This window comes from Taudactylus pleione, unplaced genomic scaffold, assembly GCF_031769625.1.
Source record: "Taudactylus pleione unplaced genomic scaffold, aTauple2 ptg000041l, whole genome shotgun sequence".
NCBI lineage: Eukaryota > Metazoa > Chordata > Amphibia > Anura > Myobatrachidae > Taudactylus > Taudactylus pleione.
The window spans coordinates 8,280,395-8,352,483 of record NW_028284443.1 but is presented as its reverse complement, the minus strand read 5'-3'; the positions used below and the strand labels follow the sequence as shown (position 1 = coordinate 8,352,483).

At 45.9% G+C, this 72,089-nt stretch overlaps 2 protein-coding genes across 4 annotated transcripts in view; one reads left to right on the top strand and one right to left on the bottom strand.

The window, feature by feature from the left end:
* TUBGCP6 (tubulin gamma complex component 6) overlaps positions 1 to 24,190 on the top strand; it is a 140,897-nt gene extending 116,707 nt beyond the window's left edge. For all 3 annotated transcript variants that reach the window (XM_088457624.1, XM_088457622.1, XM_088457623.1), the window contains 9 exons: positions 98 to 171; positions 13,542 to 13,737; positions 13,949 to 14,117; positions 14,476 to 14,617; positions 15,194 to 15,388; positions 16,593 to 16,725; positions 17,914 to 18,127; positions 23,392 to 23,591; positions 24,025 to 24,190. In XM_088457624.1, coding sequence (XP_088313750.1) covers positions 98 to 171; positions 13,542 to 13,737; positions 13,949 to 14,117; positions 14,476 to 14,617; positions 15,194 to 15,388; positions 16,593 to 16,725; positions 17,914 to 18,127; positions 23,392 to 23,591; positions 24,025 to 24,116 — 1,415 coding nt within the window. In that variant the 3' untranslated portion in view covers positions 24,117 to 24,190. The remainder of the gene's footprint in view (positions 1 to 97; positions 172 to 13,541; positions 13,738 to 13,948; positions 14,118 to 14,475; positions 14,618 to 15,193; positions 15,389 to 16,592; positions 16,726 to 17,913; positions 18,128 to 23,391; positions 23,592 to 24,024) is intronic.
* Positions 24,191 to 29,102: 4,912 nt separating this feature from the next.
* Positions 29,103 to 65,510, bottom strand: SELENOO (selenoprotein O). The gene is made up of 9 exons (XM_088457621.1): positions 64,722 to 65,510; positions 58,042 to 58,245; positions 57,726 to 57,906; positions 56,349 to 56,479; positions 53,483 to 53,763; positions 33,599 to 33,743; positions 32,716 to 32,901; positions 31,905 to 32,061; positions 29,103 to 30,176 (listed from the first exon to the last, which is right to left on the bottom strand). Exons 1-9 carry the CDS (start codon positions 65,453 to 65,455, stop codon positions 29,982 to 29,984), a joined length of 2,214 nt encoding a protein of 737 aa, XP_088313747.1. The 5' UTR covers positions 65,456 to 65,510; the 3' UTR covers positions 29,103 to 29,981.
* Between the last annotated feature and the right edge of the window lie 6,579 nt (positions 65,511 to 72,089).

Here is a 72,089-nt window from a genome sequence, read left to right as displayed (position 1 = left end):
GCAGCTAGTTTACAAATGTTACTTCTATATAGTAGTGTAGGAACAAGAGTATCCACTTATTTTTATTTACACTAACAGGATTTCATTTTCCTATTAGATGTTCTGTTTTCTGGTCCAGTAGTTGAAAATATACCAGAAGATCGCAGGCCAGGATCCCTTACAGATGTACAGGTAAGTAGCTTCAGATAGCTCTAGGAATGACAAAATGTGATTCTTTATGCTGTACTTTAAATTGAAACACCGTTTGTATGCTTACACTTGCTTGAACTGATAAGTTGAAAGTTTCTAAGTTTTGCGTATTACACATTTCAATTATATAGGGAAATAATGATTTGATGTTGTACCAATGTGTATAGTTGATCTATATGTAATGTTTTATTTGTCTCCATATTCAGTGGAGGACACTGGAATAGTACAATGGAGTATAGAGTGTGGAGCAGGGATCCTGCACTGTAAGAAGCTTCTTCCCCTTTTATACCTCGATGACGCCAGGAGACCTCAGTTTAGTTTGATTGCCTGCAGCATCTGGGCATCTTTTTATGGGCTGATGTTACTCTTAGCTGTTTTTTAATTTGATTCATTATTATTTTACATGTTAACCTCAGTGGCAAGGAAAAATAGGAAAGGAAATAAGTGGTGAGGTGTGTTGGTGCGCTGGGTTTTTCTGGCTGCTCTTCCCTGTCTCTGGCCTGTGTCTTTAGCAGTTCCACATCCTTCTGGGTTATGCAGACTGCATCTGTACTATAATTCTCGTCTTTTATTTTCTATTTCTACTTCTTGGTCCATAGAGTATCCACAGGATACCCTGGGGTATAGGCGATGGCGGCAGACATCGGGCACCTCAGAGTTAAAGTTTTCAGCCTCCAAGGATGCACTGGGGTTCCTCCCCTATACCCCGAGCCAAGGCAAATCAGTTTCGTAGGTGCCCGGCTCGGAGTCGGATCACCATATTCAAAGGGGGGCTGTTACAGCCCCATAAGTATATTTTCAAGCAGCTTTGCTGGACATCATGAGCTGTACAGCATAGACAGTCAACCAGACATCTATGCTGTCGCTCCTTCACCCCGCCAGACCAGAACGCCGGTACTGATCCAGGGAAGCTGGTGGGTGTCTGAGGTCGCATTTAAGGGGTCAGGTAAGCGGCGGGGTCCCGTGGAGGGTACCCGTCGATTCACAGTCGTTTGGTCCTCAGGCAGGAGGCTTCCTGGGGACAGGCTGCGTGTTGTGCCAGGTACTGATCCTGACAGCGGGCTGCAGCAGTGTGGATATGCTCCAGCTTCCCATGGGTTAACAGCATGTCAGGGGAGCGCGCCTTCCCTGTCTCACAGCCAGCGCCTCCCACGCTGCACATTGCCTTTCCACAGCGGTCTTGTGAGCTGTGTCAGCTCTCCTTCCCTGGGCCCGCCTCCTCTCAGCTCCTCGGCGGCCATTTTCTAGGAAGTGTGCAAACGCTGTTGGAGTTTGATACAGGTGGCATTGCGGTCCGGGTCCCCCTGCATACCTCTCCTCCGATAAGGTCAGAGTGTGCAGCGCTGTTTCCTACCAGGCTCTGGTCTGTGTAGTTGATCATAGTGCTTGTAGTGCAGATTATTTAATTATTTCTGCATTGTATGTGACAATCTGCTAGCGCTGTCTGACTGTACTTTCACTTCTGTCAGCCATTTTACTATCCCTGTTCTTCCTCTGCTAAAGCCCTTGCGGTGCAGTGTTGCAGGGTGTTCATTGCCTCACAGTAAACAAAGTGTCTGTGTGGGGAGTCACATACGCTCCGTTTACACTCATCATGTCTGGGAGTGAACGTGAATATCCTCTTCAGCTAAAATGTACCACATGTAATGTACGGTTAGCGGAGGGAGATGTGAACACTCAGGGTTTATGCAGGGCATGTTATCTCATATCACGCCCGATTACTGTCGCTGTGCCTGTGCAGGAACCGCCCTGGGCTTGTTTTGCTAAGGCACTTACAACCGTTGTGGGCCAATTGGCGATGCCCCCTGCGTTTCCCCAGATGGGGTTATCGCAGCAGACGGTAGTCTCATCACCGATGCACGGGTCCCCCAGTCAGTTGATGATACCTTAGGGTCTCTCGGTTTCGCCCCCTCAGATCTCGTAGGAGCCTGTGTGGGTGAATTCATTGTCCACTATGGTACAGTACCTGATGGACGTTTTACAGGGGGAGTCACCATTGCGGCCTTCTAAGCACCTTTATTGACTCAGACGGCTCAGTATGATGATGATGACATGACGTCTGATGACGGTGAAATTTATTGACCTTTTTACAAAGAGCCCCTTCGTGCAAAGGAGGCGGAGTCTAAATCTAAAGTCTATATACCCGGCCGTATACGGGCAGTCCGTGCTGCCTTGTTGATTGAGGATGAGGATACGCCTTCTTTAATGATGTTGGAGGAAATACAGTGGCATCTCCCTTATCTGGTCAGTTAGTGGATCATTGAGAGGAGGCGTGGAAAAATCCGGGTAAGCAGTTCCAGCCTCAAAAACGCTTGGCCTTTCCATACCCATTTGCGGATAATTATTTTTCAAAATGGGAAACACCTACCCAGGTGGATTCTCATGTCGCACGCCTAGTGAGGAGTGCTACATTGCCCATGCCCTCCACATGTCCTCCTTAAAGGATGTTACGGATCGCAAGGTGGAAATATGCCTGAAATTCATTTATTCCCTTGCTGGAGGGGCTTCCAGACCGGCTATGGCCTTGTGCTGGGTGGCCAGAGCCATGGAGCGGTGGGCGGATACCTTGTAAGCGGCTCTGGACACTGACTCTTCCCCTGAACAGGTGGAGTTAGTGGGCAATCTCAGAGACTCAGCCACGTACATCAATGAGGCAGCCTTAGATATAAGTCTCCTCACTTCCAGAATCTCCTCGGCAGCAGTAGCGGTTCTCCGCTTCCTGTGGTTGCACTCTTGGAAAGCGGACGCAGATTCCAAGAAGGGATTGGAATGCTTGACCTTTAATGGACAGGTCCTGTTTAATCCTGACCTGGCCAAAATTGTGGCCATACTGGCAGCAGCTAAATCTGCGTGTTTGCCATCGGCTACAGTCCCATCAGGGTCTGGTAATTCGTCCTTTCGGCCTTATAGGGCCCAGGGTAAGTCCAAGATCCAGTGCTTTCCCAGACAGTCGGGTAACAGGAAATCTGCTAAGCCAGGCTTGGAGTACAAGACGTCCTACTCCCAAGTCGGATGATAAGCCTTCAGTGCTTGCCTTTACTAAATTTTACAGGTTTCAAATTTTTTCGTCCAGTTTACCCTTCTTTTTGGAGCAGCTTTGGGATATCCATTGATACTACGTCATTGTCAACCTATGGATGTTGGAGAAAATTGAATTTTTGTACTTACGTTGATTCTAATTGTCATGGGTGGACAGTAGACACTCTCCCTTTTCGTATTGTCTTTGTGCTGTTCTTGTTCAGGTTTTCTTTTCTTGTAATCCTTGTTAGAATTTTTCCCGCTGGAGAATTGTTTAATTTTGCCCCGCTGTCTCCCTCTTTCTGTACTGCTGGTCTCTCATTTTGGGTTTTGTTAGACAAAACTGGACGTGCCTTCCCTTGGGGGACCCCAGAGTGGGAGGCCGCCTGCTTCAGTTCACCCAGTGCTGGTACCTGACTACCAAGGATACTTGGGTACATGAAGTGGTCTCTCAGGGGGTATGCCCTCTCCTTCCGGCGAAGGCCTCCCAGACGGTTTTTCACCACAGGCCTTCCGTCAGGTCAGGACAAGGCCCTGGAACTCCAAAAGGTGTTGCACTCTATGCTCCAGGCTGGAGATATAGTGCCTGTTCCGTTATCCCAGAGGGGCATGGGTTTCTATTCCAATCTCTTTCTGGTGCAGAAACCCAATGGGTCTTACCAACCCATCCTCAAATCCCTCAACAAGTCCTTGAGGGTTCCTCTCTTCAGGATGGAGACCCTGCGTTCCATTAATCTGGCAATGGAGCCTGGGGATTTCATGGTGTCGTTGTCCCTATTCTCTTAGCACACCAGCAATTCCTCAGGTTTGCAGTGCTCGACTGACATTTCTAGTTCCAGGAACTGCCCTTTGGTCTGGCCACAGCACCTCGAGTCTTTACCAAAGTCATGGCAGCCCACCTGCGGATGCAGGGGGTCCGCTTGTTGCCTTATCTGGACAACTTTCTGTTGTTAGCAGGGTCTCCAGCGATCCTCTAGCGCCATCTGCAACTGACAATATCTGTATTGCAGAATCACGGCTGGTTGAAAAACTGAAAGAAATCCCCTCCGGTTCCCTCGCAGAGGATGCTCCATCTCGGGGCCCTGTTGGACTCTCAACAACAGAGGATCTTTATGACGGAGGAAAAGATCTCTGCATTACATGCAAGGGTACGCAGTTGCCTTCAGAGCCGCCGAGTGTCTGTTCACTAGGCAATGAGGTTACTGGGCTCCATGGTGTCAATGTTCGACATGGTGGAATATGCCCTGTTTCACTCCAGACATCTGCAGAAATTGATCCTCTCCAGATGGAATGGGTTGCCCCATCGGATAAAGACACAGACCATGGTGCTTTCTCTGGAGGTACGTCTGTCTCTGGCCTGGTGGCTGCAGACGACTCACCTGAACAAGGGACTCCCCTTTTGGGTGGCAAACTGGGTCCTTCTGACAACGGACGCCAGTCTCCGAGGCTGGGGAGCAGTGACGGGTCCACACTTGTTCCAGGGCAGGTGGACTCCAGGGCGGTATTCAAAGCTCTCCAGCAAGCAAAACATGTTCTCCACGGAAAACCCGTGAAGGTATAACCAGACAACGCCACCACGGTGGCTTACATAAAACGCCAAGGAGGAACCCGAAGTCAGGCGTCGCTGACAGAGGTGTCCCGCATCTTGACTTGGGCGGAGGGCAATCTCCCTGCCATCTCGGCGGTGTTTATACCGGGAGTCCTCAACTGAGAAGCATACTTTCTCAGCTGTCAAGACGTGCATCCAGGAGAATGGTCTCTTCACCAGGAGGTGTTTCAACTCATGGTGAACAAGTGGGGTCTTCCAGAGATAGACCTCATGGCCTCCCGACACAACCACAAGCTGCCTGTGTACGAGTCAAGAACAAGAGACACGGCCATTCTGGTGGACGCTCTGTCGGTCCGGTGGACCTTCCGGTTTGCGTACCTCTTCCCTCCGTTCTCCCTTCTTCCTCGAGTGGTTCGAAAATTCAAGCAAGAAGGCAGCAAGCTCCTGCTGATAGCTCCAGCGTGGCCCAGACGTCACTGGTACTCAGATCTTCGGAGTCTCTCCGTAGACACTCCGATGCTGTTTCCTCAACGTCCAGACCTATTGTCTCAGGGTCTTTGCAGTTATCTGAACCTGGGTCGTCTGTCTTTGACGGCGTGGCTGTTGAGACAGCCCTCTTAAGGTCCAGGGGTTTTTCCAGCTCTGTAGTTAATGCCATGCTCAGAGCTCGGAAGCCTGCGTCTGCAAGAATTTACCACCGAGTATGGCATACTTTCTTTGAATGGAGTCGCCATAGAGGCTATGATCCTCAGGTGTTCAGGATATCTAGGGTGTTGGCTTTCCTACAGGCGGGCTTAGATCATGGTCTTTGCCTTGCTTCTCTGAAGGTGCAAGTTTCTGCCCTGTCAGTGTGGTTTCAGCGTAGGATTGCTACTCTTCCTGATGTCCGCACCTTTCTGCAAGGTGTACTTCGTATTTAGCCTCCCTTTGTTCCACCAGTGGCTCCTTGGGATTTGGCTGTCCTGAGGGCTCTCCAAGGACCGCCAATTGAACCACTGGGCTCAGTGGATTTAAATTGGCTTACAGCTAAGACTGTGTTTCTTCTGGCCATTGCTTTGGCCAGAAGGGTCTCAGAATTGGGGGCTCTCTCATGTCGAAATCCCTTTCTAATTCTTCATAGGGCCAGGGCGGTGCTTCGCACTCGCCCTGGTTTCCTACCTAAGGTGGTATCTAGTTTCCACATTAACGAGGAAATCATTGTGCCAGCCTTTAATTCTCCAGACATCTCGGTTGGTGAGGCCTCCTTGGATGTGGTACATGCTCTAAGGATTTATTTTGGCCGTACCAATTCATTTAGGAAATCGGACTCCTTGTTTGTCCTCTATGGCTTCCGTAAGAAGGGTTGGCCTGCCACTAAGCAAACTTTGGCAGGATGGATTTGCATGGCAATTTCTGAGGCTTACATTCATGAAGGCCTTCCTGTTCCATCCTCTGTTAAAGCTCATTCCACTAGGTCTGTGGGTCCTTCGTGGACAGTTCGCCGTGGTGCTGTTCAGCTTTGCAAGGCAGCCACATGGTCATCTGTCCATACCTTTGTGAGGTATAATGCATTTGATACCTTCACCTCTCAGGATGCTTCCTTCGGGCGGCGGATTCTCCTTTCAGCACAGGAGCATCCCCACCCTTAAAGGATACTGCTTTGGGACATCCCCAAGGTATCCTGTGGATACCCTATGGACCCTGAAGTAGAAAATGAGATATGGCAAGAACTTACCCTTGTTATCTCTATTTCTACGAAGTCCATAGGGTTCCACAGGACTCCCACCGTGTCGCAACTGTATTGCAGATGGGCTTTGCTCTGGTTTTTCCGTCTCCTTCTGGTGAGAATGTAATTTTTGTGTGTTCCAGAACTTTCTTCTCTCTCTCTCTTCTCCACCTCCGGCCTATGGCTTGTTACGTAACTGATTTGCCTTAGCTCGGGGGCGGGGTATAGGAGAGGGACCCCAGTGCATCCTGGGAGGCTGAAAGCTTTAACTCTGAGGTGCCTGATGTCTGCCGCCATCGCCTATACCCCAAGGTATCCTGTGGAACTCTATGGACTTCGTAGATAAAGAGATAACAAGGGTAAGTTCTTACCATATCTCATATTTTCCAGGAAGGGGATTATGTTCAGAGCTCAGCCTGGGAGATGGTAAGTGGCATATGATTTTGCCTGCTCCAGATGTCACTCTGAACTGTATCATTCCCTGTCCAGGGTGTCACCCCCTGAGAAGGAGTATGCTATTATAGAGCTTGCAGAGATGATCAAGCATTGTTAGGTGCTGGGTGGGATTCTCCCTCCTAGTTTTCTCCAGGAATGTTATGGCAAACATGGGCATCAACATTACTCCTTTTGTAGTCTCTAAACACCCTTTAGCACTTTGGGCCTGATTCAGAGCCGGACGCTCTGACCAGAGCGCTCGCTCTGAATCAGGGCCCTCCTCCATGAAAATGGAGCGGCCTCCTGGCCGCTCGTATAGCTGTGGGTGACCACCCATAGCATATGCGAGCGGCCTAAAAGATGGTCGCGATGGTCTCGACCATCGGACTTGCAACGGAGACCCTGCGGTAGCAAGCCCTAGAGTGACGGAGACCCTGCGGCCGCAAGCCCTAGAGTGATTTTGGCTCTATCAGAGCCAAAATCACTCCCACTGACATCACTAGTGATGTCAGTGGGGCCGGCTTCAGACGGTAGGGGTTCCCATGGGAACGCCTCCGTCTGGCCGGCACGCCCACCAAAGGGGGCGTGCTGTCAATCAACATAGACAGTACGCCCCCTTTGGTGCGAGACCCGGAGCGATGGAAAGCCCGTCGCTCCCCGGGTCTCGCGCATGCGCACGACGGAGCTCCCTCCGTCGTGCGCATGCGCAGTGGGGAACATCGACCCACTTGCGAGCGTACTGCCGCTCGCGAGTGGGTCTGAATGACCCCCTTTGTCAGCACTTGACAATCCTATTGGGTCTCAAGGAAGGAAAGTTCCAGTTTTCTACATGTTCACAGCCACAGAATTAGTTTGAGTCTGTCTTGTTCCCAGAACATGAGAATGAGGTGGTGGTGAGCTCTGATTCAGAGTTTTCCTTTGTGCTCTGGCTTTGTACTTGGGAAGCTGATGCTGAGTGCTCTGATGTCCATTACGTACTCTGGAAGGTACCTAGAGTTTGCTAATTTCACTCCTCCGGGAAGGTTAGGTGTCAGTCTTCCAGTGGTAAACAAGGCAGTCAGGTTTTTTCAGGTAAGGGGCAAGCTCCCAAGCATTCTCATAGAGAGTCAGCATGATGGTACCTGGCCCACCTGGATGTTTTTGTATTGGGGGCCCATATGCTTGCTCTTTCATTGCCATTTGTTCTATTGCACCACAAAATCTTTGATGAGAGGCATCATCAGTCCTAGGAATACATTATAGATCTTCTGAAGTCTTCACCCTGGTGCTTTTTTTTTTACTACAGGTCTTCCCATAAACAAAATATTTTTCCATGGGACAAGCTGTGAAGTTTTTACTTTCTGTGCAGGAGTGATTTCTTCAGTATCAGAACTGTAGAAAGATTTGAGCTTTTACTCAATTCTCTTTCTTGTCCAGAAACTGGATTGTTCTTTTCCACTTTTTGTGAAGTCCTTAAATATCTTGTTGGTGCCCTCTCAGTTTTGCTATTCCGTTCAATTTGAAACCCTATCCTTCATTCTGGGCACAACACTGAAGGTGTTCACCATCACCATGGCAGTTATGCTTGTCACTCTCAGATCTTGGGTGTATTGGTCATCCCTTATCTGTATGATTTGCCATGCAGACTCATGTCTTTTAAAAATACCAGACTTTTCATGCTTAATGGTGGATTATTGAATTTCAAGATGCACTAACACTTCCTAGTGAATGAATTACTTGGGCCTTCTCTTACCGCTCTGTATCAGATAATCTCTGTATACTCTATCAGACCTAGATCTAGTAACAGTTTACCCAACACAGCTCTAATTGAGTGCTATATGATTATATTTGAAGATAGCCTCTAACATACTGTAGAGGGTTAAGAATCAATGTGGTCCTGATATTTTGATACATAGTGCAATTCTTTTGACTGTTTATACATATGTGTAATGTAATTGAAGGTTCCATATGATACATGGTATGAAATGCTATAATTAAGAGATGGTGTGAACCTCTTAGGCAATTCTATTTACAGATTTTCAGTGTGAGCTTTCCATGGTATTCATTCCCAGGTGGGAGGTAGACTTCCTCAGCAGACATACCCTTCACCTCTGGGAAGAGACCTTTCAATGATGAGAGCAGCCAGATATTAGCATGATAACATTGGTGTGTAAGATCATTAGTGGCTCTATATTATCAATCTCCTTACCTACTTTGTCATGTCAACGGACCTTTGCTTAGAACCAAACCAACTCTTCAGCCTAAAGTGCATTGCAGATCTATGTCTGTATGACTCTGGACAGATGACCTGTTGGACCTTAAGATTATCCACAAGAGAGGCTGGCCAGCTTCCAAACAGACAATTACCAAATTGATTACTTTATTAATGCACCAGGCTTACCTTGGGGAACATCTGCTTGTTTCTGTACCTGAAAGTTCATATTCTACTGGATCGATGGGTGCATCTTGGGCGGCATAGGGCCTCTGCTGAGAAGTTGTGCAAGACAGTGCTTGCCTTTACTAAATTTTACAGGTTTCAAATTTTTTCGTCCAGTTTACCCTCCTTTTTGGAGCAGCTTTGGGATATCCATTGATACTACGTCATTGTCAACCTATGGATGTTGGAGAAAATTGAATTTTTGTACTTACGTTGATTCTAATTGTCATGGGTGGACAGTAGACACTCTCCCTTTTCGTATTGTCTTTGTGCTATTCTTGTTCAGGTTTTCTTTTCTTGTAATCCTTGTTAGAATTTTTCCCGCTGGAGAATTGTTTAATTTTGCCCCGCTGTCTCCCTCTTTCTGTACTGCTGGTCTCTCATTTTGGGTTTTGTTAGACAAAACTGAAGCTCCCAAGCATCCACTAAGGCAGCGCTTCCCATACTCCACCATTACAGTCCAGGTTTTAAGGATATTCATGCTTAAGCATTTAATTAGTACCTCAGTCAATTTGATTTTAACCATCTGGACTCAAACATGGATATCCTTAAAACCTGGACTGTAATGGCGGAGTTTGGGAAGCTCTGCACTAGGGTATAGAGCAGGGGTTCCCAACCACGGTCCTCAAGGCACACTAACAGTCCAGATTTTAGGGATAGATATATTTGAGCACAAGTGACTTAATTAGTAACTCAGTTATTTTGATTTAACCATCTGTGCACAATCATGGATATAACTAAAACCAGGACTGTTAGTGTGCCTTGAGGACCGAGGTTGGGAATTACTGGTATAGAGGGAGAGTTGCCTGAGTTCTACAGGTCAAAGTACCAGATGCCATCATTCACACACTATACTTTACGGTACTATTCCAGCGTCCACCACTGCACTAGGTTAAAAGGATTTAATATAAATACAAAATATAATTTAAGTTCTTAACATTTTCACAATCCTTTGTTAATTTTTTTTAATTTTTTTTTAGCTGAAAGTTGTTTATGATTTAAAATGATTGAAATCACAGTTTAGACATTAAAGTGCATCTGTTACTTACTGAATGTAGAGGCAGCCATTTTGTTGGTTGCACAAATGTTCATGAGATTACAGCCTAAGGGGACTATGTACTAAAGGTTCATATCCACTACATTATTAAGGAACGGTTAAAAGATAACGACATTATCGCTCAATTATTCATTATATTGTGCAGTGGATATTGATCCAACACCCTCCCTCTTCCCCAAACCTGCACAACCTGACGATATCATCAGGTTGGACAGCAGGTTCAGGCGATGAATGACGGCAACTACCAGCTGGAGAGCGCACTGCTGGTGGTTGACGACATATCCACATTTATATCGTGTAGTGGATATGCACCTTAAGCCTTTGAGATCTAGAAAGTACCAACCAATCAGCTCTTAACTGTCATTTTTCAAACACAAGGAGCTGATTAGTTGGTACTTTATCTCCATCCACATTCTCTCTCTTCAAGGCTTAAAAGAATATAGGTTCTTTTTAAGTACTTAATGAATATTGTTCATGAGGTACCACATAGGTTATTGCCTCTACTGTATATAGATAACTCTTTGAAAAATCAATCTTATTAAAGAGCACAAACAATAAAAACTGCGCTGCCTGGTTCATACAAAATAAATATGCACTCACTCTTTTTTTTGCAAAATACAGCATCCTATAGTCAGCAGCAGCCGCCCGATGAGCGTTTCACCCAAATCCTGAGGAAAACCAACTAGGATTTTGTTAAAACGATCGTAGGGCGGCTGCTTATATAATATAATCCTTACAAAAAAAGTTGAGAGCACTCACCAGGACTTCTGCTTAAACCGTAGATTTATTCACATTACAAGTCGAAGTTTCGGTCATACTAAGTGACCTTCCTCAGGACATAGAGACCCAGACACAGGACAAGACAGCAGTCTTGTAAGGATTATTATTGTGCTGCCTCAAAAAGGTTTTTTGTTGAAGTACTGAGGCTTGCACCCCAGGTGTTGGATACACCAGAGTGTGTGTGCCTCCCCATTCCTGGAATATATATATATATATATATATATATATATATATATATATATATATATATATATATTAGGGATGTGCAGGCTCGGATAGGTTCGAGTTTGCACGTGGAGTTCGGATTTTTCCCTCCAAAAAAACGGAACTCAGAACGAGGCAAAACGTCATCTTACATGGACGAACATCATCATTCCTGGACAAAAGACCAGGAATGATGATGTTCGTCCATGTAAGATGACGTTTTGCCTCGTTCTGAGTTCCGTTTTTTTGGAGGGAAAAATCCGAACTCCACGTGCAAACTCGAACCTATCCGAGCCTGCACATCCCTAATATATATATATATATATAAAACTTGGCATCCGAAAAGTATTCACAACGCTTCACTTTTTACACATTTTTTTATGTTACAGCCTCATTCCAAGATGGAATAATTTAATTTTTGTCCTCAAAATTCTACACTCAATACACCATAATGACAATGTGTAGAAAGTTTTTTTGAGTTTTTTGCAAATTTAATAAAAAAACACTAAGAAATCACATATACATAAGTATTCACGACCTTTGTCATAAAGCTCAAAATTGAGCTGAGGTGCATCCTGTTTCTACTGATCATCCTTGAGATGTTCCTACAGCTTATTTGGAGTCCACCTGTGGTAAATTCAGTTGATTGGACATGGTTTTGAAAGGCATACACCAGTCTATATAAGGTCCGACACTTGACAGTGCATGTTAGAGCACAAACCAAGCATGAAGTCCAAGGAATTGTCTGTAGACCTCCTAGACAAGATTGTCTCGTCACAAATTTGGGTACAGAAAAATATCTGCTGCTTTGAAGGTCCCAATGAGCACAGTGGCCTCCATTATCCGTAAATGGAAGAAGTTCGCAACCACCAGGACTCTTCCTAGAGTTTGCTGGCCGTCTAAACTGAGCGATCGGGGTAGACGGGCCCTAGTCAGGGAGGTGACCAAGAACCTGATGGTCCCTCTGTCAGAGCTATAGCATTCCTCTGTGGAGAGAGGAGAACCTTCCAGAAGGACAACCATCTCTGCAGCAATCCACCAATCAGGCCTGTATGGAAGAGTGGCCAGACGGAAGCCATTGCTTAGTAAAAAGCACATGGCAGCCCGCCTGGAGTTTGCCAAAATACACCTGAAGGACTCTCTGGTCTGATGAGACAAAGATTGAACTCTTTTGGCGGGAATGCAATGCGTTATGTTTGGAACAAACCAGGCACCGCTCATCACCAGGGCGATACCATCCCTACAGTGAAGCATGGTGGTGGCAGCATCATGCTGTGGGGATGTTTTCAGCAGCAGGAACTGGGAGACTAGTAAGGATAGAGGGAAAGATGTATGCAGCAATGTACAGAGACAGCCTGGATGAAGACCTTGCTCCAGAGCACTCTTGACCTCAGACTGGGGCGACGGTTCATCTTTCAGCAGGTGAACGACCAAAAGCACACGGCCAAGATATCGCTTCAGAAAAACTCTGTGAATGTCCTTGAGTGGCCCAGCCAGAGCCAAGACTTGAATCCAATTGAACATCTCTGGAGAGATTTGAAAATGGCTGTGCACCGACGCTTCCCATCCAACCTGATGGCGCTTGAGACGTGCTGCTAAGAGGAATGGGCGAAACTGCCCAAAGATAATGTGCCAAGCTTGTGGCATCATATTCAAAAAAGACTTGAGGCTGTAATTGCTGCCAAAGGTGCATCAACAAAGTATTGAGCAAAGGTTGTGAATACTTATGTACATGTGATTTCTTTGTTCTTGTTTTTTTTATTTAATTAATTTGCAAAAATCGCAAAAAAACTTTTTTCACAGGTTGTCTTTATGTGGTATTGTGTGTAGAATTTTGAGGACAAAAAAATGAATTTATTCCATTTTGGAATAAGGCTGTAACATAACAAAATGTGGAGAAAGTGAAGCGTTGTGAATACTTTCTGGATTGTGTGTGTGTGTGTGTGTGTGTGTCTGCATATGTCCTGATGAAAAGGCCTATGCGCCTTGAAATGTCGACGCCTGTATTTGTTATGTTGTCGATTATTTAATACACATTGACTTTATTCATCTATTGGAGTGCCGCTTTCCTTTAATGGTGCTGGGTGTACACTCAAGCCAAAAGGATTTCTCCATACTTTCTTAATATATATATAATAGATTTATGTTGGCATGTGCACTATAGACAATGAAAGTTCTTTGTCAGCAGATTGGAGATTCTGTATGCGAAAATGGGGAATCCAGTGAGAACACTCAGGATGCTGGTGGTATGTGTGATGGGCAACTTCTTGCGGCCAAAGAAGACACAGTGGATGACAACTCCTTGCAAAAACAGCAGGATTATCTACAGGCATTAGCAGACAAATATTGCCTTGAGAAATATGAAGACAGCTATGAGATGATGTGTGAGTAACTTCAGCAGTGTAAAATAAGTGTTAGTATGTGTAAGACAATTACAGTAATACAGTAACTTTATTTATTTAGAATTCAGATTTGCATTGTAACTTGCTGTGGACTGTTTAGGCATTGCAGGCAGATTAGTTGTAAAGCTGCAATAAGTTTATATCACATGTGTAGGCACAATCCGTAATCCCTCATATATTTTGTTTCATGCAGCAGAGCCCCCAGTTCTTCACATACTTAGCCACGTGGTACCAAAAGAGTTCTCTCTTCCTCTGGACCCTGACATAGAATCGGCCACGGACGAAACTGCAGTGCAGCTCATTGAACTTCTCTCTCTACCAGTGCTCCTGAAATACTCTGTCACTGCACCCATTGTATCCCAGTAAGTGTTCAACGCACCTTTCATATTAGGACAATGTTAAGTTCCAATCTAATAAAGTAGCATTTGTGGGATTCCAGATTCGGCCTACGGTTTCCATTTTGGAAATTGAGACCTTAGATCGCTCTGTAATGTTTTGTTACGAATACTGAGAAACCTCATTGGTTACATAACCTCAGCTGGACAATTACCATCTCATAGGCATTCTGTGTAATGGGTGTGTACCAGCAGTACTAACATATTATTTTACATGTCCTTTGGGTATTTATATTGTCATATGGTGTTTGTTCATAGATATTTTTGACAATTCCTGGTGTGAAAATGCTGTGACATCTCCCTTCACTTCTGTCGTTGTTTGCAGTGTGTCTCTTGTGAACAAGGCTGTGGTGGATTACTATTTTGTGGAGCTTAATATGGAGAAACATTTTGATGCAATCAGACATTTCCTTCTTATGGAAGATGGGGAGTTTGCCCAGTCACTTAGTGACCTTATCTTTGAAAAGGTATTTACTGTCTCAATTAAGATTTCAGTGTGACACAAGATGACATTAGATCTACTGTTATAAAGTCAACAGAATTAATAGTTCCATTGTCCTAAGCATCTCTTTATGATGTAGAATACACCAATTGTATTAGAAGAAACTGCATCTTTGAATGAAAATCTACAAATGATATAATAAGTATGGAAACTGTGACATCTTTTATAAACAAAACGAAGTCTCTTCCCCATTAGTCAAATGTAAATGAGTCTCTGTGTGTCTTATTGATGTAGACCATTGCTTAGTGTGTAGAGCATACTTTATTGCCAGACTAGAAACGTAATTGTGCAGGCGTACTTGTATCCCAGCTGTGTGCTGCTGCGGTTTTTATCCTTTATAAACGTTTATTTTACGTTTATGGATACGGAGGGAGGATGAATAAGGACATATGTTTACCACTCATCTGATAGAGCTGCATTTATGGAGCAGACATGGATAGATTACATTGTATAATGGAAGTGGTTGAGGATTAAATAAGACTATATTACACAATATATTTTATGCAAATAGTTACTCTTCTTTCTTGTTTCTGTTACTCAGCTTGTGTCAGGGCAGCCGACCAATGAGCTGTTCACTCCCCTGGTTCTGAATTCTATATTGAACAAAGCACTGCAGTACAGTCTACACGGGGACTCTCATCTTGCCTCCAATCTTTCTTTTGCACTTAAATATATCCCAGAATTGTTCCCGCCTACAGCCCCTGATACATTAAGCTGCTTGGAGCTAAAATACAAGGTAATAAAATGGTACTGGAAGTGAATAAGAAGTACTGTTCTAATTTGCCCTATATGTCACTATGGGGGCAATTCGATTCAACGTGATGTGAATGGTGCCGGGTAGGAGTTCCTGGAGCTATTCAATTCACTCCGCTGTTAAGTCAGATTAAAGCCACTTAAATCGGAGAATTCCGGTTAGCGCAACAAAGTGTTTAGTTGTGCTAACTGGCATTCTCCGACTAAAGTGTCAGTCGCGAAGAAAAGCTGGAAAACACCATCGCAGCCATCGCTTTATTCGGATTTCTACTCACATCCTCAGGAGGATGCGAGAAGGAATCCTGTAGTCTGGCTAACAGCGCTGTGCATTGAATAGCTCTGGGAACTCCTTTCTGTGGCTATTCAGCATCGCACTGAATGGAATCGCCCCCTATGTGACATTACCAGCTCTATCTCAAGTGGAAGGCCACATTGGGGCAGGGGAGCTGCGCTCTAGGGCTATATACTTTATCAATTATAGAGCACTTGATATGGTAATGTAAAACTAGCTATTATGCACAAACATATATTTTTTTAATATTTATAATTATATTAACTTTGAACAGTTATTTTGTGCCTCTAAGATTCTACATGATAGATGACAAGGTTTTGTCCATATAGCATAGAATCCTTTAGCATGGATATCACAAACTCACACAAAATGTGAATAGCACACATAATCAAGCCCCTTCTTTTTATTTTACGCCTTGCGCAGATCTGTGTCACCACGTTTGTAGTGTTCACTGTAGGCGTGGCCACGAGAAAAGGGGGTGTTTTTAAGACACGCCCCCTTTTCATCACTCTTGGGGCATGCTCTGCACTTACGGACATGCCGGGCTACCCCCAAACTCTTCCTTTTCTGTGAATAGATGCCGGACGCATATGCCCGGCATCTATTCACCGGCGGTGATGGCTACACCGCAATTTTCTCCACCCGCGGGACACTGCAACCCAAGGGTGGGGAACGGCACATGGCAGGCTGTTTTAGCCAAAAGAGGCAGGGTGCATTCTGCCCTTTTAAAATTGGGCAGGGCGCGGCATCGCGCTAAAACAGCCTAGCGGAACGCTAATATTTAGGTGTAGAACTCCCATTTCTTCAAGCTCAATTAAAACTTTTAGTATTCTGATACATAACTGGTATTAGGTATCTTTAAAAATATTTAACTTATGTCTTTGCTCTTCCTAAGGTTGATTGGCCTTTGAACATCGTCATAACGGATACTTGCATAAATAAATACAATAAGATTTTCTCTTTTCTGCTGCAACTGAAGCACATGGTTTGGACATTAAGAGACGTTTGGTTTCATTTAAAACGGACAGGTATATCTGTGTCTCATGAATACACCGAAACGTGATCTGATGATAACATATACTTACTAAATCATATCCATCATTTTTTATGGCAATTGGAAGTTAGGGTTAGTGGTTTGATGGTCTTTCTTCACGCTGAGAAGTTTGTATCACTTTACATTGTTTATAGGCTATTTCAGTTTATTTATATACATTTGTCATATAAATACATGATACATGCATCAATAGATAACAAATGTATATTTTATAAAATCCTAAGCAAAACCATTTTGCCTGGCTGATAAATTAAATTATGCTTATTCATAGTATAATTCTTTCACTCATAGAAGTCCTATAGTAAGTCTCTCTGCAACAATAATATATATGTCATGGAGGTGTATTTTTCTCCCCTCTCCCTCCTTGTAGCTGCTTATCCATTTCTGGCTCTCCTAAGCCATGATATGGAAAATCAGCTTTTTAGTGTGTTTTTAAAGAGGTTGTCCCCTATTGCTTGTATACTCATTGCTTTAACATACTATTTAGGAATTGCCTAGGTTAGGGGAAAGTGCTATCAGAGCAGCCAACAGCAATGTCTCCTCTATGTTATAGCATCTAGGATATGGATGTGTAGTGAACATGGCTTGGGCAGATTCCTTATTCTTTCTCTTGATTCTGCATTTATTGTACATAACATCCTTGGAGTTGGAAAGTATAATCAGGGTTTGTGAGATTGTAAAGTCATGCTTTTATAACTAATGCTGGGCATACACGGCCAGATAAAATGTCTGTCAGACCCACATACATATTATCTGGCAGCCTGCCACCCGCAGATGTTGCCGGCATACACTGAGATTTCTCTCACAGTGTATCAGCCCAACATCCGCGCTCCGCCCCCGGGGGAGGAGACATTTCCCTGTTCCTTCCGTAGGAAGGAACACAGGAAATGTCTGTCTGTCGGCCGCGCTGGGCATACACTGCCCGATGCGGCTGACAGTTTACCGGGAAATATCGCATCGGACGGGCATGCTGGACAATCCCGAATGTCCGACCGAGCAATATTTAACCCTCGGTCGCCCCCCCACACGCTACAATTATCGGGGCGATCTGCTGATATCAGGCGGATCGCCCCGATAATTGTAGCGTGTATGGCCAACATAAGGCAACATCAGTATGGTTGTTATTAGTATACATAATTGTGTATGTTTGTTCTCTTTACAGCTTTAGTGAATCAAGCATCTAACTCAGTTCAGTATCGGCAGCTCCAGCTTTACCGCCATGAAATGCAGCACTTTGTAAAAGTTATTCAGGGCTATATTGCTAACCAGATTCTTCAAGTGACTTGGAGTGAATTCAGAAACAAACTTCGAACAGTCAGCAACCTTGAGGAGATTCGCAAGACTCACACAGAATACCTCAATAAGGCGCTCTTTAGGTAATGAGCTTAACTTAAACAATTCATAACAATACAAATACTTTTTTTGTGTTGTCATATTTTTCTTCTGATGTACTTTATTTTTTTTGCCAGCATGTATCAAGAGAGCTTGCAGACCTAGTAATCCTAACTCAACAGAACTGGCAGACATCTACAATAATATTTTGGTGCATGTACACAAGCCCTCTGCTATCATTGCCTTTTCACTAACTGAACTCAATGCATCTAAAATAAAATTGAAAAAGGGACATATCCCGATAGTGATTCCAAAGGTGGTCTACATGGACACTTAAGAAACACAGGGTGGGTGCTTGGTACAGCATGGATATAGATTGCAGAATTTTTGTTTCCAATTTTTGCTGTGTAATGCATTCACTATTCATGGCAGTGGCAGTGTAAATGTCCTTGTAACCACCAAAGAGATCTATGGTCCCATTTTCTTCTTCAGGGTCCATAGGGGATCCACAGGGATACCATGGGGTGTGTGTGGTTGGAGAGATCCGGGCACCAAACAGTCAAAGCTTTAACTCCAAGGATGCACCGGTCCTCCTCCACATATACCCCAGCCACAGGCAGACTGTTTTACGTTTGGTGCCGGCAGGACCGGTCGCACCTTTAGAAGGGCACTGTTTTAGCAGCCCCAAGCTTTATGTTTATGAGTTTAGTTTATTGTTTTCAGAGGAAGCAGCGAGATGTCCTGATAGGCGCCTACGCTACTGCTCCAACTACCCCCGCCGGTGCCGCTACACCGGTGAGCGGTCCGGTGATTATGACAGGCGCCAGTGGGGCTTGGCTAGCTGCTCCACAGGATCCCAGGGCTGCAGCCGGATAAATGAGGAAGTGGGGTAAGGCGATTGCCCACTCACGGGGAATCTCGTTTTTATGCAGTCCTTACCTGTGGTTGTGGAGACCAGCTGGAGGACGCCGTAGTGGGGCGTCTGGTTCGTCCACAGCCCCACTAAACCACCGGGGCAGTTAAGTCTGGCGTCGGGAACCATATGAGGCCGGCGGTTGATACAGCAGTGGGGAGGTAAGCTCTCCCCCAGCCCGGATCGCGATCCCTCACAATTGGTTTCCCGCCTCTGAGCTGCTCCTCCTCCTCCTCACCCTCCTCCCTATATGAGACTCTCAGCAGCCGTCAATCAGGGCTTTTCTGAATCTACAGGTGTCAGGAGATTCGGTTCCAGTCTCCCTGTATACCTCTCCCTGGAGCCAGGTTATACAGCGCACAAATCCTACCAGCCCTTTGAGGCTTTGGTAGTTTATTCAGTGCCCATTATAAGTATATTTATATGCATGTGACTTGTGCTAGCTCTGCTGCTGCCAGGAAGGTGCGCAGGTGGTGAACGGAGTCCCGGAGAAATGCGCCAAGGAGTACTTTAGCAGCTCTGTTGGACTATTTGTGCATTGGATACACATTCGCCCACTACCTATGAGATTGCTACATTCACAAATCCAACCTACAGTACTCCATTCACCACCTGTGCCTTCCCTGCAGTGAGCTCTCTGGGATTTGGTTGTTTGATCCGCAGCCTGACTGCTGTAGATCATCAAGTAGCCGGCGAATTATGAACGGACCATGCAAATAACCACGTACCTGAGGTTTGCGTTCCTGCTGATAGGTGGTAGAGCTCTACATCACACACACATCCTTAAATTCAGTATTCGGGTAACCAGCAAATGAGAATTGAGACTGATCATACTTATTACCAGCACACACAGAGCTTGCGCTCCCGCTGTTGGACGGTGAAGCGCTGCACCCTACAGATCATATGAGATGTAGTATCTGGGGTGAGTGTGTGATTTTAAACGTTATTGTGCCTTATCAATATACAGTGTTCATAACTTCTCATCTCTGGCGAATCATCTAATATTGGTATCCTGGAGGATACATTTGCCTACAGCTCACCAGAGAATAAAAAAGATGTCCGTTCTATTTGGACAAAAATATCCATACCGACACAGATACTAGGACATTGAGTATCAACTTGTCTGTTTATACTGTGCGCACATATTAGCTGTGTCAGGTACTGTAAGATCCTCAATCTATGAGGATTCGGACTCCTTTTTCTACAGAAAACAATCCGTGCACTGTCCCACTATACAGGGAGTCAAAATACCTTGTATTGACATAAAGAACTGAAAAACAAAATTCAGAGCACTGAAAGCAATATTTTTGCATTTATATGTATTTTTGTCTATTTGTTTTTATAGTATCATTTGTTTTTATTGTCAAACAAGCGCTTCAACAAATTTTGTACCAGTTTTTCCTATTAGCAGGTTGCAGATCCTGCTGTTTGAAGCTGACAGTTTGAAATATATTTATATTGATTGGTTGAGAGGCACACCTTTTTCTTTCTTTTTGCATTAGGGTTCATTTTTGCTTCACATTTACCTGTATTTGTGAAGGGTATCACACTGCATTACTAGCCATACACTGATTGTGTGCTGCTGGTGGGTCATTACTATGTCTTCTAAGTGTAAACCGGATCCTGCGGCCCCTGTGCTGGTTACTTGCAGATCCTGTTCAACGGGCTTGTCCCCTCAGGATTCCATGCAGGATGGTCTGTATGCTATTTGTTATGTACCTCCTCTACAGTCACCTTGGGTGTCCTCCTTAACCCTGGTTACGACACAGCTAGTGGACCGCTTATCAGCCCCCACGCTTCCTCCCACCATTGGGTACCTACAGCTATTACAGCCTACTATGTCGGCACCCCCTATGCCTCCTTCTTGGGGGGATTTTTATGCCCACTCATTTCAGAATATGGCTTAAATGTCTGCCGCCTATCAGGAAATGTTACAGGCGGACAGACTGTTAGCCACCAAAGCATATAGGCTGACGGTATTATCCTCCCAGTCCACCCAGCTTTCGGATTCTGACGCATCATCTGAGGAGCCAGATGATGAACAAGCTTCTCTCTCCGGGTTGCACTCGGGCGAGGAGAACACTCATGCAACAGTGGATTTTCCCTGCTTTTAGTGAGGGCGGTTAAATCGATCCTGAACGGCCCCTAAGCCTAAAATCCCGATGTTTAAACGTCAAAAGGAGGTTAAGGCTGAATTCTCTCAATCAGACCGGCTCTCTGAGCCCATGGGGGAAGCTTGGGGTACTCCTGGCAAACTGTTCCAGGTCCCAAAAAGACTAGCGTATTTTTACCCTCTCCCTAATAGTGAGTGTACTAAGTGGGAAGTCCCTCCTACTGTTGATTCGCATGTGGCACGCTTAGTCAGAAGCTCTACGCTGCCTTTACTGTCTACATCCTCCCTTACGGATGATGTCATGGATAGAAAACTGGAAACTTGTCTCAAGTCAGTCTACTTGCTTTCTGGCGCTATTACTAGGCCGGCTAAGGCTATCGAATGATGGACAGAGAGCCTGCCATCAGATGCTATCAGGAAACAACAATCTCCCATATTCTGGAATCTGCCTCTTGTTTGGGAGAAGCTGTGTTGGATACTGGACTCCTTGTCTTTAAGGCATCTGCAACCTTGATAGTCACCCTCCGGGTCCTTTGGCTACGGTCCTGGAAGGCAGACACTAGATCCAAGAAGGCACTCAAATCCCTACCCTGTTCGGTGGAGAGTTGGACAAAATCATGGCAGCCTCAAAATCTGCCTTTCTGCCATCATCAGCTGCCCCTAAGCCTAGGCCGTCCTCTTCTCTGTCCTTTGACCCCAGGGTAAGGCAAGAGAACAGTCCTTTCCCAGGCAGTCTAGTTCTCAAAAGACACCAAGCCGTGATCCAAGCAGTCTTGGGTGGTCAGACGTCCAGCTTCCAAGTCTGACGACAAACCCTCCTCCTGGGGGATCCCAGGTTGGGAGGCCAACTTCTTAAATTTTCAGACTCTTGGCATCAAACAACAACAGACGCCTGGGTCAGAGAAGTTACCATGGCGCATCTGCTGAACAATTGTGCAAGGCGGTCACGTGGTCTTCCATCCACACCTTTCTCAGGTTCTATGCCTTTGATACCTTTGCCTCTCGGGATGCATCCTTTGGGTGTCTGATTCTCCTTTCTGCTCAGGAGCATCCCCACCCTTAGGGGAACTGCTATGGGTCATCCCCATGGTAAACCTGTGGATCTTCTATGGACCCTGAAGAAGAAATTGAGTTATGGTAGACTTACATTTGTTAACAAAACAGAAAAAAAATATGTCCGCGCTCGGTTTTACCCATATCATACATGGTACCAGCAGCATGGCAATATTAATGCCATAAATGTATACAAAACAGAAAAACTTTTGCTATCGACGCTAACAATAATATACTACAAATTTATGTGTGTGCAGCAAATAAAACAAAGGGGATTTTGTCGTGATTTGATCAAAGGATTTAAGCCTGCAGCCCAACGGCAAGGGACCCCTTTTATTCTGCAGGTCCCTACACTAGCATATATGCCCAGCACATCATTACATTGCAGTTAAATGTACTCACCTTCCAGATACAGAGGGGCACATCTATACAGGGGCTGGCTGTTAGCCACACCCAACTGTTTACATTTGTTAACTCTATTTCTTCGAATTCCATAGGATCCACAGGGTGCCCACCCTGATGCACCTGGCTTCAGTGGGTATTTTCCTCTTGGTCACTGATTCCCTCATCTTTTGTGAGTGTTTCTTGTGGATATTGTTTTTCCCTCTCCTCTTTTCTGCTCCTGCCTTGGGATCTTTTACAAAACTGTCTGCCTGTGGCTGGGGTATATGTGGAGGAGGACCGATGCATCCTGGGAGCTAAAGCTTTGACTTTTTGGTACCCTGATCTCTCCAACCACACACCTTTTGGATCCCCAGGGATATTATGGGGTGTAAGTCTACCATAACTCTTACTTTTTAGCTTCCTGTTTGGCTACATTTTCTTCCATTCATTGAAGCTGAAATGGAAAGTAGTTTAAGGAAAAAGACACTGCTGGTTTAACACTCTCAGGCTTACCACCCACTAGCATTTCCTTTTAAAATACCCATTGAAACTATATTTAACGTCTGGTAGTAACCAGCTCAAGCCATCAGGGGCGTCCTGTACTGACCCAAATGTGTACACTGGTGATGAATGTAAGTAGCTGCAGCATGCAGGGTACAAAAAATGGTGCCATTATACAAACAGTCCTGACTGCAAGCATAAATGTTGGTGTGCATGGGGTCATTGGAATCTGTGGGTTCTATTCCCAGACCCGGATTACATTCTTTTAAAACCTGCTAGTATAATCATGTATTTTAGTTTTCCTCAATGATGCTTGCTTCTGATTTGCGATTTATATTCTCTAGGGGTCTTCTAACAGAAAAAGCTGCCCCATTAATGAACGTCATTCACAGCATCTTCAGTCTTATTCTGAAATTCCGGATACAACTCATTTCCCAGCCATGGGTTTGTGACAGAGAAAAGCAAATGGCTAGCCATCCCAACTACGGATTAATGCAGCAGTCCTATGATACCTTCAAGTATTATTCAGACTTTCTTTTTGAAGGTAAGATTTAGCTTTTTTTTATACTATGGAACATATTGAGTCTCAGACTTTAAAGAAAAATATACTTTGTAAAGCAGGGGTGAGGAACCTTTTTTCTGCTGAGGACCAATTTGATATATATAACATTATTCGCGGGTCCAGGACACGCCCCCACCATGTGACGTCACATAAGGTCGGGGCCACAATCAACGGTGATTACAGCAATGCCCAAAGCATCCTGAGGATGCTCTGGGGAGCTGTAAGGGCAGCGGTGTGACCGTCTGAAGTGTCCTAAGGACGCTCCAGGCGGCACTGCTGCATAGATTCTGGGCCTGAGGTTCCCCATCCCTGTTGTAGAGGTTATCACTGAAGTACTTCTTTAAAGTATTTCACATAATTATATATGCTTGGAATTACTGCAAATTAAAGAATTTTTCTTTTTTTTCTTTTCTAGTAGTGACCAAGCTTGTAAATCGAGGCTATCAACCACATCTGGAAGATTTCTTATTGCGCATTAACTTCAACAGTTACTATAAAGAAAACTAAACAAAGTGTAAACACATGCCTGTAATATATGCATTATAATTGTATGTAAAATAAACATTATTGTTTTGATAAAATCCTAAGTCTTCTATTTTTTCAGATATGCATACACCCTCCTCACGGTGTCTCAAGTAATATCTATACTTCTATAGTAATGTCTACTGGCCCAGCTGGTGGAGTGGACATACTATACATACAATCTGTGACAGCTTTGTTATTTTAAAATAGGTCTTGTGTAGTCTGCAGCATTTTAAAAGCTCAATACCAAAACAATGTCTCTATATATTATTAGAATTCAAAGTTAAGTGTACTCAAATGATTTTTATTTACTTATGATATAAATGCATCCTTGACCCCTGTGAGGAAAAGCACACAGACCCTCATATACTGACGTGACATAATGCATATAGTAACATGGTCATTAAATAGTAGGGTGTTGCATCTCCATCCATATTTTACCATGGAAAAATGTGTTCTTCATAGGAATCTATGATCCCTTTAGGTGCATGTGTCCTTTCTATGTCCCTCATGTATCTTCTGTTGGGAAAAATAACACCCCAAAAAACCTGACCCTATCATGGCTAGATCTGAAATACCTTTTACCTTGGAGGACATTGTCACCTTATTGCAAGTGCATCTTTGCCAAGAACCACCACAAGGATGGACTATGCAGCCGGGAGTCCACAGATTACAGCCCTGTAGCTGCCCCCTGGTGGTGGATGACGGTGTGGGAGTACAACAGAAGCGAAGTAGAGAGTCAGCAGAGAGCATGGTCAGGGTCACAGGCAAAAGTAGCTGTCCATGCACACTTTGACCCCAAGACGGGGAGCCATACTTGGCCAGTGTGACCACCGTCTGCCTCTAAAAGGGTGACAGTGCTGGATGGCCGCATGTCTAGGCAGTCCCCCAATCAGGAGAACTGGGAAAGTGAACAAAGGGTCTGATTCAGAGCTGGAGGCAGATTGAGCAATTGTTTGTCATCACTTGCGCGTATAAGCCGCACTGCGAGTGCATTGCAATTACGGACGTACAGGAGAATCCATTGCAAAAAGTAAGACAGGCTGTCATTGAATGGGGGTGGTCTGAAAATCGCAGGCGTGCCTGTCCATTTGAACGCCGTTTCATGGGCATGTAAAAATTAGCCCATGCAATCTTCTACGCAGCTCTGCATGTAAGGAGAGCTCTCAAGGCAAAGGTAAGACGGCTGCTCAATGTGTGTGGCAATATTTATGCACGGAAGCGACGTCGTACGCATATGAGAAGGCAGCAGAGGTCGTCCTTATGCTCGGATAAGCTTTGCAACTATTAGCATCCATCTCTGAATCGGGCCCAAAGCTCATTCCTTGGCTGGTCTGGAAGAACCAAAGTGCAGTGATTGGAAGCCCCCTCCCACACTATTGCTGCCTCCTGATGGGTTCTGCAAGTCATAGTATACATCGCCTAGTAAAAATAGACAGCTTGTTACTAATAAAAGAACTATAATTAAGAAAGTGCTGCATTGCAGCACCTACTAAAAAGCACAGCCCCCATGCTCGTTTAAAGAACACTTGAGACCAGGGATTACAGAGGGGAAGACCCTCTGTATTTAAGATATAACTACATTTAAGTGTCAGCTCATTGGGAGCCCCTCAAGCAACTCATGGTTAGCAGTGTCCCCCAGATGGAAGAAAGATAAATAAAGCTGTATTTGTAAGGTAAGGCATCTAAGATCTATTAAATGGTCCACAAATCTATGGCCCACCCACTATTGTTTTAGACACACATAAGTTATGCATTTGCTTATATAGAAATAATTGCTGAAAATAGTTTAGCCGAGAAAAACAACAAACAATGATTAGGACATATATATTTTATATTATTATAGTCATTTAATACATTTTTCTAACATTACATTCTTACATTTGCAGGCTTATGCAATTCTCCTTACATAAAAATAAAAACCATTGAAATTTCAGTAGCTAAAACAGACTTTTTTTTTTTTAGCTTACAAGTGGAGTAACTTATTTTATGTTTCACTGTCAAATTTTTTTTGCTGGATATTATGTTAAAATAAACATTGTTTTATGTGAAGGTGATTGCTATATAGAAGGAATGGCTATTAATAAATGTGTGTGTGTTTTGTTCATTTAGGAATTAAAAAACGGCACTCGGGATTAGATGCAATAAACCAATGTTTATTGTGCAAAGAGCAACGTTTTGAATCCATGTGATAAATTGTTGAACTTGAAGACAGAACCACACGGACTCAAAACATTGCTGTTTGCACCTTGAATATAAAATCCTGAGTGATGTTATTTTCATTCCTTACTAACTAACAATGCTGGACTCTTGCACCAAAACTTTAAATAAATATATATATAAATTTTGGGGTGTGTGTGTATGTAAATATAAGTCCAAATTGCTGTCCTCAAGGCACCCTAACAGACCAGGTTTTAAGGATATCCATGCTTATTGACTTATGGCCTAATTCAGCACGGATGGCAATTGCAACCACGTACGCAAATCAGCCGATTATTGCGTACTGCGCATGCACCTCATTGCATGTGCGTCACGATCGCACTGTAATTATGCATGCAGACAGGAATCCATCGCAGTGAGTGACAGGCCATGAGCATTTGGGGGTGGTGACGGGGGAGTGGTTGCAGAAACGCAAGAGTGTCTGCCCGTTTGAACGCTGTTGCATGGGCGTACATAAATTAGCCACTGCGATTGCCTGCGCAGCTTGCGTACTCACTACGTGCGGCGAAAATTTCTGCAATGGGTCAGACCTGCTGTAAATGTGCTTTGATGTATATGTAGGACTGCGAGATAGCAGCATTGGGAGTCTTTATGCTGGCTGAGCGGTGGCAGACATTAGCATATTTTCACAGCTGGATTGCGTGCGATTATGCAGCTGTGATCCGTGCTGAATCAGGCCCTTAATTAGTACCTCAGTCTGTTTGATTTAACCAAGTAATAAACAATGTAGTGCACCACTTATGGTTGAGGCTGCTCCCAGGAGAAATTGCCAATTCCCTTTTTTAGCTGAAAACCACCATAAACACAACATCTAATTTAAATGGAGCGCCAATCCTAAAAAGCTAAATACAGCGCATGGTTTTTGTACAAATAAATTTAATATCCATTAATAATTACATAATATGTAGAATATAAAGTTGGACATAATATTTTTCAGCTATAAAACTGTGCAAAATCCACTCACACGCATGACTATCCAATTTAATATTGTTGTAAGAGCAGCTGTCTTGATGCAAATGTATCACTAGAAAAAATATTCCAGCAAACCCACAAATGTCACTGGTAGGTATGTACTTGCGTTGGCCCAGAACGTATAAATGGGAGCTTGGAAAGATGTATAGTGACTTGCTGCTGTGCTCCTGGTCGTATAGGACAGAAGAAATGACCTGACCGCATCTCCACTTCCAGCTATTCTCCCCGTCTGTACTGTCCTTAGCTCACCACAAACTTACATTCCCCGCACTTGTCAGTGCTAAAGGGTACTCACATAAGTCCAGAGACGTGCCACTTGCTGTTGGCCGCTGTAAGATGCAATTAGGGCGGCTGCTCCATCACTGCTGTGTCTTGGTTGTGAGCAAAATAAGATGCAGTAGCCAGCAAAGTTCTTTTTCACCTGCTCCAAAGCAGATGCACAACTTGGCCACCTCAGCCTTGATGTGGAGTGCAAAGTCTGGCAAAATAATATATCAGCTGCTCCAAATGCAAATTCACAGTGTAGCCACCTCAACCTTAACTAGGTTCTCTTTACAGCAAAGTTTTTTTCTAGTGATACATTTGCATCGTCAGCTGCTCTAATAACAATATTAAATTGGATATTCATCTGTGTGAATTGATTTTGCACAGTTATAGCTGAAACATATCATGTCCATATTTATGTCCTTTTGATTGAAGGCTTTTTCTTTTAACTTTATTAATTACATAACATGTAGAATATAATGGATATTACATTTATTTGTACAAAAGCCATGAGTTGTAGTTAGCTTTTTAGTAGTGGCTAGATATTTGATTTAACCACCTGTTCTCAACACCTCCCTAATTGTGGGTACACACTGGGTGATATTACTGAGCGACTGCACGATTACAACATCGTAATCGTGCAATCGCTCAGTAATCGTGCACTTTTATGTCGGAAACGACCAGCGATGCGCACTCCCGCTGGTCGTTTCCGACATTGTCCATTGCCTGAACATGCAGCACAATCTGACTACCTCGTCAGGTTGCTGCATGTTGGGGAATGGGGGGAGAGAGCCCGGCACTGAACGATATCGTTAATGACATTGAGCAGAGCTGCTGAACGACATTGAGCACAGCCTGCCGGGGACACACTACACTATATCGCTCAGGGAGTATATCGTGTAGTGTGTACGCACCTTTACAGTTCAGATTTTAGAGTACCACCATAAATATTTATAAAGGAAGAGCACACACACCAGTCTGTAAACAAATGCTGATGCCAAAGTTTTAATATCCAGACTTTTATATAAAACTCAGTTTCAGTCCCTACAGGGACCTTTTCTCAAGGAATCATCAGTCTGGTTAGAACAATGACAAACAGGCGAGGATGGCACCTTGAATGTGAACCCCAGTAGGTGGACATTTACCTTACTTCTACCACAGAGGTGTGTGCTTTGTTCAGGTTGTAGTTTTGCATTTACATACTGAGTTTTTGAATAAAACATCAATATTTACCCCACCTATTGTCAGAAGAATTTGAGCACTTTTCCAAAAGTTCTTGCTTCATACTTTTCATTCTATATTTACACACAGTAAATGTTGCACTGTTTTTTTTTCTTTATACCCTTCATTTTCAGGAGGGACCCTTATGACTCAGAAACCTGGTCTTATATTTGCTATATTGTCATATTACATGGGTCATTTCACATTTTCTAGAATCCATTGTGGAACTACTAGAGAGCCTAGAAACTCAGTGTGGATCCATGAAACTTAATATAAATGGACAAAAGCCAGACCTTCGTTTGTGGAGACTTTTATGCTATGTACAAGCATATTGTAGGTGTGTACACAATTATTGATGTACATGTTTCCTAGAAGACTAAAGCAGAAATGTAGCTTTGATATAGGGAGAAAAAAAACATTCTGATAATACAACTTTGTTAACTATTCACATAAAATCAATGTACACTAGCAATTAAACTACTGGTTACTTATGAACAATATGAATATAATATCTACCACCCTTGTAACAAAGTACAGTTTGAACAAAGGCACATAGTAGTCATGAGAGGATACCTGAATCTTACTTTCCCTTAATACATAAGTCATTCTCCCAAAGGTCTAAGCATAGTTTTTGTGCATATAATTCATTAAAGCCATCATTGTATTGCACATTACACTAACCTCTTTCTAAAAGTATTGTTGCATTAAATAATGAGATCAATTGGAACACAGCAAAACAGGGCAAGCTTTTCCTGAAGACCTGTTTGCAATTTGCTAACAAACCATTAAGAGTCCAGCCAGCTTCTTAATGTCTAACCTTACTGAAGCCACTTAGCCTGCCATGGGCTACGCACAATGCAAGCAGTAAAGCTATGCACATTTATCCTGCAAGTACAAGTAGGCGAAAATCAGGCCAAAATACATCAGCTTCCTGAATTTATATTTTTGCCTTCATGTGCAAATTACATTTGGATATTATATGTACATTCAAAATAACAAGTGGTCATACTTTCTCTTCCACATGAATCTGAACTTATCAAAAAATATTTTTTTTTATAACATCCAAATGTAGTTTAAAAAACCTAAGAGCACTTAATATATAGCCTTGATGACCTTATTTAAAGCCAGAGAACATCCATGTTCTTCAGCTGTTAATAAAGTGGAACAAGGCCATTATGAAGATCAGGTGACACAGAGCTCAGTTGCCCAAAGTGGAGGCCGGCTATTGTAGGGAATCTTGGAGAGGTTTGATGGTCCGCAGACGGCGGCAGCAGCTTCCAAACCTTCTTCTGATGGAACATCTCGAACCTCATGATAAGACATCTCCTCCTTATATGGGTTTTCCAACATTTTCAGTACTCGTCTGACCTAGTGAACAGTTTTAGAGATTTTATATTGAGAAAACACGTAAGCCTTCAAAAGACAAGTGTTAAAAGATCATTTTAGAATGTTACAATATTAAAATGAGAGAGACCTCTGCTGTCAATATAACACCACAAAGTTCAGGTACTATGTCTAGTCTCAAGGCAATTGCAGCAATCAATTGCTGATGTATGGGGGGCCTTCAGTTCTAATGAGAAGGCTCTCGCACTCTTTTGCATGCCAGCGGATGGTATGTACAGCAGAGACTCATTTACTGCACAGGGATATAGAATATGTTGGTTCTGTTTAAATGATAACCCTTTGATACTGGATATCTTAATAGATGTTATGAAGTGTTAGACTACAGCCGTGTGGTGGACCACACGAAAGAGTTAAAATGTGTTTAGTATCATCTAGAAGTGTAAACAGGTCATGGATTAGTATTTTAACTACCAAAATAGAGGTCACAAAATACACATTATGCAAATTGACAACCAGTGGAATAAAAAACAAAAATATGGAAAAGTTATAAGAAGCCCTACAGTTTATGTACCTCTAAAGCTGGCCATCCACTATACAGTTTTCTGTCAGATATCTGTCCAATCTGGCTGGTTGGAATGAAAACCTGGTAATGTATGGGAGCAAATTAGTCCATCATATGGTTTTAAACACTGAAAAAAGGACAAAAAAATTGTTCAAATTGGTTACATTTCTGTGTTTTAACCAATTTGTCTGAACAACCATTTTTGTCTGTTTTCCAGTGTTTGTGAGCAAATGGACAATTGTCATTGGCTCCTATACATTACCAGGTTTTCATTCCAACCAGCCAGATTGAATAGATATCTGACAGAAAATTGTATAGTGGATGCTCAGCTTAAAAGTACTCACTCCTGACAAAGGGAATCGGTATGAAATACCGGCTGACGCATGGCCGGCAGTTTGATTCCCGGCAGCGTCAGTCCGACATATGCAGAGATCCCAACAGTGCTGGAAATCCCGATCGTTCCTAGGTAAGTACAAACTAACCTAACCCTCCTTAGGGGTGCCTAACCCTAACCCCCCCCTGTGCCTAATCCCCCCTCTAAGTGCCTAAACCTAACCCCTCTTCCCCGCTGCCTAGACCCAAGTCCCCCCGGGGGGCGCTGCCTAACCATAACCTCCCTCCGGGTGTGCCTAACCCTCCGAAGAGGGGGGTACCTAACCCAAAGTCCCCCCCCAGGTGCCCTAAACCTAACCCCACCCCTGACGGCTGTCCGCTCACGGCGCCCGGCATGCCTTCGATCAGGATGCCGGGCGCTGGTCTCCCGGCGTCGGAAAAATTACAGGCGTCTAGATTTAGACGCCTGTCATTTAACCCTCGCCAGGATAAAGCAATCGGGAAGCCGTCTGTCGGGCTTAAATCAGCCGGTTTCCCAATTGAATACCTGACAAAGGACCATAGGAAAGAAAAATACAGTAAAATGAAGGTGTGTCAGCACTGTGATAATGCTACCTAAAGCAGATATACACGCACTTATCAGCAATCACAAGAGCTATAGTCAAACAAATGGTAATGTAATTTTTCATTGCATTCTACAGTAAGGCAGGAGTTCATACTATTAAAAGGTGGATAATCAGAGACTTGCGTCACTGGAGAGGGGCAGGGTTTAAGAACAAATGGCAGTTGCAAAAAAAGGAAATAAAATCAGCACACCCATGATAGACATGAGGAAAGTGTGTCATGTTAAGCATTACCTCAGAAAAGTCTCCCTTCTCAGCAGAATCTATGGCATTCTGAGCAATATAGTTTCTCAGGATATGTGCTGGGTTGTTCAAATTCATAATCCTTTCCCGCTCAGAAAGCAAAGTGCCATCATCCCCAATATTTGCTTGTTCTTTCTCCAAGCGGACACTGGAAACAATGCAGACCACCGGGATTAAGAAAGCATATCCCCAACATGTGAACAGAAATAAATACAGCAGTTTCCCTTAGATATCTATCTATGGATATAATGTATATCTATCCAACACCTTGAAAAAGTTGCCCAGCATACAAAATTCCACCACAGCTCTCCCATCAGTGACTAATCTTCACTTCTTTCAGTTATTGACAGGTTTATAAAATGCAAATTACTACAATTCAAAAAACATCATTCATGTGTCAATCTGTAAACCTATCCCTCCCTCATGTGTCTGCCCACAGGCTTCAGCATGCAAATTAGCTGCTGTAGACCACAGGTTCTCAAACTCGGTCCTCAGGACCCCAAACAGTGCATGTTTTGCAGGTCTCCTCACATAATTACTAGTGAAATAATTATCTGCACCTGTGGATCTTTTAGTGAGTAATGACTACACCTGTGCACCTGCAAAAAGTGAACTGTGTGGGGTCCTGAGGACAGAGTTTGAGAACCACTGCTGTAGACAATCCTGCCAGCACTCACATATATAGTGCTGTCCCACCTAATATGGGTCTCCCCAATAGGAATATGGGTTCCCCTATCCCCAAACAAATATTACGTTTTATGCAATTTGCTAAGAAATCATAGATTTTTGTAAGTATAGTTACCTGTATTTTTGAAGCCATTCTTCCCAGTGTCCTCTGTTATTACTCAGTAGATCTTCTGAACTGGACTTTTCAAGTTTTTCAAAATGTTCTATATGTTCCAGCTCCTTCCTTATGTTGGCTTTAGAGTCAATTAATGCAAATAGCTGAGGATTGCTCTGTGCTAGCATCAGCATCATGGAAAGCTGCCTGGAAAACAAATATATATTTACTATATGTATACCAAGTAATGCACTAAGTTTATGTGAACATTTTCTAAAAGAAATACATGCCAAGACACAAAAAAGACAGACATTATTACACAATTAGCAAAATCATGTTGTTAGGCTTGTAATGTACTATCTCACTGGCTCAGTTACGATGGTCCACTTGTAAATATTAAGTATGCCTTTCAGTCTATTAGCACTCAAATGTTCCAGCTGTTTCACTTCTGGCCATAGAAGGCGCATGTACTGCTTGCCATTGTAATACAGGGATGGGGAACCTTTTTTTTTTTTTGCTGAGGGACATTTTGATATATATAACATTCACGGGCACGGTACAGGCCACGCCCGCTCCGTGTGACGTCACACAGGGACAGGGGCACAATCACTGGTGATTACAGCAATGATGCTCCGGGGAGCTGTAAAGGCAGCGGTGTGACAGTCGGAAGCGTCCTATAGACGCTCTAGGCAGCAACTGCTGCATATATTCTGGCTGTAGGATGCCATTCTAGGCACCATGCTAGCCAGATGAGGCTAGCAGAAAAAAAGCTCAGAGGGCCAGACCAAATGATTCCGCGGCCCTGAAGTTCCCCATCCCTGTTGTAATACAATCAAAACATGCACTTTATTAAAAGCAGAGAGAGTGAAATTGTCATGCACTCGTCTTTCACAATGTAACAAACCTTGGGTCCATTTTAGGTTTGAAAGCAACTTTTAATTCTTCCAAGGTAGCACACTGTTCAGCAACAGCATTCAAAAATCCACTGATGTCAGCAGCTTTTCCCGAAAATTTGCTGAGGATCCGGAAAGTATTTGTAAAATCTGAGCCTAAAAGGATGACATAATCAGACATTATTACAGTTCATAAAAATATCCAAAAATGTGCTAAATTGTGTGACATATACCTTCTAGGATATGACAGACTTGGAAAAAGAATGGAATCAGAAGATTCTGACACTAACATCAGCAAATGCAAACACAGGAGCCGATTCAGCCCTGGACGCAGTCACGATTCGGTCGCTATTGACATATGTTTTCGGGACTGCGCATGAGCTACCATGCTGCTGCCCGATTGACAGTCTGCAGCCATTTGGAAGCGGTGACGGTGAGGAGCATCTAAAATGCAGGTGTGTGGCCAACAATTTCGGAGGGTGCTGAAGCTAGCGACTGTCAACAAACGCAGCCTCACTGTCCTTGACAGCTGGACATTATAAGCAACCTTAGGGTTGCGCAGATGTCTGATGGTAGCGATTGTGATCCGATGCTGTGTCTTTGGATGCAGGCAGCAGATCTGAGAAGTCGGCAGTGGGCTTCTTTTTACAAAAGATACCTCCAGCTGCATTAGCAAAACTTCTCAGATCCGCAAAAACGCAGCATATATCACTCCTACGTCCATCTCTGAATCAGGCCCATTTATGCACGTTCAAAGTGCTACTATTTTCTGCAAGTCATACCTGCTGGTTACCAAGCAATGTAGTGTTATGCAAGCACCTGGTGCGGTGCCCTTTCATTTTATGCTTGGTTACCAGCAACTTGCAGAATCCATTGTTTCCTGTTGCCTGATGACATTGCAAACAGGCCAAAGTAGCTTACCAGTGATCTGTATTACTGCAAGGTCTGGTATAAAGTCTATCCAATTGGTAAATCAGATTGGATTGTTTGGGACCACGTTTAACCACCCCCCATTGTACATATACGTCAAAAGGGAGGCATTTTGTTGTTGTTTTTTTAATTACAAATGAACAAAAAGTGCGAGATATTGAAGTGTAGAAAAATTAGAGTTATGGTAAAACTTGCATTTGTAAACTCTCTTTCTTGGAAGTCCATAGAGTCCACAAGGAGACCTTGGGGTGTAGGTGGTGGTTGGGGACCGGGCACCAAGCAGTTAAAAGCTTTAAGATTCCAGGATGCATCGGTCCCTCCCCCTATACCCAGCTTCCGAGCCAGAGGCACCTCAGTTCGTGACAAGCAAAGGCCGAAGGAGAAGAGAGAAGGAAGACTGGTACACACAAGAATCACACTCTCACTCTCACATAGAAGGAGACAGGAAACCGGTGACCAGAAACACAGCCCGTGTGAAGCTAGGTGCGTCAGGGCGGGTGCGCTGTGGACCCCATGGACTTCGAAGAATGAGAGTTAACAAAAGTTTTACCATAACTCATTTTCTTCTTCAGGGTCCATAGGACTCCACAGGGAGACCTTGAGGATGTCCCAAAGCAGTTACTCAAGGGTGGGAACGCTCCTGCGCCGAGAGGAGAATCCGGCATCCAAATGAAGCATCCTGAGAGGTAAATGTATCGAAGGCACAGAACCTCAGAAAGGTATGGACAGAGGACCACGTGGCCGACTTACTGTTCAGCTGAGGCGCCACGGCGAGCTACCCACGAGGGACCCACAGAGCGAATAGAATGAGCAGTAACAGTAGCCAGTACAGGAAGGCCTGCCTGCATGTAAGTCTGTGAGATAGTCATGCAAAGACATATAGCCAATGTCTGTTTGTTGGCTGGCCATGCCTTCATGTGAAATCCATAGAGCACAAATAAGGAGTCTGATCTCCTAAGAGAACTGGTGCGGTCCACGTAGATCCTGAGGACACGGACCACATCCAAGGAGGCCTCACCTGTCGATAGGTCTAGTGATTGAAAGGCCGAGACTACAATTTCCTGAGAATCCAGCAGGGCTCCCAGATGAACCATTCTTTGTGAGGGAATTAGGGAGGACTTTTTCCAGTTGATCAACCATCCGTGCTTTTGAAGGAAAGTGATGGTTATCCGCAGATGGCGTTGAAGCACCTCTGGGGTTCCTGCTAAGAGGAGGAGGTCGTCCAGATATGGTAGCAGTCGGACACCCTGACCACGCAGGCACAATAAATTGTTATTTGGAAGCCAGTTGTGATAATATTGACGGAGGACAGGAGAATATAACATCCAGATCGGATGATATTTTTATATATAATGGAAAATTAAATTTTTTCTGTACCTCATTAGCGTATATAAGCATACGATTAAGGGTTAACCCTCCAGACGCCGGTTTAAGATATGGCTTGCTATACATATAGAGAGCAATTTTGCTATAAGAACTATTAAGTGAAACTGTTTGGACAAGCATATCTAAATATGATATGCTTGTCCAAACAAGCATATCAAGCATATGCCCTCTCTTTCAGAAATAATATGGATAAGGGGAATTAATGTAACATAATATCTTATGCACACACCGACGTGGCTGAGACTCTAGAAGTTAGGAGACTGGCATCCAATGTCGCTTCTCCAATATAGGAAGCTGCATCTCGTATGTGAGCTATGAAAGACATCTGATCCCTAGATGCGTCTGAGGGAAAAGAGTCTTCAAGTGCGTCAGCCCAGCTCTCTATTGTTTTAGCCACCCATGCAATAGCCATGGTCGGATGAGCAACAGCCCCTGAAAGAAAGTACATTGATTTAAGGCAAGATTCAACCTTTCTATCTGTAGGGTCCTTCAGAGAGGATACTGTAGGGATAGGCATTGTAGCGCTCTTAATTGCGTAACATGGGAATCCACCGCAGAAGGAGTCTCCCATTTTGAATAATGAGCCACAGGAAATGGATAACAGGTGGTCAGACTTTTTGGTGCTGAAACCTCTTACCAGGCGTCTGCCAGGCTGCTGCCATGTGTTCAGATAGAGGGAATTCTGCTGAAGCCACTTTCTGTCGTTTAAACCAGTGCTCGACAAATCCCGGGCGCCAGGTCGCCATGGCGACTAAGATTTTAGTCCTGGCAACTGGTTTTCCAAGCCACCCCAGCCCCCGAGAAGCTCCATTTGTTGGGCGCCCGTTGAAATTTTACCAGCGGGCACCCAACACCCCGCAACTGCAGCTGGAGCTCACTCCTGAGCTCTGGCGCCTGGCTTCCCCACGGGCACTATGGGAGAGACGTCATGACGCCTCTCCCATAGTAGCGAGGAGCGGCGGGAGCCGGAGCTCACTCCTGAGCTCCAGCGTCCGGCTCCCCCCACGGGCACTATGGAAGAGACGTCATGAAGTCTCTCCCATAGTTCCGAAGAGCAGCAGACGGCAGCGGACGCAGTATCCTGGCCTAAGGTAAATATAATTTTTTTGTGTGCGGCACACTTAGAGGGAGCTTAGTACTGGGGGCATTATTAGGCTGGGCTTAGCACTGGGGGTGTGCCGGGGGCGCCGCCGGCCACGGTACCGGCCCGCCCTAGTTAAGCAGTGTAGCGCCAACCGCAGTGTGTGCGGTCAGCGCTACACATTTACACGGGACCGGCGCTAGGCTTCCCAACGCCGGTCCTGTGCTGCACAGCCGAGCCCCTTCCCTCCCCCTGAGCGCTTGCCCAATAGCGCCAGGAGGAGGGTGGCAGGCGGGCTCATGCTGTGCATAACACACACATCGGCGCTAGAAGACTCTCATTGGCTGCCACACACACACACACACACACACACACACACACAACACCGCCGAGCGGCGGCGATGTTTGTGTGAATCAGCAGTCAATGAGAGTCAGACAGGCTCTCATTGGCTGCAGTGCCCACTGCAAGAGCCGGGCTGGAGCTCATGCAGTGGGTATGGGAGAGACGTCATGACGTCTCTCCCATAATGCTGAGCGCGCCAGCCCGGGAGGACTGACGTGCGGTGGCGGGAGCGGTGTCCAGAGCCGGAGCGTGGATTCGGGTAAGTGCATTATTATTTTTTTTCGTAAACGTGTCTCCACTACTGGGGGCACAACGGGGGAGGGGGTGGCTACTCCTGGCAGCACCATTACTGGGGGGGCCTCTACTGGGGGTGGGGCACTTCTGGGCGCACTTCTACATGGGACGACTACTGGGGTGGGGGGGGGGAAACTACTACTGGGGGCACTATATAAGGTGCTTTCTACTAGGGGCACTGCACTGGGGGGACCACTACTGGGGGCAATAAATAATAGGAAGGACCACTACAGGGGGCACTGGATAGGGGGAATCACTATTGGGGGTCTGCATAAGGGGGGGAACACTACTGGGGGCACTTGATAGGGGGGAACACTATTGGGGGCACTGCCTGAGAGGGGGGGGGGACTACTACTGGGTGCACTGAATGGGGGGAGGGGGGACTACTGCTGGGGGCACCACTATATAAGGGGCTTACTGCTAGAGGCACTGCACTGCACTAGGGGGACCACTACTGGGGGGGCATTAAATAGGGAGGACCACTACAGGGGGCACTGGATAGGGGGAGGAATCACTACTGGGTGCCTGCATAAGGGGGACCACTACTAGGGACACTGCATAGGAGGGGGGGGGACGGGGACTACTACTGGGGACACTATATAAGGGGCACTGCATAAGAGGGAACACTACTGGGGGCACTACATAGGGGGCACCACTACTGGGGCACTGAATAAGGGGAACTAATGGGGGGCTGCATAAGGGGGACCACTACTGGGGGTACTTTATAAGGGGCACTGCTATGGGCCTGTATAAGAGGGACCACAACTGGGGACATTGCATACTGGAGGTACTGTATAAGGGGCACTACTGGGGTTAAGGTGATTACGGATAGGAATGTTCTGAGCGACGATAAAGGGGGTGTGTCATGCTGACGCCCCATTTTTAAGTGACCACACCCATTTTTCACCACGCGCACAAGGGGGGGGGAGGGCTTCATTTTCAAATTTGCCTTGGGCTCCAAATACCCTAGTTGGGGGTACTATTGCAGGGGGCTTAGTACTGGGGGCACTATTACAAGGGGCTTACTACTGGGGGGCACTAATACAGGGGGCATTATTTTCAAGGGGCTTACTACTAGGGGCACTATTACAGGGGGCATGATTAGAGGGGGCTTACTACTGGGAGCACTATTACAAGGGGCTTACTGCTGGGGGCACTAATACACGGGCTTACTGCTAGGTTGAGGGGCACTGAAAGGGCATGTGTGGTGGTCTATACAAGCTTTCATAATTTTGGTAATGGACGATGGTCTGGCTCCTAAACTTTTAAGATGGCTCCTAGATTTTACAAAAATTTGTCGAGCCCTGGTTTAAACAGCGGGTGCTTTGATTTAGGGGCTGGTTCGTCATCTTCTATTAGTAAGATGGATCTAACAGCTCGCACCAAAGCAGGAGTATTAATTTTTTACTTACTCTCTTCCTCCCCCAGAGGGGAGTAAGTGTTGGAGAGATTAGCCTCCTCAGATGACACCTCAGAATCTGAGAGCTGCGTGTACTGCGAGGATAATACAGGACGCTTAATAGTTTTACTGGGTAGGGGCTACTTACCTTGCAACATAGTTTGAAAGGCTGTAGAGGTAGCCACCAGACTCTGTACAGAGCTAGAAAGTATATACAGGAGGTACCTGTATAGTCTGAACATGTGATGGCAACTCCATAGGGGGGATTACAGCCGTGACCGCTATATTAGCCAGCACCTGAGAAAAGGAAGCCCAGGGGGCTCTTGTGCAGGAGCTGGGGGGTTTGAGGAGCCTGGAGGGATATAACAATTAGCACATAACCCATCTTGTATCAAATCCTCCTCACTTAAGCCTGCAGCACATAATTTGCATGATAGCAGTATGGGTGCAGAAGCTTGCTACTCTTGCTAGACATAGCTGCAGAGTAGTACAGCACACAATATGGCATTGGGTATAATGCAACCACTAGGTATGTAGAATACAAGTAGGAATACAATTATTATTTATTATTAGGTTATTTATATAGCGCACACATATTCGGCAGAGCTTTACAGAGAATATTTGGCCATTCACATCCGTCCCTGCCCCAATGGAGCTTACAATCTATGGGCCTGATTCAGAGCCACTCGTAAGCGGCAGCTCGTACGCTCCGAGCGATGTTTGCCCAACTGCGCATGCGTACGGATCGTTATACGCATGCGCGAACCAGTCAGTGCGGTCGAAATTCATGTGCTCGCAAAATAGCGAATGCCTGATAATTTGAGTGACAGGATGAGGCGTATGTGGGTGGTAACAGGGGAAGGTGCTTAAAAACGGGGAGTGGAGATCCGATCGCAGGCGTGCTTAAAGGCCAAAACGGGTGTTTTATGGGTGTGCATAATTAAAACATAATTAAAACAGCAGCGTCATTGACCACATCACTGGGTTATTTTATAGCCAGAACTGCTCGCAAAATTGTGGTAGCAAAAACCAACCACAAGAATAGCGAGCAGCTCATACCCTGTTCGATGTACTCGATTAATCTAATAAATAGCGGACATGACATAGGATGCGAGCGGCCAGGGGGCGTATTTTCCCAAAAAACGACCGCAAGTTTTGTTCGCTCGTTCAGACCTAGAGGCGTGAACAGACCGCAAACAGCGAACGGTTCATTTGAATAGCCACCCCTATTTTCTGGACGAGCGAGCGCAAATAGCGACCGGCTCTGAATCAGGCCCTATATTCCCTACCACATGCTCACACACATACACCCTAGGGATAATTTTGTTAGGAGCCAATTAACCTACCAGTATATTGTGACAACCCCCACAAATACAAGAGACTCAGGAAAACCCTGAACAGAGTAAGGAAAAAAAAAATATGAGATATGGTAAGAACTTACCCTTGTTATCTCTATTTCTACGAAGTCCATAGGGTTCCACAGGATACCTTGGGGTATAGGTGTGCACAGGATGCACTAGGGTCCCCCTTCTATACCCCGCCCCCGAGCCAAGGCAACTCAGTTAGTTACCAAGCCATAGGCCGGAGGAGGAGAAGGAAGAGAGAGAGAAAAAAAGATCTGGACACACACAAGAATCACATTCTGAAAAAACGGTGACCAGAGCAAAGCCCATCTGCAGCACAGGTGCGACAGGGCGGGAGTCCTGTGGAACCCTATGGACTTCGTAGAAATAGAGATAACAAGGGTAAGTTCTTACCATATCTCATATTTTCTACTTCAGGGCCCATAGGGTATCCACAGGATACCTTGGGGATGTCCCAAAGCAGTATCCTTTAAGGGTGGGGACGCTCCTGTGCTGAAAGGAGAATCCGCCGCCCGAAGGAAGCATCCTGAGAGGCGAAGGTGTCAAATCTGTAATACCTCACGAAGGTATGGACAGAGGACCACGTAGCAGCCTTGCAGATTTGGACTGCAGAGGCACCACGTCGAGCTGCCCACGAAGGACCCACAGACCTAGTGGAATGAGCCTTCACAGAAAGAGGAACCGGCAGGCCTTCATGAAGATAAGCTTCAGAAATAGCCATACGGATCCAGGCTGCCAAAGTTTACTTTGAAGCAGGCCAACCCTTTTTACGGAAGCCATAGAGGACAAACAAGACGTCCGACTTCCTAAACGAAGAAGTGCGGTCAAGTCCTTAAGGCCCGCACAACATCCAAAGTGGCCTCACCCACTGAAATACCAGGTGAGTTAAAGGCCGGAACAACGATTTCCTCGTTAACATGAAACTGGGAAACAACTTTGGGAAGAAACTCGGGCCGAGTGCAGAGCACTGCCCTGTTCCCATGAAAAACCAAGAAAGGGGGTCTACAAGAAAGAGCCCCTAAATCAGAAACACGTCTGGCCGAAGCAATAGCCAGAAGGAAAACAGTCTTAGCTGTTAGCCATTTAAGATCCACTGAGTCCAGTGGCTCAAATGGCGGTCCCTGGAGAATCCTCAGGGCCACAGCCAAATCCCAAGGCGCCACAGGTGGAACAAAGGGCGGCTGAATGCGGAGAACACCTTGCATAAAGGTGCGCACATCCGGGATTGTAGCAATCCTACGGTGAAACCAGACAGATAGGGCCGAAACTTGTACCTTCAAAGAAGCAAGGCGAAGCCCATGATCTAGTCCCGCTTGTAGGAAGGCGAGTATCCGAGACAGACGAAATTCCAGCGGTGCATAACCTCTCGGTCGACACCACTGGAAGAACGTATGCCACACGCGATGGTATATCCTCGCGGAAGGCGGCTTCCGAGCTCGTAACATTATACGCACCACAGAGCTGGAAAACCCCCTGAACCTCAGCATGGCTGTCTCAACAGCCACGCCGTCAAAGACAGCAGAGTCAGGTCCGGGTGAAGACAGGGACCCTGTGACAGAAGGTCCGGTCGTAGCGGCAACCGCAGAGGACTGTCCACGGACAGACCTTGAAGGTCTGAGAACCAGTGCAGTCTGGGCCACGCAGGAGCTATCAACAGGAGCATCCCTCCTTCCTGTTTGAATTTCCGGATTACCAATGGAAGAAGGGAAATCGGAGGAAACAGGTATGCGAACCGGAACGTCCACCGGACGGACAGAGCATCCACCAGAGACGCCCCTTCGTCTCTTGTGCGAGACCCGTACACCAGCAACTTGTTGTTGTGCCGGGACGCCATGAGGTCGATCTCTGGAAGACCCCATCTGTCCACCAGCAGTTGAAAAACGTCCGGGTGCAGGGACCATTCCCCCGGATGAACGTCCTGGCGACTTAGAAAGTCCGCTTCCCAATTTAGCACTCCCGGAATGAAGACCGCTGATATGGCCGGAAGATTGCGCTCCGCCCATACCAGGATCCGAGAGACCTCCACGAGAGCCGCCCGACTTCGGGTTCCTCCTTGCCTGTTTATGTAGGCCACGGTGGTAGCGTTGTCCGACTGGACCTGTACCGGACGACCCTGGAGATCCCGATGTGCCTGCTGGAGAGCATTGAAGACCGCACGGAGTTCCAAATATTGATTGGAAGCTTTGCTTCTGTCGGCGTCCACCTGCCCTGGAACAAGTGTGGACCCAAAACTGCTGCCCAGCCCCGAAGACTGGCGTCCGTTGTCAACAGGACCCAATTTGGAACCCAGAACGGACGTCCCTTGCTGAGATGGGACGTCTGTAACCACCAGGCAAGGGACAGGCGAACCTCCGGGGTGAGCACAATCGTCTGGGACTTCAGAGACTGAGGCAGCCCGTTCCACTTGGACAGGATCAGGTGCTGCAGAGGTCTGGAGTGAAACTGGGCATATTCCACCATGTCGAACATCGACACCATGGAGCCCAGTAACCTCATCGCCGAGTGTAGAGACACCCGGCGGCTGTGCAGACAACTGCGCACCCTCGACTGTAAAGCAGAGATCTTTTCCCCCGTCACAAAGATCCTTTGCTGTTCCGAGTCCAATAAGGCTCCGAGGTGCAGAATCCGCCGAGACGGGATTAGAGTGGACTTCTGCCAGTTGATTAGCCAGCCGTGCCGTTGCAGTAGCGCAATGGTCAGGTCCAAGTGGCGTAGAAGGAGCTCTAGAGATCCCGCCACCAATAAAAGGTCGTCCAAGTACGGCAACATGCGGACTCCCTGCAGCCGCAGAGAAGCCGCCATGACCGCCATCACCTTGGTGAACACACGTGGTGCTGTCGCCAGGCCAAAAGGTAACGCCCGAAACTGGAAGTGGTCGCTGCGGATTGCAAACCTGAGGAACTGTTGATGACGCAAAAGAATAGGGACATGCAGGTAAGCGTCCTGTATGTCCAATGACACCCTGTAGTCCCCAGGTTCCAGCGCCAGAATGATGGACCGTAGGGTCTCCATCCGAAACTTCGGTACCCGCAAAGACTTGTTGAGAGCTTTGAGGTTGAGAATCGGACGATACGACCCATTGGGTTTCTGTACCAAAAAAAGATTTGAATAGAAACCCTGGCCCCTCTGGGAGAATGGAACAGGCACTATAACTCCAGCCTGGAGCATAGTGTGCAATACCTTCCGCAGCTCCGTAGCCTTGTTCAGGTCTGATGGTAGACCCGTGGTGAAGAATCGAGCCGGGGGTCTGTGCCGGAAAGAGAGGGCGTACCCGTGGGAGACCACCTCGAGAACCCAAGTGTCTGTCGTAGTGACCGACCAACACTGGGCGAACTGCAGCAGGCGGCCTCCCACCTTGGGATCCCCCAAAGGGAGGCCCGGACCGTCAGGCCACAGGCTTGTCATCTGGCTTAGAGGCCGGACGTCTGGTACTCCAGGCCTGCTTCCGGGGCTTGGCTGATTTCTTAGGGCCAGCCTGTCGAGGAAAAGACTGTGGTTTGGGCCTGCCCTGGGCCCTATAAGACCGAAAGGACGATGGTCCAGAACCAGAAGGAGCAGCGGCCGACGGGAGACAAGCCGATTTGGCTGCCGCCAGCGTCGCCATAATCTTGTCCAGATCCGGACCGAAGAGAACTTCTCCGGTAAATGGCAACGCCTCCAAACCCTTCTTGGAATCTGCGTCCGCCTTCCAGGATCGCAGCCACAAGGTGCGACGAGCAGCCACTGCTGCTGAAGAAATTCTAGACACCAGAGTACTAATGTCTAAGGCCGCCTCGTTGATATAAGTGGCCAAATCACGGAGATTACCAATCAACTCCGCCTGTTCGGCCGGACAGTCGGAATCAAAAGACACCTCTAATGAATCCGCCCAGCGCTCCATCGCTCTGACAACCCAGCAAATGGCCATAGCTGGCCGTGCTGCCCCCCCCGCAAGGGAATAACAAGAGATATGGTAAGAACTTACCTTTGTTATCTCTGTTTCTACGAAGTCCATAGGGTCCACAGGGTTGACCTTGGGGTATAGGTTGGGAACCAAATCCGGGCACCACGCAGTTAAAGCTTTTAGCTCCCAGGATGCACTTGGGTCCACTCTCCCTATAACCCCGCCCCCCAGCCAGAGGCACCTCAGTATGTAAGTAGCCAAAGGCCGGAGGAGGAGAGAAAAAGAGAGAGAAAACTGTAACACTCTAGAACCATACTCACAGAAAAGGAGACGGGAAACCGGTGACCAGTAACACAGCCCATATGAAGCCAGGTGCGTCAGGGCGGGCGCCCTGTGGACCCTATGGACTTCGTAGAAACAGAGATAACAAAGGCAAGTTCTTACCATATCTCTTGTTTTCTACTTCAGGGTCCATAGGGGGTCCACAGGGTTGACCTAGGGGATGTCCCAAAGCAGTTCAACCAAGGGTGGGGACGCTCCTGTGCTGAGAGGAGAATCCGTCGCCAAAAAGGAAGCATCCTGAGAGGCAAAGGAAACCAATGCCTAGAACCTTAAAAAGGTGTGGACAGAAGACCACGTGGCCACCTAGTAAGGCAAAACAGCCGAGGCGCCACAGCGAGCCGCCCACAAGGGTTACTTGGCCCGAGAAAAAAAAACAAGCATCAACAACAGAAAGGCCTACCCCTGGGTAAGCCCCTGAGGAAGACATACGAGGCCATCCAGCCAACATTTAGTTATAGGCCGGCCATCCTTTCCTGTGAAAACTAGAAATCTCAGACCACCAATAAGGAGTCCGATTTCCGTAAGGAGCTTGAACGGATCACATAAATCCAAAGAGGCCGGACCACAGTCAATGAGGCCACACCAGCCAAGAGGACTGGGGGCTGAATGGCTGTACCATAAGATCCAGAATAATATGGAACCTAAAAACCACATTAAGAAGAAACACAGGGCGAGAGCAACTCACACCCTGACATGATGCCCTCCAGAAGAGGGAGCCACATGCGAACGCTCCCAAGTCAGACACTCTCCTGGTTAATATAAACACCCTGAGAGAAAGAGAGAGCCTAAGCAATAGACCATGTAATGGCTATCACAACCAGCGGTTCCATCGACTGTCCCCGGAGGGAACGAAGAACCACTACTAACTCCCAAGGAGTCCCTAGGGAGGACAAAGGGAGGCAGATGCCAGAAAACACACCAAAGGATGAACTGGATACCAGAGTGGAGCAATTCCATATCTTAACCATACCGACAGTGTAGAGATCCGCACTGTCAGGAAGGCCAGGCCGAGGGTGAAACCCAAGCAAGTCGCAGGAATGCCAGAATATCTGGAAATCCTGGACACCGGAGGATCATATCGACAGGTACGATACCGTAAGAATTACGTACGCCACAGTCTGTGGCAGATCCCAGCAAAGTCTGGCCTGTCTGCTCTAAACATCTCAATGAAGACAGAGCCAGGGAAGCCCTAGGACCACAGCAGGGGCGCAGTCATAGACAAACGATCCAGGTCCAGGGAAAAACAAGGACCCTGAGACAACAGGTCCAGATAGTGAAGCAGTAGGAACGGAGCATCGATGAGAAAACTCCGAAAATCCTAGTACCAGTGACGTCTGGGATGAACTGGAGCCCCCAGAAGGAAAACCCCTCCGTCTCGAATTAAACTTCCGAAGACCTCGAGGAAGAAGGGAGACCGGAGGACACAGGTACACAAAGTGGAAGGACCACTTCACTGACAGTCACTGAAGGTAGCTTCAGTACTCCTAGAGCTGGACTGTAACACCGGTAGTGTGTGATAGAGTCAGAAGGCCATGAGGACCAATCACCTCAGGGAGGCCCCCTCTGCTCACCAGGAGTTGAAACCTCTCTTGGAGAAGAGACTAGTCCCCGGGATGACGGCTGAGGAAACCCGCTTCCCAATGGAGAGCTCCCGGAATGAACACTGCAGAGTTGGCCAGGAGAAGACCCTTGGACTATTGGACTATGTGAGAATGTATGACATTCCTGTCATTGCCACCGAACTACCAGTGTTGCCTAGATGGAAGCCACAGTTGTGACACTGTTGGACTGAACCTATGCAGGTTTACCGTGACATAAGGGTTAGGCCAGAGTGAAGGCCCAAGACAGCCGAAAGTTTCAACAAGTGGCAGGGCGGAAGCGACAGACGTCCAGCTACCCCGAAATTAATGCGGACCAGACACTGTCTGCAGCAAAGAATACCCTGGACGAGATGGCCATAGCCACCCGGACAGAGACCGACTCGCCTCCGGAGAGAGCATCATCGTCCGAACAGCGATCCGATGGAAAAAACTCGATCCATCTGGAGAAGAGTCAATTATGGCAAGGCCTGGAATGGAACTGATCACATTCCCCCCTCCCAAAAGGTAGACACTCTGGGAGACCGCGCATCACCAAGAGTAATGACATATGTCGACCGCGTAGACATCCACACACTCCAAGTTGAAGAGCGGAGAGCTTGTCTTACGCCAGAAAAATTCCCAGATTCCTGAGAATCCAGCAGTGCTCCCAGATGAAGAATACTCTGTGAGGGATGCAGGGAGGACTTTTCTCCGGTGACTAATTATCTGTGCCGAGAAAAAGCCACGGTTATCCTGACCCGGCGGTAAAGGACCTCGGTGATCCTGCTAAAAGCAGGATGACGTCCAGAGAAAGAAGCATTCGGATACACTGAACAGGTGAACCGTCAGAAAATCCGTAAAGCTGGTAAACCCCGGTGGAGTTAAGGACAGTCCCAAAAGGCAGAGCCCGAAACTTGCAAGTTTTGCTGTGGCACAGCAAACCTGAACCCCTGCTGATGAGAGGGCTCTGTATGTACCCGTAGGTACGTATCCTGAATACTCAGATATACCATAAAGTCCCCAGGCTCCAAACGTCGGATGATGGAGCAAGTAGGATTCCACCTGAGTCCTGGCACCCTTGGAATCTGATTCAGGGATTTGAGACAGAGTATAGGCAAATGAAGGACCAGTCAGTCACTGCCCCAGAAAGAAAAACAACCACCAGTCCCTCGCTGAGATAGTGAGGCTGGCCGAAATAGCTCTGCTTACCGCAAAGGCTGTATAGCTTTCTGGGTTTGTAAGGCCCTGATCGGAAGAAGGGCCCGTGTAACAACGCCTGTGAGGAGGCCACCTGAGCAATGAGAGGCCGTTGAGAATCAGTATCTCACTCTGGAATCCCCCAGATGTAGACCTGCCCCGTCAGGCTGAAGGCTTATCCTCCGGCGTAGAAGCAGGGCCGTCCAGAAGTCCTGGACAGCTCGGTACTAGATATGGTGGCCCCCGTGGAGGCCAACAGCCTAGGAAAAAACAGGCCTTTAGGCTGACCCGGAGGACAAAAAGACTTAACAGAGTTAGTCCGAATGTAGTGGGAGTAGCTAAAGACGGCATCTCTCCATTAGTGATACTGCCAATGATGCAACAATCTTGTCAAGGCCGGACCAAACAAGATCTTCCCCATGGTAGGAGACTGCACCTCTGCTTTCCCATAATGCAGCCATAGGGTATTGCGGCGGATACAGACGCAGACGAAACCCTGAAAGTTAGAAGACCGGCATCCAATGTAGGTAATCCCACATATGACAATTGCATATTTTATGTGAGCGGCAAAAGACATTTGAATCCCAGACGTGTTGAAGGGGAAAAACGTTACAAATGCATCAGCCCAGCATGCAACAGTATTAACCAACCATGCGATGGCCATGGTAGGACGGGCAACAGACCCTGAAAACGAGTACATTGATTTCAGGTAAAGTTACCACCTACGGATCCGTAAAATCTGTCCAGGCCGGGATGGGAGGCATATTAATGCCTGTAACCCGACGATTAACATACAAATCCACCCCAGAAGGAGATTTCTATTACTTGTGAGGACCCTCAGGGAATGGGAAACAGAAGGCCTTTGTGACCCCTCGTATCTGGCGACAGCCAGACTCCCGCCATGAGATCCACCCGCTGGGCAGAAACGAGGAATGTATGATACAGGTGCAGGATCGACATTCTATATATCCAGAATGAACCCGGCTACCAGCCCCAAAGCAGGAATAATAATACTTGAAATCGGCTCCCACCATGTGAGGGGGAAAGAGCCGAATACACCCTCCAGTTCACGGCAGAGCCACTGGGAAGTAACCACAGGGCGTATATCACGCCATTTAGTATTTCGTAGAAAACGACATCCACCAGGGTGGCCGTTGTGGTAATCCCTGCACGGGGAATGACAGACCGATGCGGTACCGGAGGTAATTCATGCACTGTGAAAAAACCCCGGCAGGGAGCGATAGTCTGTGACACAGGGGTAAAGTGCAAGTAATTGCGAGATACCCCGAGTTGAAAAGGGCAGTATGGTGAAGTAACCACAAGCGAGTTACGACAATGGGGCCCGCCCGGCGATCCTCAAAGGAGAGGATCCTGAGAAATAAACCGCCCAAAGGGGTCGTGCAAGGGGCCCGGCACCAGATGGCGCAGCATACAAAACCTTTCTGAGTCAAATCCTCCGCACTAATACCTGCAGCACATCGCTTGCAGGATAGCAATAATGGGTGCAGTATCGTGCGCAATCTCCTGGTCAGATATATTTGACTATCTTGACGGAAATATTAAGCAGCGCCATACCGGTCCTGACTGACGCTAAGATTAGCTGCAGGGACCCATTATCAGCGTATGCAACACACAGTTCCATCTAAAATATGGCAACGTGCAGCACGCCACAGTGTGTGATAAACCTCACAAATATTAACAAGTATATATATGTGAGGTCTCAGAACCACCCTAGGTACACCTGTATTAGGGCAGATAAAGAAAAGGGATAGATATACACTGACAGGTGAGAAAAGCAGACAGTCAGCACTAGCATAAGTCACATACAATGCAGAAAAACATATATACATACATTTGCATGACATAATATACTGCACAATGCCGCTACATTCAACTGCCCAGATTCAGTGTCTGGGAAGGCTATAGCGCTGTGTACACTCACCCACAATGGCCAGGTACGCAGGGGGACTGGGCTCACTGACATCCTAAGAGTTCTGCAGCACCACCGAGAGATAATGGCTGCTGGAGACCTCAGAAGAAGCGTGGCCCGCGGAGGAAGCAGCTCAGCGACGCCAGACTGCGTGTTGAAAGGCGCGCTGAGCTGAGGGGAGGAGCCGCTAGACAGGGAAGGCTTCCTCCCCTGGCTAGCAATTAACCCCCCGGGATGCCGGCTCCCGCTATAATCCCTGGTGGGCTAGTGGACACGCGGGGTATGCCTCCATGGAGGGGGAGCCCGCCGCCACCGCTAGCGCCTCCGGTCTGTCCCCAGAGACCGGAGGCATAAGGCTGCATATTCACACGTGGATCACCGCAAGCAGTGACCACGCGACTTACCTGTCCCCGTCGATCCGGCAGCAGCCTAGGGATTCCTCCAGAGTCCGGCTAGTAGACTCTGGGGTCCCGCTGCGATCCCCAGATCTGTACTGGCATTGCAGCGCCGGCGGGGTGTAGGAGCGGCAGCTTAGACGTCCATTGGACAGTCTGACGCTGCCGCTATGAAGAGTAGTAAAAAATAATAAAACTTTTTTTAAAATAAATTTTAAGCTTAGGGGCTGCTAATCAGCTCCCCACTGCACTAACGGTGACCCGACTCCGGCCGGGTACCAACTTAAACTGAGGTGCCTCTGGCTGGGGGGCGGGGTTATAGGGAGAGTGGACCCAAGTGCATCCTGGGAGCTAAAAGCTTTAACTGCGTGGTGCCCGGATTTGGTTCCCAACCTATACCCCAAGGTCAACCCTGTGGACCCCCTATGGACCCTGAAGTAGAAAAGCGGACTTCAGGCAGATCTCCACCTTGCGGTCCGTAGCATCCTTAAGGGAGGACATGGATGGCATCTGCAATGTGGCGCTACGGACAAGACGGGTCACGTGAGAATCCACCTGTGGAGGGGATTCCCACTTCGGAAAATAATTATCCGCGAACGGATAAGCCACTGCCAGGCGCCTCTGCGGCTGGTATCTTTTGCCAGGCTGTTTCCACGCCTCCTCTAAATGGTCCACTAACTGACCCGCAAGAGGAAAGACTGTGGCATCGCCCTTCACATCTTTAAAAAAGGCATACTTGGATTTAGCCGCTGGGGGAACTTCGTCCTCAATCACCAAGGCTGTGCGGACTGCCCGAATAAGTCCAGGAATATATACCTTGGACTTAGCGTCAGCGTCCTTAGTATGGAGAGGTTCCTGATCATAAGGATCCAGAATCTCCCCATCATCAGACGTCCCCTCGTCATCCTCATAAGGAGCCGACAGACGCCACCGGCCGTTTATGTGCCCGCATCACAGACTCCCCTTGCAACACATCCGACAAGTGCTGTACAGAACTCGTCAGGGAGTTAACCCACGCCGGCTCCTGAGAAACCGGGAGCGGGGAAATAGGGAGACTGTGGGGTACCACCAATTGTCGTGGGAAACCCTGCATGGGTGACGACACCACTGACTGCTGGGACAAACCCATCGGCGTAAACGCGGGCTGCGGAGCTAACTGGCCCACTAAGGTTGTAAGCGCCTGAGCAAAACAAGCCCAGGGCGGCTCCTGTACCGGTGCTGTAACCGTAATAGGCCGCGCCATAGACAAACACTGCCGGCAGAGGCCCTCCGCGCTACCCTCCCCCTCCGCCAACGGTACTTTACACGTAGTACACTGTAGCCGGAGAGGAAAATCACTTTCAGACATGATGGCACCAAGTATGTGACCCCTCTCACCAATTATATATTAAATAGGCGAGAGACCACCCTGCAGCACCGCACCGCAAGGACTTAGCAGAAAGGACAGGGACAGTAATAAAGCTGACAGTTAGAAGAAAAGTTACAGGCAGCAGCGCTAGCACAGTCACATACAATGCAAAGAAAAATCAATTCCTGCACTAACAGCGCTGATCACTCAACTACGCAGACACAGGGCCTGGTAGGACACAGCGCAGCATACACAGACCTGACCCAAATCGGAGGAGAGGTATGCGGGGGGACCCAGACCACGATGCTTCTGTCCAGCGCTTCCAGCAGCGTTCATCATGCCGCCAAGGAGCAGAGAGGAGGCTGGCCTGGGGGAGGAGCGCTGTTACAGGACCAGTCGGCACAGTGCAGAGATGGCTGTGTGCAGCGGGGGAGGCGCCGGCTGTGAGACAGGGAAGGCGCGCTCCCCTGGCATGCATTTAACCCCCGGGACGCCGCAGCGCTACCACTCTGCTGCGGTCCACTGTCCCAGGGGGTAGTGGAAGCGCAGGTTCAGTACCTGGCTCCACGCTGCAGCCAGTCCCCAGTGAGCCCCCTGCCTAGGGACTCTGGACCATGTAACAGCGGGGACCCACCTCGGGACCCCGCTGCTTACCTGCTGTCCCCCTTGAATCCGGCCATGGTCCGGAACATCTGGGGTCACCGCTACCCCAGATGCTCACCAGCATCCCCGGATCGGTACCGGCGTTCTGGTACCGGCGGGGGTGTAGGGAAGACAGCATCGATGTCAGGACTGACTGTCCATGCTGTTCATCCAGATGTGCAGCCACAGCTGCATGAAGAAAAAGCTTCAGGGGCTCTTTTAGCCCCCACTCCAACAGGTGCACCCGACTCCGGCCGGGCACCAAACGAAACTGAGGTGCCTTGGCTCGGGGGTGGGGTATAGGAGGGGGACCCTAGTGCATCCTGGGAGGCTGAAAGCTTAACTCTATGGTGCCCGATGACTGACGTCACACCTATACCCCAAGGTATCCTGTGGATACCCTATGGACCCTGAAGTAGAAAAAGGAAAAGAGATATGCTGATAGTATAGAGAGAAATACAGACAGGCAGCGCTAGCATAAGTCACATACAATGCAGAAATACAATAGAACTGCAGAATGGCAATACAATCAACTACACAGATTCTGTGGTCAGAGACTCAACATCTGGTAGGCTATAGCGCTACATAACCCGACTCCAGGGTGAGGTATGTAGGGGGACCGGACCCAACATTTCCCTGAAAAAGCTGTGGCTGAACCTGAGAAAATGGCCGCCGGAGACCTCTGAGGGGGCGTGGTCGGAGGAGGAGAGCAGCTCAGGGAAGCGAGACCTCAGAGGAATGGAGCCCTGAGCTATGGGGAGGGGCCACGTTAAATGGGGAAACGTGGACCTCCCCATGCTGATCATTAACCACCAGGAAGCTGGATTCCCGCTCCATATGTACCCTGGTGGTCTAGTGGATCAGTGGACAAAGCCTGTGTTCACTCTCACCACCTCCGGTCTGTCCTCTGAGATCGGAGGGAGGTAAGACTGCCTTACCTGTCCTCTTATGTCCGGGATGCAGTCTGGGTCCGTCCGAGGGGCCGGCTGTAAGGTCAAGGGATGACGGAGCAGGAGTGCAGACATCCTGTGGACTGTCTGCTGCTACCCACTCAGCAGAAAAACTATGAAAAAATAAAATCATAAAAATAAAGCTAACTGGGCTGTCTAAGCAGCCCACTGCAGAATGGTGAACGGGCATCGACGAAACGGAGGTGGCTCGGGGTATAGTGGGAGAGACCAATGGACCCTGGGAGCTGAAAGCTTTAACTGCGTGGTACCCAGTCTTCAACCACTACCTACACCCCAAGATCTCCCTGTGGAACCCTGAAAAAGAAACTTTCCTTCCCAACCCCTCATCATGCATAGACAGCAAGACATTTCTGGGAGAATTCAATTGGCCGCAGTAATTTACAGCAGGCTAATTGATCCCGTGGGACTTTTCAATTAGCCTTGAAGGCAGCCTGCAGTTAATATTTTTGGGTATCAGGACCCGAATAGAAAGCTCTGATAAATAGCCTCTTAAAAGGGTGCCGCAAATATGTTAACACATAGAATCTGGGATAACTGCCGTTAATTATCAAGGTGATTTGATGGGCGAAAAAAAAAAAAGGGCATTAGAGCACTGAATAGCCCCAGGCTACCATCCTTTTTCATACCCGTTAAACGAACTGGGATAATTGAATTCTCCCCCATAGTGTGGTGGAATTGAAAATCACACACTCTTAGAATAATATATGATATTTAAATGTATGCGTTTTTGAAGAAGATCATTGAATAGTTCATACTCATTACATGGACACAAATGACTACTGCTTAACTGGGCTATTTGATCAATCTCACCTGTAAGGCTCATGGTGTCTAACAAATCTGAGATTAGTTTGCTGTCCTCTTCAAGTTCTAGTTGAATTAGACCCAGTTTCTTCCTCATTTTTTGCATGTACCATCTTTGGAATTCCACATCATATTCCTCTTCAAGTATTTTCTGACCAATGTCTAAAGGGAGTTCTGGAACCAGAGCCTCAGCAAACTTCCCCAAATTCCACTTACAGATCTCTGGCTGTTTATTGTAGGCATAACGCCCCATATTATCAGAGCCATTACAAATGTTATCAGGATCAAACCTGTAAGACAAAAATACTCACATTGTAAACCTGGCTACGCCGCACACATATTTCTATTGTAAATTAGAAGGCTGTCCACAAGCTGCCATAGTAAGAGCACCCACACTTAGCTTTGCTTTGAAAATCATGTTCTAGAGTAAGAAATGTTGCTGATAAAGTCAGCACCCTTTTACATTATGGGCTTAAGCCAGCTGGTAAGTAATGCCCTTACAGGTTGAGTCTCCCATATCCATATATTCTGAAATACGGAATATTTTCAGCTAGTGAAACCTCTGCTTTTTTTATGGTTCAATGTACACAAACTTTGTTTAAAGGCACAAAATTATGAAAAATAAAGTATAAAATGACCTTCAGGCTGTGTGTATAAGGTGTATATGAATCATAAATGCATCCTGTGTTTAGATTTGGGCCCTATTTCTAAGACATTTCAATATGGTATACAAATATTCCAAAATATGGAATATTCTGATATCCGAAATACCCTTGATCCCAAGCATTTTGGATATGGGAGACTCATCCTGTATAACAAATTTACCACAGCTAAAGATACAGGATGTGTCACCCCCCATTCCTGACACCATAATACCACAAATTATAAGACTATTTTTCAGCCTTTCAAAAAAAAAAAAAAAAAGTATAGCAGAAAGTTGGAACAGTACAGATTTTTCACATTAAAATAAAAATGCTTGTGGGTTTCAAGTCAGGTGATATTTTATGCACTCTGGATGTCTAACTGGTTTGCAAAGATCCAAGACAAGTTATATTGCAATAAAAATACATTACATGATTGTGGACATGATATCCCTTTATAATGCAGCTCTAGAATGTAGATCATAGATTTATTTGACTTTGTTCTGAATTGTTTAGTTTAGTTTCAATAAACTGTATTACTTTTGAGGGCAAGGATTTCCAGTTGAGTCACTAGTTGCTCCATTCTGTGGCATTTGTTTTAGGCAGAGAAAACATATGCAGAATAATGTTCTACCTCAAAGCAAGGAAACTGCATAATCATACACAGAGCAAGATGATGAAACTGGGCGATTCTCTCTGTTCATACTTTTTTTCTAAGAAAACTGGATCAAATGGCTGTTAGTGATGCCATTACTGTCTGCTTAAGTCTACGTTTACCAGGTTTTATGAAGTATATGGCTATGTTTTTTAATAGCCCCCCTGCACCCCTCCCTCACACACACAGCTGATGGCTGTGTGGAAATGTAAAGTTAGCCAAGGTAACAAAAAGGATGAACATGCTGATAATCCTGTATAGCCCTAATTAACCACTGAAATTGGTTTAATGGATACATTGGAAAAGTGTCATATATAAATACTGCAGTGAATGTTTTTGTAATGTCCCATAAATAACATGATCACAGGTATACCCGACCCCCTCCCCGCGATCACAGGTCTGCGCCCCTGCAATCACAGGTGCACTCACCGCGGATTTTCCCTGCGATCACAGGTGTCAGTCAGTAAATGTCTGTCTCACCAGCTTCACCACCATGAACGCGCCCCCCCCCACCACAATCACCGCACTACATTGTGTGTGTAATAAATATATATATATTATACACACACACACACACACACACACACACACACACACACACCTCAGTCTCTGGCTCCACCCCATCTCACCCTCCACTCCATCTGGCCATCTGAGGATGGCGTAAACAAAAGGAGCCTAACTCCAAAAAGTTGGGCTCAGAGGTCAGATCATCGTCCCCATTGATAATAAGAGGGACTGCAATCTGCAGCACCAATGAGCCTTTTGCAGGAGATTTCTCCTGCATTAGGCTATTAGTACATAGCAACACTACTATTTCTGCATAATTTTGAAAATGGGCTTGATAAGTAGGCCCTTTAGTCTTTCATGGTCAATAAAATAAAAAATAATAAAAATACCCCACTTTTATTGAAACTATTTTTTTTTTAAACCAATTTATTCAAAACATGCAGAAGTAGGCAGACACTGTCCGTCTACTTCTGTGACATCACAAGTTGGAGAGAAGTTGGCTGGTGTGACGAAAAAGATGGTTAGGTGTGTGAGGCACCGTTTTAGTTGGACAGTTGGAGAAAAGTTGGTCTGGTTAATGACCAGCTTTAGGGGCTGTCTGCAATGGTAATACGTACTTGTCAGAGGTATTGGTGCCTCTTTGAAAAGTATACAAAATCGCCAAATGCTGCAACCTAATGAGCATCAGGAAGGACTCAAAGAAGTTCATGTTATCACTGTTTAACCATTTTTCTACTAGCCTTTCCCAGAACGTGCAAATATATCCAGGGTCTCTTCATCTGACCTGTCATCCTCCTTACTAAAGTGTCCCACAGAACAAGATGGGCTAAGAGGATCACTGACTGGTTGACTGATTATTGATAGCAGGCTCTGTATCAGACCACCCAAGAATACTTTATTACCACTAAACTTGTATACTTATTTTTTTTTATAGATTTTATAGTGTTTTCCACTAATTTATTAACAAATGATCACGTAATCCCTGGCAGTTATACGCACCATATACACTAGTACTGTCATTTAATGGTGTATAAAGTACTATGTGAAGCTGATATAATACTTCCATACCAACCTATCCAAGAAACCAAAAGGTCCATAATCAATAGTAACACCAACAATGCTCATGTTATCAGTATTTAATACACCATGGCAGAATCCAACACACTGCCATTCAGCAACCAGCCGTGCAGTTCTTCTTGTTACCTGGAAAGAAATAATGTTAATTATAAACACTAATTCCCCAGTAAACAGTGACATTTTAATTCACTTTATAACATGTTGTGACATATGTATTTGTGCTTTTTTGTCAAAACTCCAGGAAATTATTTCCAACATAAACCTTTTCTGAGTCTTCTGACAGATTGTCATTTATAAGGGCAAAAACTAGCAGTGCATATAGTCCAGAGATATACAAATTAAGCCTCCTGTTGGTCTATTCAAACGCAGGGAATGGAATGTCCTTTCTTCCTGACACCATAAAAACCAATGAGAAGCCGGTTATTGGTGATGTAGGGGTGTGGACTGAAAGATGTACACTATTTAGATAGTTAAAAGATCAACACCACAGGTGACCTATTACCTGTTAGACAGGCAATAGGTTGACAGGGTCAAAAGGACGACACTTTTTGTGTGTTACTTTAACCCTAATACTTACCGTAACCCTCCCCCTAGTGCCTAACCATCATCCTAACACTAACCCTAAATATAATGAAAACCATGTGTCATAATCCACATCGGTGTTGATCTTTTGACTGTATCTAGACCTTCCAAACAAGTACCGTGATGGAGTGCTTTATATTGATCAGGATCAAGGGAAAGGATTCTAAAAAGTGACCTACTTTCAAATAATAATAATTTGTTGGTCTCAATCAAGAAATCATCAATACAGGAGGAGACAGTGGCATAAATACCTATTATATATTGCTAATAAAAATGCCAAAACCTTGCTTCACAACAGGATTTGTTTATTTATGGAGGTACCATGTCATTCTTACGGAGGGGGGTTATTTTGCCTATGATCTTCTCCTTGCAAATATATTGTGTACTACCAACATATAAATAATAATAATTTGTACAAGTACACAATTTCTTAAATCATTTTACTATCAACAATAACTTTTTCATTGTGGACAACCCAATAGTATTTTATATTAAGCAGAATTTGCCAGCGTTATACTACTAAATGTTAATAAATAATGACATACATGTCTGATATATATATAAAATATTTTTTTTCTTCTATTTTCTTTCCTTATTGGTTAGTGCTCTAAATGTACAGGTCTTTCTGTTAATCTTATTTTGGTAAAGCACATCTTTGACACTTATCTGCATTAAAGAGAAATATATTTAGACCTCGCTATAAAGGTCCACCTTTTATTTTAAAGTCGGTTTTTAAATGGTTATTTCTAAATGAGGGTTATGATACAGCTCAAAATGAATCAAACTCTACCTCTCTGAAGAAGGCAGCATTTCTCTCTGTTGTGCTGTCTGCATACTTCTCCTGTATGTCTGGATAGAAGGTGCTGATCACATAATCCAACATTTGGATCCGTATATCGTTTCTGTTGATACTAGGACCTTGCCGACCTGTAAACTCATCTACTGGCTTAAAGATCTCAAAAGAGCCAAACCTGATGAAAAACAAATAGTAATTTCTTACTCAAACTTTCAGATTACAACATTTGGAAACCCCCAGAAAAGGTATTTATTGTTAAATCGGTAACTATACTTCAATGCTAAAATGATTTGAATATTGCTAAAATGACCTTAGAAATGTGGGAGCAATGCGTAAAACTACTGTGCATTTCTCTCTCCTGGGGTTCCCATCGTAGTAGATATCTCTGATGACGGTGGAGTCTGAGGTAACACAAGAAGCAGCCCTTGTGCTTGGTATCCCAAGGTGGAACATGGCTTCACTGCAGAGAAATTCTCTTATGCTGGAACGCAACACTTTTCTGCCATCTGCTTGTCTACAAATGACAAAAAGATATATAATGCACACATAGATATGATCGTTTAATTGAAAATACTAATTAGTATGCTTTATATACAGCATCCAATATAGATGCAGCTTTCTTGCAACCACACGCAGTGAATTTCCGTATTAAAACTCCATTAAGCCAATAAGGCAACATGCCCACTGGCATTATTTTTATGCTTTGTACTAGTTTTTTCAATGCTAATACAATCATCAGTTTGATTATGTTACTTGTTCTCAGGGATATTATTTTCCAAACATTTTCTGCCCTAGGACTGTATATTTATCGCATTGGGGGTATATGGAGTGACCTTCTAAAATAGCTTCTATGGGGCATATTCAATTAGCCGCGGGATTTACCCTGCAGCTAATTGTTGCGCTGGCGGGATTCAATTAGCGGGGATTCCACGCGCGGGTGTCCCTGAGACCCCGCGCGCGAGTCCCCGCTGTATGACTTTACCTCACACCTCATGTAGGTGCGAGGTAAAATCAGCGTGAGGCCGCCCTATTCGGCCTCGCGCAAACGGGTAAAACACACTGATTCCGCAATTGTCGCTGAATCAGTGTGTTCTCGCGCGAGAGTCCCGGTGTAATGACGCGGGGATATAGCTATTTAATTGAATAGCTAAACCCCGCATCGCGGAACTTTAGCCTGTCAATTAGCCGCGGCTGAAATCCCGAGGCTAATTGAATATGCCCCTAAAAGTCATTAAAACAACATATCAAACATGCTATCTTCATTGGCGTTAGCACTTTTTAAATGGAAATGAACACAACAGGTTTAAAAATCATTTACAAAAATGTAGTCCCACAAGTTTTCCATGTGAACATACAAAGAAACACTCCTGCATTGCCTTTTTCTGGAATTGCCACTGTAGATGTACTCTGTGTTCTTTTGTGGGTAACCTACTTTGTGCATTTGTTTCGGAAAAAATTGAGCCTGGAAGCTCCAATATGGTGTTGCTGTAGAAATACACTATAATTACAACTTTAACATTTTTTTTCTAACATAGGACTCAATTCAATTAAACGTAAATTGAATAGCGCCGGGAGGGAGCTCCAGGAGCTATTCAATTCAGTGCGCTGTATTGTCGGAGAATGCCGATTCTCGTGGCCCTTATGCCTTGGTGTTTAGTCGCAAGAACGGGCATTCTCCGACTAAACTGCCTGGCAAAATGCTGTTTCCGCGGCGCTAAGGGCAGAATACAGGATCGCGCCAGGAGTTTTGTCTGATTTCTACTCGCACCCCAGGAGGGATGTGAGAAGAAATCCTTAGTCAGAGTTAACAGCGCACTGAATTGAATAGCGCCAGGAGCTCCCTCCCGGCACTATCCAATTTGCGTTGAATTGAATCGAGCCCATACAGCTAATAGACTTATAGGCCCGTAATCAATTAGTTTCGCGTCCACGATAAAGTTTTGCCCTGCCCGACTTTCTGCCGACATCGCCTGTTTTGGACGCAGAAACTTATTGTGCGCGCCCCCGCTATTTGCCCTATTCAATTCCAAACCACGCGAAAACGGCAAGCAGCGAAGTCAGAACAGGCAGAAAGAACTGTCAGAATTGGGGAAATCAGCCTGAACCCCCCAAAAGATGCACTAAAATTGGGGATCAATGTAGATGTGCCCAAATAGCCCTAACAACACTATATGGGGTACTTAAGTTGTTTCAATAGCTTCTTATTAGCATCCTTGCACAAGTGGTGAAGAATGGCATTAAGCAGTATTTTTTGGTTAAAATAATCCTGTCAAATTTGGGGTACATGAAAATGGGTACTAGCATATTTTAAAGTCTCTAAAGTGAAGTTTAAAAAAAATTTGAAAAACACACCTGTTGCATGCACCTGCAATATTAAAAACACCTGACCCATCCTTGCAGACCCCCAAAAACTTTATCGCTAGTTTATATGCTTGTCCACCCAATTTTTACTTTCTCACCCCCAAAATGAAAGTACTTTTTTGGGGTGTTAAGGTTTTTTTGGGTATTTTTTGACACAGTTGCTCCAAGGGTTCTGAGTGGTTTCCCCACCTTTGCACCCAAAAAGTAAAATTTTGCACTTCTTTTCTCCTGCTAAGGTGAATCTTTTTCGCTTATTACATTGTATTGACTTTCTGTATACGCGAAAAGTGGCTGGAGTTGAATACAGAGATAAGTTTCCATCGTGTGAAAAGCCGAGATCGGCGATACTTTTCAGCGGTTCTCGGCTTCTCGCGTCTAATTGAGTACGGCCCATAATGCGAGTTTTTACAGATATTTCTTCATTTGTTCCTCTTTTTTTTATGAAAATGCATATAATCAGGATAAACTGCGAACTTTCAATGTGCTTTAAGGGGGGGATTCAGTTGTTTTTGGGCACCCATTAATTATCGTGCCTAATTAGACCAGGTTTAGCCACGTAAAATGGTCACACAAACCACAGACTTTCCGTACATTTCTGCTCACCTTCACAAGACCCCCCATGAGCAGAAATGCAGGTGCTAACGATTGAATTGCCCCATGAGTATCTAAACACAACCAAATTCTATGTACAATCTGTATGTTTCCTTCACATCAAAATAATTCCTGTATTATAGGGATTATGTAAAAGTGGGGGGAGATGTATCACCCGGCGATATGGGGGTATAGTGGTAAAAGCAGTATCAGCGCACGTTGTGTGTGCTGATACTGCTTTTCTCCATGTATTTATTTGGGGTTGCGTGATAAATGACAGGGGCGCTATGGTCCATCATTATCTGCGCTGCTATCTACAAGATTGCATGCCGATGTCCCAGCCAATGTATGAACGGTCAGTGGCACTAACCCGTTATGACAGCTGCAGCAGTCGTTGCCCTAACACCACAGCAGGGATAGTACGGTCCCTTGCTGCAGCGGCTGCCAATGCATGAGAGATCTCGCGCATGCCCAGTAGAGCCGGCCTAAGGTAAGACAGCGCATCAGCAGTAGTTTTCACTACCCCACTCCAGCAGACGAGATGTTATTACATCTGGGCTGTACTGCTTCCCGTTTTACCTTGGGAAAGAGGTGAAGCAGGAAAAGTTATAGCAGCATTATGCGTGCAGTTATAATACATCTCACCCAGGAGGCAGTGCTGATTTACTGCGCAGGCAGGATTCCTGCGAATTTGTTGCATTTTTTTATTTATTTTATACATACAGCAGCCCAACCATTCCCTTACACATCATGCGGAGTGTGACTTGTGTATGGTCTGTAGAGAGTGGTGGTGCTGTGGGCACCTCATCATGTGATCTGCAATGTGTGAAACTATGGGCCCGGTTACTGCCTGGCTGTATGGTTACAGCTAGATCCCCTTCCGTAGATTGACCCTGACGTCATCAGTTACGGTAGCTGTATACCTAGCAGCCATAGTTGCCAAGTCTGCTTATAACAAGCGGAATTGGGCTTCTGTTCCTGAGTTGCTTGTTTTTGGGCTCTTTTTTTTTTTTTTTTAAGGTAGCTTACTTTTGGGCTTGTTTTTTTGTGTGCATTGCCGAGGCACCCCTGGAGGTAAGTGCGTGTTATTTTTTTTTTTTACACCAGTAGTGACTGAGGGAGGGGTGAGGCTGTGTCTGGGGAATATAAGGCAGTAGCCAGTGGACAGGGTGAAGTTGGAGGGGGCAGGCAAGAGGGAGAGGTAAAATAGATGATGGAAATGAGGCAGGTACAGTCAGGTCCATAAATATTGGGACATTGACAGAATTGTCATATTTTGTCCTCTATTCACCACCACAATGGCTTTGAAATGAAACATACAAGATGTGATTTAACTGCAGACTTTCAGATTTAATTTGAGGGTAATTACATCCAAATCAGGTGAACGGTGTAGGAATTACAACGGTTTCTATATGTGCCTCCCACTTTTTAAGGGGCCAAAAGTAATGGGACAAACTAAACAATCCTAAATCTAACTTTCACTTTTTAATACTTTGTTGCAAAACCTTTGCAGGCAATTACAGCCTGAAGTCTGGAACGCATAGACATCACCAGACGCTGTGCTTCATCCCTGGTGATGCTCTGCCAGGCCTCTACTGCAAATGTCTTCAGTTCCTGCTTGTTCTTGGGGCATTTTCCCTCCAATTTTGTCTTCATCAAGTGAAATGCATGCTCAATCGGATTCAGGTCAGGAGACTGACTTGGCCATTGCATAACATTCCACTTTTTAGCCTTAAAAAATTCTTTGGTTGCTTTTGCAGTATGCTTCGGGTCATTGTCCATCTGCACTGTGAAGCGCTGTCCAATGAGTTCTGAAGCATTTGACTGAATATGAGCATATAATATTGCCCGAAACACTTCAGAATTCATTCTGCTGCTTTTGTCAGCAGTCACATCATCAATAAATACAAGGGAACCAGTTCCATTGGCAGCCATACATGCCCACACCATGACACTACCACCACCATGCTTCACTGATGAGGTGGTATGTTTTGGATGAGCAGTTCCTTTCCATCTCTTCTCTTCCCATCACTCTGGTACAAGTTGATCTTTGTCTCATCTGTCCATAGGATGTTGTTCCAAAACTGTAATGGCTTTTTTAGATGTTGTTTGGCAAACTCTAATCTGGTCTTCCTGTTTTTGTGGCTCACCAATGGTTTGCATCTTGTGGTGAACCCTCTATGTTCACTCTTGTGAAGTCTTCTCTTGATTGTTGACTTTGACACATATACATCTACCTCCTGGAGAGTGTTCTTGATTTGGCCAACTGTTGTGAAGGGGTTTTTCTTCACCAGGGAAATAATTATTTTGTCATCCACCACAGTTGTTTTCCATGGTCTTCCGGGTCTTTTGGTGTTGCTGAGCTCTCCGATGCGTTCTTTCTTTTTAAGAATGTTCCAAACAGTTGATTTGGCCACACCTAATGTTTTTGCTATCTCTCTGATGGGTTTGTTTTGATTTTTCAGCCTAATGATGGCTTGCTTCACTGATAGTGACAGCTCTTTGGATCTCATATTGAGAGTTGACAGCAACTGATTCCAAATGCAAATGTCACACCTATAGTGTTCCCTCTAGCTCCGGCGGCAGGCAGGGCGCCGGAGCCAGAGAGGGCAATCTAGTGCGCGCGCCAAAGGCGCGCGTCCGAAAAGGGGGCGTGGCCATGAAAAGGGGGCGTGTCTATAAGACGTGTCCCCTTTTCGTCATACTTGGGGGCGTGCCCGGCGCTTACGGACATGCCGGGCAGCCCCCAAGCGCTGCAGAAAGGGACAATAGACGCCAGGCGCATGCGGTGACCGGTTCACCGCATGTTTCTCCACCCGCGGGACACTGCGTCCCGTGGGTGAGAACGGCTCCGCAGGCGGTGAGGGCAGGGCGCTTTTTGCCCTCCTCCTGGAGGGCAGGGTGCTTTTTGCCCTCCAGAAGGAGGGCAGGGCGCCGCGCCCCACTAAAACAGCCTAGCGGGAACGCTACACCTAGAATCAACTCCAGACCTTTTACCTGCTTAATTGATAATGAAATAACGAGGGAATAGCCCACACCTGTCCATGAAATAGCTTTTGAGTTGATAGTCCCATTACTTTTGGCCCCTTAAAAAGTGGGAGGCACATATAGAAACCGTTGTAATTCCTACACCGTTCACCCGATTTGGATGTAATTACCCTCAAATTAAATCTGAAAGTCTGCAGTTAAAGCACATCTTGTTTGTTTCATTTCAAAACCGTTGTGGTGGCGAATAGAGGCCAAAATCTGAAAATTCTGTCAATTTCCCAATATTTATGGACTTGACTGTACATGGGGGAGAGTTAAAATTACTGAGGCTGCTATAAGGGGATAATGTAATTAGACAGGTGACAGGAATTAAGGCGGTAAAGAAGAGGGGTGAGAGGAATGGGGAGTCAGGTAAAGGAAAGGTGGGTACACACTAGATGATGTCACCTGATCCATTGATCGGGCTGACATATCGTCCACATCGGCCAGTGTGTACCCACTATGCACGACCCTGCCCACTCCCACGGGTCATCCATCGGGGTCGTTTCGTCAGCCTGCATGTAGGGCCGATGGAGCGACCCAGGTGCCAACGCTGGCATAGTGGATGGAGCCGATGCCCGACGTATCGGACGTTCGGTCATCGCATTGTGCAGTTAGTATAAACCGCCCAATATATATTGCGTGGTCTGGTGTCGCATCGGCAAGTGTGTACCCAGCAGAAGACTGGCAAGCGAATGAGGTGTGAAAAGAGGGAGGAGGTAAAAATATGGAGGCTGGTGTAGAGGGAGAAAAGCAATATAGGCAGATAAGGCCGTGCATACACTAATATCTTAGGTTAGAGAAGAGGGGGAATAAGGGAAGTTAGGCAGGTAGAGAGAGAGGACAAAGAGACACCCCCATAAATTGGGCTTTTTTATTGGGCTTTTAGGATTGGTTTGGGCTTGTTCTTTACTTATTAGTTGCTTATTTTACATTGCTGCAGATCACGACTCGGTGGTCATCATACATGTCATAGTACTAGGCATGATCACAGTGTATGGAGTCACTTGCCTAGAGTAGGGGGTGAGCCCAGCTCCCTTCAACTGGATCTCCCAGCGCTCCCCGGCCGGGTTTAGCACTTCCCCGAGGTACATGGCGGCTCCGTCCCCCAGCTGACCAGCGAAACTCCCGAACTGGTGCCCGCAGTAGCAGTGGGCGGCGGGCCGTGATCCTGTGAGCAGCCGGTTCCCGCTGAAGTACTCGGCAACTTCTTCCTCCTCTTTCTCTCCGGGCTGCAGACCGAGCAAAGCCAGTGCTGGCTGGGACAGCGCCACCACCCTTGGGTTCTGCACCGGGGTTGGACGCACTGGGGAGAAGCAGGCCCCTGGTACTTGCCGGGACCGCACAGCGTCCTCGTCCTGCCCGTCTCCGGGCTCCACGGGCAGGCAGCGCAGCGCCCGGTTATCAAAGCGCAGGGACCGGAGGCTCGAGGCCGGGCAGGCGGAGGACTGCATCGCGGACTTCATCATACCCAGTGCCCCCGTGAGCAGCGTGTCCATCCGTAAGTCTGCCCCGCGCGTCCCCGGGAGCCGTGGGATGATCACACCGGCCCGTCCCAATAGACAGCAGCAGGCGCGTGTTAGGCTCGGAGACATCCGCGTGCCCAAAGCACTGGCAAACATAAACACGCAGTCACATGACACAGCCACCCAAAGGGAGGAGTTTCTGTCGCCTCCAATTCTTGCAGTGCCCGCTGGAGTACTCCGGGTGCTGTTGCAGTGCCAGCTGCCCTCATATAAGAACATTTATCTCCAAGACACCAGTCATGTCACATTGCAGGGTTACCGCCACCTTTTTAGATTCCTGGATAGGGGGCGTGGCCTGGGACATTTGACGATTCAATGACGAAACCCCATGCCCCCTACTATGCCAGACAGGGCCCCTCCTCTTTCCCCGTTAAATGCCATGACTGAGTACCCCTCTCAGTAGTCTGCCATGCTGCTGCCTCTTATGCAAACCAGGGTTCAGAACTGCAGTATGCAGGGGGCAAACTTAAGACCAGGGGGGCAAGCCATGAGCAACTGCCCGTACAAAGGTGGTATAACATATTGCCAATTACATTATTGTGGAAATACAAATAAAAAATCCCTTGCCACTAAAATTTATTAATACAGTATTGCTTGGGTGTAAGTTTCAGTTTTATTTAAAAAAATAAAAGAAAAACTGGATGATAACTTTAACAAAAAATGATTAATAATAATTAAAAAAAAAAATGCTGTATCTGAACAATAAGGGCCTGATTCTGAGTCACACGCATTGCCGATGTCGGGCACAGTGGAGTGATTTTTAGCAATTGCGCATGCGCGAGAACTTCAGAAAGCCAGTAAGGCAAATGTGTTACCCTGAATGTACACACAACGAAGCTGTTGCAATCGGGTCAGATGGTATCGAAAACGGAGCGGCAGAGTGATGGGCGTTCCTGGGTGGTGACCTGAAGTGAACACAAAAAGAGTGTCTCATGGGCATGTTATGGGAGTGTTGTGGGGTCATCAGTGAAAGCTGCTGCATTCTAAGACGCAGAGCCGCAGCTACAGAGGTCATGTTTACATGGAGAAACTGCCTAACTAGTCAAAGTCGTAACGCAGTGGCGCAACTATAAATTTTGCTTGCTGCCTGCCAAAAAAGTTTCTGGCGTCCCCATGGCATTTTGGTAAAACTAATACAGGGCCGTTTCTAGGCAATTTGGCACCCAGTGCGAACAGTTCAAAATGCGTCCTCATAGTCATTTTTCCTCCTTATAGTAGTGCCCATTACACATTATGCCATATACAGTTATGCCCCTGACACCATTTTATGCCCCACAGTAAGGCTTCTAATTACTTTTAAATGACCTGCGCATTGTCAGGGGGTTTATGCTCTGAGTTTCCATGCTTGTTATCAGGGTTTTTATGCTCTGGGTTTCCATGCTCCTTGGCAGGGGTCTCATGCTCCTTCTGCTCCACAGGAAGTTTATTTCCTCCCTGGGCTCGTTGTCAGGGATCTCTTGTCTCATGCTCGTTGTCAGGAGTTTCACAGGAGAAGATGCAGCTTTCTACATCGTCTCCAGGCGGCATCAGCTTTCCTGTCACCTCAGGGTATTGTTATGCGCTCCCTGACAAACGCTAGAGGTCAAGTAGGACCTCTATAGCATCTGTCTCCTAGGCGGCGCAGTGAGGATTATATTATAATAATAATAGCACCTTTCAGCTGGATGTCTTCATCTCAGCACAGGCAATATCTGCTGGCATTCTCTGTAAATATACAGTCATGGTCAAAAGTTTTGAGAATGACAAGTATTGGTTTTCACAAAGTTTGCTGCTTCAATGTTTTTAGACCTTTTTGTCAGATGTTACTATGGTAATGAAGTAAAATTACAAGCATTTCATAAGTGTCAAAGGGTTTTATTGACAATTACATTAAGTGTATGCAAAGAGTCAATATTTGCAGTGTAGACCCTTCTTTTTCAAGACTTCTGCAATTCGCCCTGGCATGCTGTCAATCAAATTCTGGGCCACATACTGAGTGATGGCCGCCCATTCTTGCCTAATCAATGCTTGGAGTTTGTCAGAATTTGTGGGTTTTTGTTTGTCCACCAGCCTCTTGAGGATTGACCATAAGTTCTCAAAGGTCTGGAGAGTTTCCTGGCCATGGACCCAAAATTTTGATGTATTGTTCCCTGAGCCAATTAGTTATCACTTTTGCCTTTTGGCAAGGTGCTCTATCATGCTGGGAAAGGCATTGTTCATCACCAAACTGTTCTTGGATGGTTGGGAGAAGTTGCTCTTGGAGGATGTTTTGGTATCATTCTTTATTCATGGCTGTGTTCTTAGGGAAAATTGTGAGTGATCACACTCACGTGGCTGAGAAGCAATCCCACACATGAATGGTCTCAAGATGCTTTACTGTTGGCATGACACAGGATGAAGACTTTTGGAGGATGGCCTGGTGTCAAGAAGGGCAGCAAAGAAACCACTTCTCTCCAGGAAAAACATTAGGGACAGACTGATATTCTGCAAAAAGTACAGGGATTGGACTGCTGAGGACTGGGGTAAAGTTATTTTCTCTGATGAATCCCCTTTCAGATTGTTTGGGGCATATGGAAAAATGCTTCCGGAGAAGGTAAGGTGAGCGCTACATCAATCCTGTGTCATGCTAACAGTAAAGTATAGTGCGTGCTAAGTGGGGTTTATAGAAACAATATGTTCTCACTAACCTGTAGAAAAGGCAGTAGTGACAGTTGTTGATGGCAAGAAAATTAGAGTTATGGTAGACTTACCTTGATAACTCCTTTTCTTCGAGGTCCATAAGGTCCACAGGGATACCATGGGGATAATGTGGTTGGAGAGATTCAGCCACCAAACAGTTAAAGCTTTCAGCTCCCAGGATGCCTCGAGTCCTCCTCCATATATAGCCCGCCCCTAGCCACAGGCCTTCAGTTTTGTTAACAAGTCTCAAGGCAGGAGAAGGAAAGAGCAGAAGAAAGAGCAATCATACACCAGAAACACTCTTACACAAGATGGAGGGAATCCGTGACCGAAAGAAAAAAAAAATTACCCATACAGCCAGGTGCGCCCGGGTGGGTTCCCTGTGGACCTCGAAGAAAAGGAGTCATCAAGGTAAGTCTACCAGAACTCTAATGTTCTTCTTCAGGGTCCGTAGGGATCCACGGGGACACCATGGGGATGTCCTAAAGCAGTTCCCCTAGGGTAGGGGACGCTCCTGAGCAGAAAGGAGAACTCATCGCCCAAAGAAAGCATCGTAAGAGGCAAAAGTATCAAAGGCGTAAAACCTAAGAAAAGTGTGTAAAGAAGACCACGTGGCAGCCTTACACAACTGTTCAGCAGAGGCACCACGACTAAATGGCCACGAAGGCCCTACAGAGTAGAATGTGCTGTCACTGTGCTTGGGACAGGGAGAACAGCCTGTGTGTACACCTGAGAGATAGTCATGCGTAGCCATCACGCCAGAGTCTGCTTGTTAGCTGGTCATCCTCATTTGTGAAAACCATAGAATACAAAAAGAGCATCTGATTTTCTAACAGAGTTTGTGCGAGCACAAACTAGATCCAGGGAGGCTTCATCTACAGAAAGAACTGGAGCCTGAAAAGCTGGAACTACAATTTCTTCATTTACATGAAAATGGGACACTACCTTAGGAAGGTAACCCTCCCTTGTAAGAAGAACAGCTATCCTGGTGAAAAATGTAATATGGGGAACGACAAGAGAGCACTGCCAAATCAGAGACTCTGTGTGCAGAAGAGATAGTGAGGAGAAAGTGTCTTCGCTGTCAACCATTTCAAGTCTACAGAGTCCAGAGGTTCAAATGGGGGAGCTTGTAGCCCCTTAAGAACCAAAAGACAAATCCCACGGTGCTACTTGTGGAACAAAAGGAGGCTGAACTCACAGAACTTCTTGAAAACAAATCCTAACATCTGGTAATGAGGCCATCCTCCTCTGGAACCAGTCTCCTAGTGCAGAAACCTGCACTCTCAAAGTGGCCAGGCGTAGACCCTGGTCTAAACCTGCCTGGAGAAAAGCCAGTACCCTGGAAATCTTAAAAACCTTAGGATCATACTTTCTGTGGGAACACCACTGACCAAAAGAAGGCCAAACACTGAAATAGATGCGGGCAGAGGCAAGCTTTCGTGCCTTAAGCATCATTTGAATTACAGAAATGGAAAAACCTTTTGCTCTTAAGATGGAAGATTCAAGAGCCACGCCATCAAAGTCAGACGAAGTAAGGCCCGGATCCGGCAGGGACCCTGCTGCATTAGCAGATTCTGCCATAGAGTAAGAGGATACGGACTGTCTATGGATATATTCTGTATGTCGGTAAACCTATGACGTCTGGGCCAAGCAGAAGCCACCAATATTACAGTTCCGCCTTCCTGCTTGAATATCATGAGGACCCTTGGGAGGAGGGAAATCGGAGATAAAAGATACGCCAGTTTGAAGTCCCATCTTACTGCTAGTGCATCCACTAAAGCGTCTGATGGGTCTCTTGTCCTGGACCCGTACCTGGGGACCTTGTGGTCGTGACGTGATGCCATGAGGTCTATGTCTGGTAGACCACACTTGTTCACTAGGAGTTGAAAAACCCCCAGATGGAGAGCCCACTCTCTGGCGTGTATGTCCTGATGACTTAGGAAGTCCAATTCCCAATTGAGAACCCCGGGATGAATATTGCAGAGATAGCCGGAAGATGATGTTCTGCCCAAACCAGAATGTTTGTCACTTCCCTTATGGCTGCATGACTTCTTGTGCCTCCCTGATGATTGAGATAGGCTACCATGGTCGCGTTGTCGAACTGGATCTGCCTGCCCTGGAGCAGGTTCTGTGCCATGATGAGTGCTTTGTATACTGCTCGAAGCTCCAGAATGTTTATGGGCAGATGACTTTCCTGATTTGTCTATCTTCCCTGAAAGGTGTGATGACCTGTCACTGCCCCCCATCTTGCGCAGACTGGCGTCTGTGGTGAGAAGCACCCAATTTGGAATCCAGAATGGGCAACCTTTGTCCAGATGATCCTTTTGTAGCCATGAGAGAGAAAGCCGAACCTCTAGAGTGAGAAGGATCCTCTGGGACTTTATGATGATACATTCCATTCCACCGGGAGAGAATCAATTTCTGCAGAGGCCTGGAGTGGAACTGAGCGTATTCCACCATGTCAAAGTTGGCTACCATTGAACCCAGGACCTACATTGCTGATAGAATGGATACCCTTCGATTGCGTAGCATTTTGCGAATTCGCAATGATAGGGCCGCAATATTGTCCTCTGGCAGAAACACTTGTCAAAGGTGGATAATTGGCTGAGACAAGATCAGTTTAAAATTGAAGCGTGCGCGACGCCATCTTGCGAATGGCAGCTAGACTCCATTTTAGAAACAAGAATCTGCAAGACGCCATGTTGCGACCAGCATCACTTTAAGTTACAACTCACGAGCTAAGAACAGATGGCAATGTTTTTGATAATCTAAATAGAATAGACAATGCACCAGAAACTGTGAGTGATTTACATACAAATTGGGAATCCCTGTTGGCAATTGTAATATAATCCAGGCATTGATCTACACAATTGGATTTTTCTGAATCCAAACAGGTTTTAGTTTCATACCCAGACAGGATGGTTCAGTTTCACAGTGAAACTGTGAGTGAGGAATGATATGTGTGTGTATGTATATATATATATATATAGATATGTTAAGTCCATCATAGATGGAATCTCATGCATAAACACCACACATTACACACAATTGAGCTGCTAACATGACACCCAGTAGTGAATGCACAATTATTAGCATCATACGATTGCATCTTTCACCATTTTACATACACACATTATGCTTAAGACCCCAAATGAAAATACCGTTTAGTAGCTAAATGCGCACGCATCTGTCCCCAGTTAACTAACGTCTTTATATCAAACCCCGAATACTCACACATTACATATTCACACATAAGGTTTAATAACCTTTAAAGTGTATGATTTAAGTTGGTTCAGTTAGTTTAAATGCTGAAAAATAAAGATATTTGATAACTAAGGTATTATACATGCTAAACAAGTCGTGTTTAGTTTTGTACTGATGCGTACTCTTTTTACAGTATTCCAGTGTTATCGGTGGGGAGATCGCATCATGCATTCTCGAGTTATGGATCGCAGAGCCTACAAGCAACAAAATGTATATTTCATGAAAAACTGTTAGGATGTTGCAGGGGACGGAAAGGGAAAGATCCCCAGCTGTCAGAGGCAGATAGAGTCTATTTGAACCAGCCTGTTAAATGCTTTGTAACAGATGCTTCTCCCCTGGAAACCAATGACATCAGCAGCAAACTTCTCTATTGTCCTGTCTATTCTGGGGGGTTATAAATATGTGTGCTCCAACTCTGGGTTCTTAGTCTTCGTGCTGAATGTTGTATGACGAGGGGTCTCTTGCTGATGCCTATCTTCGGGTCCGGAAGCGCTGCGTATGTATACTGTACTTGGGTCCGTATAATTTTCCTTTGCGCCTAAATTGTGTCTGGATCAATTGCGTGTAACTGTCTGAACTTTTACTTGAATAATGCTTGTGCTTTGGAACCACAGATTCCAGGTCTAAGTCTTTATTTCTTGTATGACTGCGTATGCAAATTAGCATCATCCTTAGAGGTTTATAGGAAGGGTTTTAGAAGGTACAGGCAGGGGTATATAGAGGTTCATTTTAATATTAACAGATGGGGGCTCATCGAGTGAAGTCACTTACCTACTCACACGGCACATACGGCTATCGATGTCTCAGCAAAGGGTGGAGTGGCCACATGCAGGGTTTTCCTGCAACCGCTTTGTGCTGAAAAATTGCTATCCATTTTCGTGTGAGCAAAAGAAGCTGACTAGAATCCAGGGACAAGAAAGGAAAAAGTTTG